Below are 57,026 nucleotides of genomic sequence, written 5' to 3'. Positions count from 1 at the left end.
CTTTAAGTGTGTTTGGTGGTTCAGAACCATCAAAAAACGTTGAAATATAGTTCAAATTCCATAAAAATCGACAAAAATACAGTTTCTAGCTAAAATTTGATGGTTTCGTTGCACTTTCCGAGCCCGTAGGGTATCTGATTGGCTTAAAAGTACAAGAAAACACTTCAAAAGTGACGTTTCTGAAGAATTTTAACAGTTTTCTTGTATCTACGAACGCCAGAATGCATAAAATTGACCTAAACGTCTCCTTTTCCTATTCTGAGTCGATTCTGCATGCTTTAAGTGTGTTTGGTGGCTCAGAACCATCAAAAAACGTTGAAATATAGTTCAAATTCAATAAAAATCGACAAAAATACAGTTTCTAGCTAAAATTTGATGGTTTCGTTGCACTTTCCGAGCCCGTAGGGTATCTGATTGGCTTAAAAGTACAAGAAAACACTTCAAAAGTGACGTTTCTGAAGAATTTTAACAGTTTTCTTGTATCTACGAACGCCAGAATGCATAAAATTGACCTAAACGTCTCCTTTTCCTATTCTGAGTCGATTCTGCATGCTTTAAGTGTGTTTGGTGGCTCAGAACCATCAAAAAACGTTGAAATATAGTTCAAATTCAATAAAAATCGACAAAAATACAGTTTCTAGCTAAAATTTGATGTTTTCGTTGCACTTTCCGAGCCCGTAGGGTATCTGATTGGCTTAAAAGTACAAGAAAACACTTCAAAAGTGACGTTTCTGAAGAATTTTAACAGTTTTCTTGTATCTACGAACGCCAGAATGCATAAAATTGACCTAAACGTCTCCTTTTCCTATTCTGAGTCGATTCTGCATCCTTTAAGTGTGTTTGGTGGCTCAGAACCATCAAAAAACGTTGAAATATAGTTCAAATTCAATAAAAATCGACAAAAATACAGTTTCTAGCTAAAATTTGATGGTTTCGTTGCACTTTCCGAGCCCGTAGGGTATCTGATTGGCTTAAAAGTACAAGAAAACACTTCAAAAGTGACGTTTCTGAAGAATTTTAACAGTTTTCTTGTATCTACGAACGCCAGAATGCATGAAATTGACCTAAACGTCTCCTTTTCCTATTCTGAGTCGATTCTGCATGCTTTAAGTGTGTTTGGTGGCTCAGAACCATCAAAAAACGTTGAAATATAGTTCAAATTCAATAAAAATCGACAAAAATTCAGTTTCTAGTTAAATTTGATGGTTTCGTTGCACTTTCCGAGCCCATAGGGAATCTGATTGGCTTAAAAGTACAAGAAAACACTTCAAAAGTGACGTTTCTGAAGAATTTTAACAGTTTTCTTGTATCTATGAACGCCAGAATGCATAAAATTGACCTAAACGTCTCCTTTTCCTATTCTGAGTCGATTCTGCATGCTTTAAGTGTGTTTGGTGGCTCAGAACCATCAAAAAACGTTGAAATATAGTTCAAATTCAATAAAAATCGACAAAAATACAGTTTCTAGCTAAAATTTGATGGTTTCGTTGCACTTTCCGAGCCCGTAGGGTATCTGATTGGCTTAAAAGTACAAGAAAACACTTCAAAAGTGACGTTTCTGAAGAATTTTAACAGTTTTCTTGTATCTACGAATGCCAGAATGCATAAAATTGACCTAAACGTCTCCTTTTCCTATTCTGAGTCGATTCTGCATGCTTTAAGTGTGTTTGGTGGCTCAGAACCATCAAAAAACGTTGAAATATAGTTCAAATTCAATAAAAATCGACAAAAATACAGTTTCTAGCTAAAATTTGATGGTTTCGTTGCACTTTCCGAGCCCGTAGGGTATCTGATTGGCTTAAAAGTACAAGAAAACACTTCAAAAGTGACGTTTCTGAAGAATTTTAACAGTTTTCTTGTATCTACGAACGCCAGAATGCATAAAATTGACCTAAACGTCTCCTTTTCCTATTCTGAGTCGATTCTGCATGCTTTAAGTGTGTTTGGTGGCTCAGAACCATCAAAAAACGTTGAAATAAAGTTCAAATTCAATAAAAATCGACAAAAATACAGTTTCTAGCTAAAATTTGATGGTTTCGTTGCACTTTCCGAGCCCGTAGGGTATCTGATTGGCTTAAAAGTACAAGAAAACACTTCAAAAGTGACGTTTCTGAAGAATTTTAACAGTTTTCTTGTATCTACGAACGCCAGAATGCATAAAATTGACCTAAACGTCTCCTTTTCCTATTCTGAGTCGATTCTGCATGCTTTAAGTGTGTTTGGTGGTTCAGAACCATCAAAAAACGTTGAAATATAGTTCAAATTCCATAAAAATCGACAAAAATACAGTTTCTAGCTAAAATTTGATGGTTTCGTTGCACTTTCCGAGCCCGTAGGGTATCTGATTGGCTTAAAAGTACAAGAAAACACTTCAAAAGTGACGTTTCTGAAGAATTTTAACAGTTTTCTTGTATCTACGAACGCCAGAATGCATAAAATTGACCTAAACGTCTCCTTTTCCTATTCTGAGTCGATTCTGCATGCTTTAAGTGTGTTTGGTGGCTCAGAACCATCAAAAAACGTTGAAATATAGTTCAAATTCAATAAAAATCGACAAAAATACAGTTTCTAGCTAAAATTTGATGGTTTCGTTGCACTTTCCGAGCCCGTAGGGTATCTGATTGGCTTAAAAGTACAAGAAAACACTTCAAAAGTGACGTTTCTGAAGAATTTTAACAGTTTTCTTGTATCTACGAACGCCAGAATGCATAAAATTGACCTAAACGTCTCCTTTTCCTATTCTGAGTCGATTCTGCATGCTTTAAGTGTGTTTGGTGGCTCAGAACCATCAAAAAACGTTGAAATATAGTTCAAATTCAATAAAAATCGACAAAAATACAGTTTCTAGCTAAAATTTGATGTTTTCGTTGCACTTTCCGAGCCCGTAGGGTATCTGATTGGCTTAAAAGTACAAGAAAACACTTCAAAAGTGACGTTTCTGAAGAATTTTAACAGTTTTCTTGTATCTACGAACGCCAGAATGCATAAAATTGACCTAAACGTCTCCTTTTCCTATTCTGAGTCGATTCTGCATGCTTTAAGTGTGTTTGGTGGCTCAGAACCATCAAAAAACGTTGAAATATAGTTCAAATTCAATAAAAATCGACAAAAATACAGTTTCTAGCTAAAATTTGATGGTTTCGTTGCACTTTCCGAGCCCGTAGGGTATCTGATTGGCTTAAAAGTACAAGAAAACACTTCAAAAGTGACGTTTCTGAAGAATTTTAACAGTTTTCTTATATCTACGAACGCCAGAATGCATAAAATTGACCTAAACGTCTCCTTTTCCTATTCTGAGTCGATTCTGCATGCTTTAAGTGTGTTTGGTGGCTCAGAACCATCAAAAAACGTTGAAATATAGTTCAAATTCAATAAAAATCGACAAAAATACAGTTTCTAGCTAAAATTTGATGGTTTCGTTGCACTTTCCGAGCCCGTAGGGTATCTGATTGGCTTAAAAGTACAAGAAAACACTTCAAAAGTGACGTTTCTGAAGAATTTTAACAGTTTTCTTGTATCTACGAACGCCAGAATGCATAAAATTGACCTAAACGTCTCCTTTTCCTATTCTGAGTCGATTCTGCATGCTTTAAGTGTGTTTGGTGGCTCAGAACCATCAAAAACGTTGAAATATAGTTCAAATTCAATAAAAATCGACAAAAATACAGTTTCTAGCTAAAATTTGATGGTTTCGTTGCACTTTCCGAGACCGTAGGGTATCTGATTGGCTTAAAAGTACAAGAAAACATTTCAAAAGTGACGTTTCTGAAGAATTTTAACAGTTTTCTTGTATCTACGAACGCCAGAATGCATAAAATTGACCTAAACGTCTCCTTTTCCTATTCTGAGTCGATTCTGCATGCTTTAAGTGTGTTTGGTGGCTCAGAACCATCAAAAAACGTTGAAATATAGTTCAAATTCAATAAAAATCGACAAAAATACAGTTTCTAGCTAAAATTTGATGGTTTCGTTGCACTTTCCGAGCCCGTAGGGTATCTGATTGGCTTAAAAGTACAAGAAAACACTTCAAAAGTGACGTTTCTGAAGAATTTTAACAGTTTTCTTGTATCTACGAACGCCAGAATGCATAAAATTGACCTAAACGTCTCCTTTTCCTATTCTGAGTCGATTCTGCATGCTTTAAGTGTGTTTGGTGGCTCAGAACCATCAAAAAACGTTGAAATATAGTTCAAATTCAATAAAAATCGACAAAAATACAGTTTCTAGCTAAAATTTGATGGTTTCGTTGCACTTTCCGAGCCCGTAGGGTATCTGATTGGCTTAAAAGTACAAGAAAACACTTCAAAAGTGACGTTTCTGAAGAATTTTAACAGTTTTCTTGTATCTACGAACGCCAGAATGCATAAAATTGACCTAAACGTCTCCTTTTCCTATTCTGAGTCGATTCTGCATGCTTTAAGTGTGTTTGGTGGCTCAGAACCATCAAAAAACGTTGAAATATAGTTCAAATTCAATAAAAATCGACAAAAATACAGTTTCTAGCTAAAATTTGATGGTTTCGTTGCACTTTCCGAGCCCGTAGGGTATCTGATTGGCTTAAAAGTACAAGAAAACACTTCAAAAGTGACGTTTCTGAAGAATTTTAACAGTTTTCTTATATCTACGAACGCCAGAATGCATAAAATTGACCTAAACGTCTCCTTTTCCTATTCTGAGTCGATTCTGCATGCTTTAAGTGTGTTTGGTGGCTCAGAACCATCAAAAAACGTTGAAATATAGTTCAAATTCAATAAAAATCGACAAAAATACAGTTTCTAGCTAAAATTTGATGGTTTCGTTGCACTTTCCGAGCCCGTAGGGTATCTGATTGGCTTAAAAGTACAAGAAAACACTTCAAAAGTGACGTTTCTGAAGAATTTTAACAGTTTTCTTGTATCTACGAACGCCAGAATGCATAAAATTGACCTAAACGTCTCCTTTTCCTATTCTGAGTCGATTCTGCATGCTTTAAGTGTGTTTGGTGGCTCAGAACCATCAAAAAACGTTGAAATATAGTTCAAATTCAATAAAAATCGACAAAAATACAGTTTCTAGCTAAAATTTGATGGTTTCGTTGCACTTTCCGAGCCCGTAGGGTATCTGATTGGCTTAAAAGTACAAGAAAACACTTCAAAAGTGACGTTTCTGAAGAATTTTAACAGTTTTCTTGTATCTACGAACGCCAGAATGCATAAAATTGACCTAAACGTCTCCTTTTCCTATTCTGAGTCGATTCTGCATGCTTTAAGTGTGTTTGGTGGCTCAGAACCATCAAAAAACGTTGAAATATAGTTCAAATTCAATAAAAATCGACAAAAATACAGTTTCTAGCTAAAATTTGATGGTTTCGTTGCACTTTCCGAGCCCGTTGGGTATCTGATTGGCTTAAAAGTACAAGAAAACATTTCAAAAGTGACGTTTCTGAAGAATTTTAACAGTTTTCTTGTATCTACGAACGCCAGAATGCATAAAATTGACCTAAACGTCTCCTTTTCCTATTCTGAGTCGATTCTGCATGCTTTAAGTGTGTTTGGTGGCTCAGAACCATCAAAAAACGTTGAAATATAGTTCAAATTCAATAAAAATCGACAAAAATACAGTTTCTAGCTAAAATTTGATGGTTTCGTTGCACTTTCCGAGCCCGTAGGGTATCTGATTGGCTTAAAAGTACAAGAAAACACTTCAAAAGTGACGTTTCTGAAGAATTTTAACAGTTTTCTTGTATCTACGAACGCCAGAATGCATAAAATTGACCTAAACGTCTCCTTTTCCTATTCTGAGTCGATTCTGCATGCTTTAAGTGTGTTTGGTGGCTCAGAACCATCAAAAAACGTTGAAATATAGTTCAAATTCAATAAAAATCGACAAAAATACAGTTTCTAGCTAAAATTTGATGGTTTCGTTGCACTTTCCGAGCCCGTAGGGTATCTGATTGGCTTAAAAGTACAAGAAAACACTTCAAAAGTGACGTTTCTGAAGAATTTTAACAGTTTTCTTGTATCTACGAACGCCAGAATGCATAAAATTGACCTAAACGTCTCCTTTTCCTATTCTGAGTCGATTCTGCATGCTTTAAGTGTGTTTGGTGGCTCAGAACCATCAAAAAACGTTGAAATATAGTTCAAATTCAATAAAAATCGACAAAAATACAGTTTCTAGCTAAAATTTGATGGTTTCGTTGCACTTTCCGAGCCCGTTGGGTATCTGATTGGCTTAAAAGTACAAGAAAACACTTCAAAAGTGACGTTTCTGAAGAATTTTAACAGTTTTCTTGTATCTACGAACGCCAGAATGCATAAAATTGACCTAAACGTCTCCTTTTCCTATTCTGAGTCGATTCTGCATGCTTTAAGTGTGTTTGGTGGCTCAGAACCATCAAAAACGTTGAAATATAGTTCAAATTCAATAAAAATCGACAAAAATACAGTTTCTAGCTAAAATTTGATGGTTTCGTTGCACTTTCCGAGCCCGTAGGGTATCTGATTGTCTTAAAAGTACAAGAAAACACTTCAAAAGTGACGTTTCTGAAGAATTTTAACAGTTTTCTTGTATCTACGAACGCCAGAATGCATAAAATTGACCTAAACGTCTCCTTTTCCTATTCTGAGTCGATTCTGCATGCTTTAAGTGTGTTTGGTGGCTCAGAACCATCAAAAAACGTTGAAATATAGTTCAAATTCAATAAAAATCGACAAAAATACAGTTTCTAGCTAAAATTTGATGGTTTCGTTGCACTTTCCGAGCCCGTAGGGTATCTGATTGGCTTAAAAGTACAAGAAAACACTTCAAAAGTGACGTTTCTGAAGAATTTTAACAGTTTTCTTGTATCTACGAACGCCAGAATGCATAAAATTGACCTAAACGTCTCCTTTTCCTATTCTGAGTCGATTCTGCATGCTTTAAGTGTGTTTGGTGGCTCAGAACCATCAAAAAACGTTGAAATATAGTTCAAATTCAATAAAAATCGACAAAAATACAGTTTCTAGCTAAAATTTGATGGTTTCGTTGCACTTTCCGAGCCCGTAGGATATCTGATTGGCTTAAAAGTACAAGAAAACACTTCAAAAGTGACGTTTCTGAAGAATTTTAACAGTTTTCTTGTATCTACGAACGCCAGAATGCATAAAATTGACCTAAACGTCTCCTTTTCCTATTCTGAGTCGATTCTGCATGCTTTAAGTGTGTTTGGTGGCTCAGAACCATCAAAAAACGTTGAAATATAGTTCAAATTCAATAAAAATCGACAAAAATACAGTTTCTAGCTAAAATTTGATGGTTTCGTTGCACTTTCCGAGCCCGTAGGGTATCTGATTGGCTTAAAAGTACAAGAAAACACTTCAAAAGTGACGTTTCTGAAGAATTTTAACAGTTTTCTTGTATCTACGAACGCCAGAATGCATAAAATTGACCTAAACGTCTCCTTTTCCTATTCTGAGTCGATTCTGCATGCTTTAAGTGTGTTTGGTGGCTCAGAACCATCAAAAAACGTTGAAATATAGTTCAAATTCAATAAAAATCGACAAAAATACAGTTTCTAGCTAAAATTTGATGGTTTCCTTGCACTTTCCGAGCCCGTAGAGTATCTGATTGGCTTAAAAGTACAAGAAAACACTTCAAAAGTGACGTTTCTGAAGAATTTTAACAGTTTTCTTGTATCTACGAACGCCAGAATGCATAAAATTGACCTAAACGTCTCCTTTTCCTATTCTGAGTCGATTCTGCATGCTTTAAGTGTGTTTGGTGGCTCAGAACCATCAAAAAACTTTGAAATATAGTTCAAATTCAATAAAAATCGACAAAAATACAGTTTCTAGCTAAAATTTGATGGTTTCGTTGCACTTTCCGAGCCCGTTGGGTATCTGATTGGCTTAAAAGTACAAGAAAACACTTCAAAAGTGACGTTTCTGAAGAATTTTAACAGTTTTCTTGTATCTACGAACGCTAGAATGCATAAAATTGACCTAAACGTCTCCTTTTCCTATTCTGAGTCGATTCTGCATGCTTTAAGTGTGTTTGGTGGCTCAGAACCATCAAAAAACGTTGAAATATAGTTCAAATTCAATAAAAATCGACAAATATACAGTTTCTAGCTAAAATTTGATGGTTTCGTTGCACTTTCCGAGCCCGTAGGGTATCTGATTGGCTTAAAAGTACAAGAAAACACTTCAAAAGTGACGTTTCTGAAGAATTTTAACAGTTTTCTTGTATCTACGAACGCCAGAATGCATAAAATTGACCTAAACGTCTCCTTTTCCTATTCTGAGTCGATTCTGCATGCTTTAAGTGTGTTTGGTGGCTCAGAACCATCAAAAAACGTTGAAATATAGTTCAAATTCAATAAAAATCGACAAAAATACAGTTTCTAGCTAAAATTTGATGGTTTCGTTGCACTTTCCGAGCCCGTTGGGTATCTGATTGGCTTAAAAGTACAAGAAAACACTTCAAAAGTGACGTTTCTGAAGAATTTTAACAGTTTTCTTGTATCTACGAACGCCAGAATGCATAAAATTGACCTAAACGTCTCCTTTTCCTATTCTGAGTCGATTCTGCATGCTTTAAGTGTGTTTGGTGGCTCAGAACCATCAAAAAACGTTGAAATATAGTTCAAATTCAATAAAAATCGACAAAAATACAGTTTCTAGCTAAAATTTGATGGTTTCGTTGCACTTTCCGAGCCCGTAGGGTATCTGATTGGCTTAAAAGTACAAGAAAACACTTCAAAAGTGACGTTTCTGAAGAATTTTAACAGTTTTCTTGTATCTACGGACGCCAGAATGCATAAAATTGACCTAAAGGTCTCCTTTTCCTATTCTGAGTCGATTCTGCATGCTTTAAGTGTGTTTGGTGGCTCAGAACCATCAAAAAACGTTGAAATATAGTTCAAATTCAATAAAAATCGACAAAAATACAGTTTCTAGCTAAAATTTGATGGTTTCGTTGCACTTTCCGAGCCCGTAGGGTATCTGATTGGCTTAAAAGTACAAGAAAACACTTCAAAAGTGACGTTTCTGAAGAATTTTAACAGTTTTCTTGTATCTACGAACGCCAGAATGCATAAAATTGACCTAAACGTCTCCTTTTCCTATTCTGAGTCGATTCTGCATGCTTTAAGTGTGTTTGGTGGCTCAGAATCATCAAAAAACGTTGAAATATAGTTCAAATTCAATAAAAATCGACAAAAATACAGTTTCTAGCTAAAATTTGATGGTTTCGTTGCACTTTCCGAGCCCGTAGGGTATCTGATTGGCTTAAAAGTACAAGAAAACACTTCAAAATTGACGTTTCTGAAGAATTTTAACAGTTTTCTTGTATCTACGAACGCCAGAATGCATAAAATTGACCTAAACGTCTCCTTTTCCTATTCTGAGTCGATTCTGCATGCTTTAAGTGTGTTTGGTGGCTCAGAACCATCAAAAAACGTTGAAATATAGTTCAAATTCAATAAAAATCGACAAAAATACAGTTTCTAGCTAAAATTTGATGGTTTCGTTGCACTTTCCGAGCCGTAGGGTATCTGATTGGCTTAAAAGTACAAGAAATCACTTCAAAAGTGACGTTTCTGAAGAATTTTAACAGTTTTCTTGTATCTACGAACGCCAGAATGCATAAAATTGACCTAAACGTCTCCTTTTCCTATTCTGAGTCGATTCTGCATGCTTTAAGTGTGTTTGGTGGCTCAGAACCATCAAAAAACGTTGAAATATAGTTCAAATTCAATAAAAATCGACAAAAATACAGTTTCTAGCTAAAATTTGATCGTTTCGTTGCACTTTCCGAGCCCGTAGGATATCTGATTGGCTTAAAAGTACAAGAAAACACTTCAAAAGTGACGTTTCTGAAGAATTTTAACAGTTTTCTTGTATCTACGAACGCCAGAATGCATAAAATTGACCTAAACGTCTCCTTTTCCTATTCTGAGTCGATTCTGCATGCTTTAAGTGTGTTTGGTGGCTCAGAACCATCAAAAAACGTTGAAATATAGTTCAAATTCAATAAAAATCGACAAAAATACTGTTTCTAGCTAAAATTTGATGGTTTCGTTGCACTTTCCGAGCCCGTAGGGTATCTGATTGGCTTAAAAGTACAAGAAAACACTTCAAAAGTGACGTTTCTGAAGAATTTTAACAGTTTTCTTGTATCTACGAACGCCAGAATGCATAAAATTGACCTAAACGTCTCCTTTTCCTATTCTGAGTCGATTCTGCATGCTTTAAGTGTGTTTGGTGGCACAGAACCATCAAAAAACGTTGAAATATAGTTCAAATTCAATAAAAATCGACAAAAATACAGTTTCTAGCTAAAATTTGATGGTTTCGTTGCACTTTCCGAGCCCGTAGGGTATCTGATTGGCTTAAAAGTACAAGAAAACACTTCAAAAGTGACGTTTCTGAAGAATTTTAACAGTTTTCTTGAATCTACGAACGCCAGAATGCATAAAATTGACCTAAACGTCTCCTTTTCCTATTCTGAGTCGATTCTGCATGCTTTAAGTGTGTTTGGTGGCTCAGAACCATCAAAAAACGTTGAAATATAGTTCAAATTCAATAAAAATCGGCAAAAATACAGTTTCTAGCTAAAATTTGATGGTTTCGTTGCACTTTCCGAGCCCGTAGGGTATCTGATTGGCTTAAAAGTACAAGAAAACATTTCAAAAGTGACGTTTCTGAAGAATTTTAACAGTTTTCTTGTATCTACGAACGCCAGAATGCATAAAATTGACCTAAACGTCTCCTTTTCCTATTCTGAGTCGATTCTGCATCCTTTAAGTGTGTTTGGTGGCTCAGAACCATCAAAAAACGTTGAAATATAGTTCAAATTCAATAAAAATCGACAAAAATACAGTTTCTAGCTAAAATTTGATGGTTTCGTTGCACTTTCCGAGCCCGTAGGCTATCTGATTGGCTTAAAAGTACAAGAAAACACTTCAAAAGTGACGTTTCTGAAGAATTTTAACAGTTTTCTTGTATCTACGAACGCCAGAATGCATGAAATTGACCTAAACGTCTCCTTTTCCTATTCTGAGTCGATTCTGCATGCTTTAAGTGTGTTTGGTGGCTCAGAACCATCAAAAAACGTTGAAATATAGTTCAAATTCAATAAAAATCGACAAAAATTCAGTTTCTAGCTAAAATTTGATGGTTTCGTTGCACTTTCCGAGCCCGTAGGGAATCTGATTGGCTTAAAAGTACAAGAAAACACTTCAAAAGTGACGTTTCTGAAGAATTTTAACAGTTTTCTTGTATCTATGAACGCCAGAATGCATAAAATTGACCTAAACGTCTCCTTTTCCTATTCTGAGTCGATTCTGCATGCTTTAAGTGTGTTTGGTGGCTCAGAACCATCAAAAAACGTTGAAATATAGTTCAAATTCAATAAAAATCGACAAAAATACAGTTTCTAGCTAAAATTTGATGGTTTCGTTGCACTTTCCGAGCCCGTAGGGTATCTGATTGGCTTAAAAGTACAAGAAAACACTTCAAAAGTGACGTTTCTGAAGAATTTTAACAGTTTTCTTGTATCTACGAACGCCAGAATGCATAAAATTGACCTAAACGTCTCCTTTTCCTATTCTGAGTCGATTCTGCATGCTTTAAGTGTGTTTGGTGGCTCAGAACCATCAAAAAACGTTGAAATATAGTTCAAATTCAATAAAAATCGACAAAAATACAGTTTCTAGCTAAAATTTGATGGTTTCGTTGCACTTTCCGAGCCCGTTGGGTATCTGATTGGCTTAAAAGTACAAGAAAACATTTCAAAAGTGACGTTTCTGAAGAATTTTAACAGTTTTCTTGTATCTACGAACGCCAGAATGCATAAAATTGACCTAAACGTCTCCTTTTCCTATTCTGAGTCGATTCTGCATGCTTTAAGTGTGTTTGGTGGCTCAGAACCATCAAAAAACGTTGAAATATAGTTCAAATTCAATAAAAATCGACAAAAATACAGTTTCTAGCTAAAATTTGATGGTTTCGTTGCACTTTCCGAGCCCGTAGGGTATCTGATTGGCTTAAAAGTACAAGAAAACACTTCAAAAGTGACGTTTCTGAAGAATTTTAACAGTTTTCTTGTATCTACGAACGCCAGAATGCATAAAATTGACCTAAACGTCTCCTTTTCCTATTCTGAGTCGATTCTGCATGCTTTAAGTGTGTTTGGTGGCTCAGAACCATCAAAAAACGTTGAAATATAGTTCAAATTCAATAAAAATCGACAAAAATACAGTTTCTAGCTAAAATTTGATGGTTTCGTTGCACTTTCCGAGCCCGTAGGGTATCTGATTGGCTTAAAAGTACAAGAAAACACTTCAAAAGTGACGTTTCTGAAGAATTTTAACAGTTTTCTTGTATCTACGAACGCCAGAATGCATAAAATTGACCTAAACGTCTCCTTTTCCTATTCTGAGTCGATTCTGCATGCTTTAAGTGTGTTTGGTGGCTCAGAACCATCAAAAAACGTTGAAATATAGTTCAAATTCAATAAAAATCGACAAAAATACAGTTTCTAGCTAAAATTTGATGGTTTCGTTGCACTTTCCGAGCCCGTTGGGTATCTGATTGGCTTAAAAGTACAAGAAAACACTTCAAAAGTGACGTTTCTGAAGAATTTTAACAGTTTTCTTGTATCTACGAACGCCAGAATGCATAAAATTGACCTAAACGTCTCCTTTTCCTATTCTGAGTCGATTCTGCATGCTTTAAGTGTGTTTGGTGGCTCAGAACCATCAAAAAACGTTGAAATATAGTTCAAATTCAATAAAAATCGACAAAAATACAGTTTCTAGCTAAAATTTGATGGTTTCGTTGCACTTTCCGAGCCCGTAGGGTATCTGATTGTCTTAAAAGTACAAGAAAACACTTCAAAAGTGACGTTTCTGAAGAATTTTAACAGTTTTCTTGTATCTACGAACGCCAGAATGCATAAAATTGACCTAAACGTCTCCTTTTCCTATTCTGAGTCGATTCTGCATGCTTTAAGTGTGTTTGGTGGCTCAGAACCATCAAAAAACGTTGAAATATAGTTCAAATTCAATAAAAATCGACAAAAATACAGTTTCTAGCTAAAATTTGATGGTTTCGTTGCACTTTCCGAGCCCGTAGGGTATCTGATTGGCTTAAAAGTACAAGAAAACACTTCAAAAGTGACGTTTCTGAAGAATTTTAACAGTTTTCTTGTATCTACGAACGCCAGAATGCGTAAAATTGACCTAAACGTCTCCTTTTCCTATTCTGAGTCGATTCTGCATGCTTTAAGTGTGTTTGGTGGCTCAGAACCATCAAAAAACGTTGAAATATAGTTCAAATTCAATAAAAATCGACAAAAATACAGTTTCTAGCTAAAATTTGATGGTTTCGTTGCACTTTCCGAGCCCGTAGGGTATCTGATTGGCTTAAAAGTACAAGAAAACACTTCAAAAGTGACGTTTCTGAAGAATTTTAACAGTTTTCTTGTATCTACGAACGCCAGAATGCATAAAATTGACCTAAACGTCTCCTTTTCCTATTCTGAGTCGATTCTGCATGCTTTAAGTGTGTTTGGTGGCTCAGAACCATCAAAAAACGTTGAAATATAGTTCAAATTCAATAAAAATCGACAAAAATACAGTTTCTAGCTAAAATTTGATGGTTTCGTTGCACTTTCCGAGCCCGTAGGGTATCTGATTGGCTTAAAAGTACAAGAAAACACTTCAAAAGTGACGTTTCTGAAGAATTTTAACAGTTTTCTTGTATCTACGAACGCCAGAATGCATAAAATTGACCTAAACGTCTCCTTTTCCTATTCTGAGTCGATTCTGCATGCTTTAAGTGTGTTTGGTGGCTCAGAACCATCAAAAAACGTTGAAATATAGTTCAAATTCAATAAAAATCGACAAAAATACAGTTTCTAGCTAAAATTTGATGGTTTCGTTGCACTTTCCGAGCCCGTAGGGTATCTGATTGGCTTAAAAGTACAAGAAAACACTTCAAAAGTGACGTTTCTGAAGAATTTTAACAGTTTTCTTGTATCTACGAACGCCAGAATGCATAAAATTGACCTAAACGTCTCCTTTTCCTATTCTGAGTCGATTCTGCATGCTTTAAGTGTGTTTGGTGGCTCAGAACCATCAAAAAACGTTGAAATATAGTTCAAATTCAATAAAAATCGACAAAAATACAGTTTCTAGCTAAAATTTGATGGTTTCCTTGCACTTTCCGAGCCCGTAGAGTATCTGATTGGCTTAAAAGTACAAGAAAACACTTCAAAAGTGACGTTTCTGAAGAATTTTAACAGTTTTCTTGTATCTACGAACGCCAGAATGCATAAAATTGACCTAAACGTCTCCTTTTCCTATTCTGAGTCGATTCTGCATGCTTTAAGTGTGTTTGGTGGCTCAGAACCATCAAAAAACTTTGAAATATAGTTCAAATTCAATAAAAATCGACAAAAATACAGTTTCTAGCTAAAATTTGATGGTTTCGTTGCACTTTCCGAGCCCGTTGAGTATCTTGGATTGGCTTAAAAGTACAAGAAAACACTTCAAAAGTGACGTTTCTGAAGAATTTTAACAGTTTTCTTGTATCTACGAACGCTAGAATGCATAAAATTGACCTAAACGTCTCCTTTTCCTATTCTGAGTCGATTCTGCATGCTTTAAGTGTGTTTGGTGGCTCAGAACCATCAAAAAACGTTGAAATATAGTTCAAATTCAATAAAAATCGACAAATATACAGTTTCTAGCTAAAATTTGATGGTTTCGTTGCACTTTCCGAGCCCGTAGGGTATCTGATTGGCTTAAAAGTACAAGAAAACACTTCAAAAGCGTTTCTGAAGAATTTTAACAGTTTTCTTGTATCTACGAACGCCAGAATGCATAAAATTGACCTAAACGTCTCCTTTTCCTATTCTGAGTCGATTCTGCATGCTTTAAGTGTGTTTGGTGGCTCAGAACCATCAAAAAACGTTGAAATATAGTTCAAATTCAATAAAAATCGACAAAAATACAGTTTCTAGCTAAAATTTGATGGTTTCGTTGCACTTTCCGAGCCCGTAGGGTATCTGATTGGCTTAAAAGTACAAGAAAACACTTCAAAAGTGACGTTTCTGAAGAATTTTAACAGTTTTCTTGTATCTACGGACGCCAGAATGCATAAAATTGACCTAAAGGTCTCCTTTTCCTATTCTGAGTCGATTCTGCATGCTTTAAGTGTGTTTGGTGGCTCAGAACCATCAAAAAACGTTGAAATATAGTTCAAATTCAATAAAAATCGACAAAAATACAGTTTCTAGCTAAAATTTGATGGTTTCGTTGCACTTTCCGAGCCCGTAGGGTATCTGATTGGCTTAAAAGTACAAGAAAACACTTCAAAAGTGACGTTTCTGAAGAATTTTAACAGTTTTCTTGTATCTACGAACGCCAGAATGCATAAAATTGACCTAAACGTCTCCTTTTCCTATTCTGAGTCGATTCTGCATGCTTTAAGTGTGTTTGGTGGCTCAGAATCATCAAAAAACGTTGAAATATAGTTCAAATTCAATAAAAATCGACAAAAATACAGTTTCTAGCTAAAATTTGATGGTTTCGTTGCACTTTCCGAGCCCGTAGGGTATCTGATTGGCTTAAAAGTACAAGAAAACACTTCAAAATTGACGTTTCTGAAGAATTTTAACAGTTTTCTTGTATCTACGAACGCCAGAATGCATAAAATTGACCTAAACGTCTCCTTTTCCTATTCTGAGTCGATTCTGCATGCTTTAAGTGTGTTTGGTGGCTCAGAACCATCAAAAAACGTTGAAATATAGTTCAAATTCAATAAAAATCGACAAAAATACAGTTTCTAGCTAAAATTTGATGGTTTCGTTGCACTTTCCGAGCCCGTAGGGTATCTGATTGGCTTAAAAGTACAAGAAATCACTTCAAAAGTGACGTTTCTGAAGAATTTTAACAGTTTTCTTGTATCTACGAACGCCAGAATGCATAAAATTGACCTAAACGTCTCCTTTTCCTATTCTGAGTCGATTCTGCATGCTTTAAGTGTGTTTGGTGGCACAGAACCATCAAAAAACGTTGAAATATAGTTCAAATTCAATAAAAATCGACAAAAATACAGTTTCTAGCTAAAATTTGATGGTTTCGTTGCACTTTCCGAGCCCGTAGGGTATCTGATTGGCTTAAAAGTACAAGAAAACACTTCAAAAGTGACGTTTCTGAAGAATTTTAACAGTTTTCTTGAATCTACGAACGCCAGAATGCATAAAATTGACCTAAACGTCTCCTTTTCCTATTCTGAGTCGATTCTGCATGCTTTAAGTGTGTTTGGTGGCTCAGAACCATCAAAAAACGTTGAAATATAGTTCAAATTCAATAAAAATCGGCAAAAATACAGTTTCTAGCTAAAATTTGATGGTTTCGTTGCACTTTCCGAGCCCGTAGGGTATCTGATTGGCTTAAAAGTACAAGAAAACATTTCAAAAGTGACGTTTCTGAAGAATTTTAACAGTTTTCTTGTATCTACGAACGCCAGAATGCATAAAATTGACCTAAACGTCTCCTTTTCCTATTCTGAGTCGATTCTGCATCCTTTAAGTGTGTTTGGTGGCTCAGAACCATCAAAAAACGTTGAAATATAGTTCAAATTCAATAAAAATCGACAAAAATACAGTTTCTAGCTAAAATTTGATGGTTTCGTTGCACTTTCCGAGCCCGTAGGCTATCTGATTGGCTTAAAAGTACAAGAAAACACTTCAAAAGTGACGTTTCTGAAGAATTTTAACAGTTTTCTTGTATCTACGAACGCCAGAATGCATGAAATTGACCTAAACGTCTCCTTTTCCTATTCTGAGTCGATTCTGCATGCTTTAAGTGTGTTTGGTGGCTCAGAACCATCAAAAAACGTTGAAATATAGTTCAAATTCAATAAAAAATCGACAAAAATTCAGTTTCTAGCTAAAATTTGATGGTTTCGTTGCACTTTCCGAGCCCGTAGGGAATCTGATTGGCTTAAAAGTACAAGAAAACACTTCAAAAGTGACGTTTCTGAAGAATTTTAACAGTTTTCTTGTATCTATGAACGCCAGAATGCATAAAATTGACCTAAACGTCTCCTTTTCCTATTCTGAGTCGATTCTGCATGCTTTAAGTGTGTTTGGTGGCTCAGAACCATCAAAAAACGTTGAAATATAGTTCAAATTCAATAAAAATCGACAAAAATACAGTTTCTAGCTAAAATTTGATGGTTTCGTTGCACTTTCCGAGCCCGTAGGGTATCTGATTGGCTTAAAAGTACAAGAAAACACTTCAAAAGTGACGTTTCTGAAGAATTTTAACAGTTTTCTTGTATCTACGAATGCCAGAATGCATAAAATTGACCTAAACGTCTCCTTTTCCTATTCTGAGTCGATTCTGCATGCTTTAAGTGTGTTTGGTGGCTCAGAACCATCAAAAAACGTTGAAATATAGTTCAAATTCAATAAAAATCGACAAAAATACAGTTTCTAGCTAAAATTTGATGGTTTCGTTGCACTTTCCGAGCCCGTAGGGTATCTGATTGGCTTAAAAGTACAAGAAAACACTTCAAAAGTGACGTTTCTGAAGAATTTTAACAGTTTTCTTGTATCTACGAACGCCAGAATGCATAAAATTGACCTAAACGTCTCCTTTTCCTATTCTGAGTCGATTCTGCATGCTTTAAGTGTGTTTGGTGGCTCAGAACCATCAAAAAACGTTGAAATATAGTTCAAATTCAATAAAAATCGACAAAAATACAGTTTCTAGCTAAAATTTGATGGTTTCGTTGCACTTTCCGAGCCCGTAGGGTATCTGATTGGCTTAAAAGTACAAGAAAACACTTCAAAAGTGACGTTTCTGAAGAATTTTAACAGTTTTCTTGTATCTACGAACGCCAGAATGCATAAAATTGACCTAAACGTCTCCTTTTCCTATTCTGAGTCGATTCTGCATGCTTTAAGTGTGTTTGGTGGTTCAGAACCATCAAAAAACGTTGAAATATAGTTCAAATTCCATAAAAATCGACAAAAATACAGTTTCTAGCTAAAATTTGATGGTTTCGTTGCACTTTCCGAGCCCATACGGTATCTGATTGGCTTAAAAGTACAAGAAAACACTTCAAAAGTGACGTTTCTGAAGAATTTTAACAGTTTTCTTGTATCTACGAACGCCAGAATGCATAAAATTGACCTAAACGTCTCCTTTTCCTATTCTGAGTCGATTCTGCATGCTTTAAGTGTGTTTGGTGGCTCAGAACCATCAAAAAACGTTGAAATATAGTTCAAATTCAATAAAAATCGACAAAAATACAGTTTCTAGCTAAAATTTCATGTTTTCGTTGCACTTTCCGAGCCCGTAGGGTATCTGATTGGCTTAAAAGTACAAGAAAACACTTCAAAAGTGACGTTTCTGAAGAATTTTAACAGTTTTCTTGTATCTACGAACGCCAGAATGCATAAAATTGACCTAAACGTCTCCTTTTCCTATTCTGAGTCGATTCTGCATGCTTTAAGTGTGTTTGGTGGCTCAGAACCATCAAAAAACGTTGAAATATAGTTCAAATTCAATAAAAATCGACAAAAATACAGTTTCTAGCTAAAATTTGATGGTTTCGTTGCACTTTCCGAGCCCGTAGGGTATCTGATTGGCTTAAAAGTACAAGAAAACACTTCAAAAGTGACGTTTATGAAGAATTTTAACAGTTTTCTAGTATCTACGAACGCCAGAATGCATAAAATTGACCTAAACGTCTCCTTTTCCTATTCTGAGTCGATTCTGCATGCTTTAAGTGTGTTTGGTGGCTCAGAACCATCAAAAAACGTTGAAATATAGTTCAAATTCAATAAAAATCGACAAAAATACAGTTTCTAGCTAAAATTTGATGGTTTCGTTGCACTTTCCGAGCCCGTAGGGTATCTGATTGGCTTAAAAGTACAAGAAAACACTTCAAAAGTGACGTTTCTGAAGAATTTTAACAGTTTTCTTGTATCTACGAACGCCAGAATGCATGAAATTGACCTAAACGTCTCCTTTTCCTATTCTGAGTCGATTCTGCATGCTTTAAGTGTGTTTGGTGGCTCAGAACCATCAAAAAACGTTGAAATATAGTTCAAATTCAATAAAAATCGACAAAAATTCAGTTTCTAGCTAAAATTTGATGGTTTCGTTGCACTTTCCGAGCCCGTAGGGAATCTGATTGGCTTAAAAGTACAAGAAAACACTTCAAAAGTGACGTTTCTGAAGAATTTTAACAGTTTTCTTGTATCTATGAACGCCAGAATGCATAAAATTGACCTAAACGTCTCCTTTTCCTATTCTGAGTCGATTCTGCATGCTTTAAGTGTGTTTGGTGGCTCAGAACCATCAAAAAACGTTGAAATATAGTTCAAATTCAATAAAAATCGACAAAAATACAGTTTCTAGCTAAAATTTGATGGTTTCGTTGCACTTTCCGAGCCCGTAGGGTATCTGATTGGCTTAAAAGTACAAGAAAACACTTCAAAAGTGACGTTTCTGAAGAATTTTAACAGTTTTCTTGTATCTACGAATGCCAGAATGCATAAAATTGACCTAAACGTCTCCTTTTCCTATTCTGAGTCGATTCTGCATGCTTTAAGTGTGTTTGGTGGCTCAGAACCATCAAAAAACGTTGAAATATAGTTCAAATTCAATAAAAATCGACAAAAATACAGTTTCTAGCTAAAATTTGATGGTTTCGTTCCACTTTCCGAGCCCGTAGGGTATCTGATTGGCTTAAAAGTACAAGAAAACACTTCAAAAGTGACGTTTCTGAAGAATTTTAACAGTTTTCTTGTATCTACGAACGCCAGAATGCATAAAATTGACCTAAACGTCTCCTTTTCCTATTCTGAGTCGATTCTGCATGCTTTAAGTGTGTTTGGTGGCTCAGAACCATCAAAAAACGTTGAAATATAGTTCAAATTCAATAAAAATCGACAAAAATACAGTTTCTAGCTAAAATTTGATGGTTTCGTTGCACTTTCCGAGCCCGTAGGGTATCTGATTGGCTTAAAAGTACAAGAAAACACTTCAAAAGTGACGTTTCTGAAGAATTTTAACAGTTTTCTTGTATCTACGAACGCCAGAATGCATAAAATTGACCTAAACGTCTCCTTTTCCTATTCTGAGTCGATTCTGCATGCTTTAAGTGTGTTTGGTGGCTCAGAACCATCAAAAAACGTTGAAATATAGTTCAAATTCAATAAAAATCGACAAAAATACAGTTTCTAGCTAAAATTTGATGGTTTCGTTGCACTTTCCGAGCCCGTAGGGTATCTGATTGGCTTAAAAGTACAAGAAAACACTTCAAAAGTGACGTTTCTGAAGAATTTTAACAGTTTTCTTGTATCTACGAACGCCAGAATGCATAAAATTGACCTAAACGTCTCCTTTTCCTATTCTGAGTCGATTCTGCATGCTTTAAGTGTGTTTGGTGGCTCAGAACCATCAAAAAACGTTGAAATATAGTTCAAATTCAATAAAAATCGACAAAAATACAGTTTCTAGCTAAAACTTGATGGTTTCGTTGCACTTTCCGAGCCCGTAGGGTATCTGATTGGCTTAAAAGTACAAGAAAACATTTCAAAAGTGACGTTTCTGAAGAATTTTAACAGTTTTCTTGTATCTACGAACGCCAGAATGCATAAAATTGACCTAAACGTCTCCTTTTCCTATTCTGAGTCGATTCTGCATGCTTTAAGTGTGTTTGGTGGCTCAGAACCATCAAAAAACGTTGAAATATAGTTCAAATTCAATAAAAATCGACAAAAATACAGTTTCTAGCTAAAATTTGATGGTTTCGTTGCACTTTCCGAGCCCGTAGGGTATCTGATTGGCTTAAAAGTACAAGAAAACACTTCAAAAGTGACGTTTCTGAAGAATTTTAACAGTTTTCTTGTATCTACGAACGCCAGAATGCATAAAATTGACCTAAACGTCTCCTTTTCCTATTCTGAGTCGATTCTGCATGCTTTAAGTGTGTTTGGTGGCTCAGAACCATCAAAAAACGTTGAAATATAGTTCAAATTCAATAAAAATCGACAAAAATACAGTTTCTAGCTAAAATTTGATGGTTTCGTTGCACTTTCCGAGCCCGTAGGGTATCTGATTGGCTTAAAAGTACAAGAAAACACTTCAAAAGTGACGTTTCTGAAGAATTTTAACAGTTTTCTTGTATCTACGAACGCCAGAATGCATAAAATTGACCTAAACGTCTCCTTTTCCTATTCTGAGTCGATTCTGCATGCTTTAAGTGTGTTTGGTGGCTCAGAACCATCAAAAAACGTTGAAATATAGTTCAAATTCAATAAAAATCGACAAAAATACAGTTTCTAGCTAAAATTTGATGGTTTCGTTGCACTTTCCGAGCCCGTAGGGTATCTGATTGGCTTAAAAGTACAAGAAAACACTTCAAAAGTGACGTTTCTGAAGAATTTTAACAGTTTTCTTATATCTACGAACGCCAGAATGCATAAAATTGACCTAAACGTCTCCTTTTCCTATTCTGAGTCGATTCTGCATGCTTTAAGTGTGTTTGGTGGCTCAGAACCATCAAAAAACGTTGAAATATAGTTCAAATTCAATAAAAATCGACAAAAATACAGTTTCTAGCTAAAATTTGATGGTTTCGTTGCACTTTCCGAGCCCGTAGGGTATCTGATTGGCTTAAAAGTACAAGAAAACACTTCAAAAGTGAGGTTTCTGAAGAATTTTAACAGTTTTCTTGTATCTACGAACGCCAGAATGCATAAAATTGACCTAAACGTCTCCTTTTCCTATTCTGAGTCGATTCTGCAAGCTTTAAGTGTGTTTGGTGGCTCAGAACCATCAAAAAACGTTGAAATATAGTTCAAATTCAATAAAAATCGACAAAAATACAGTTTCTAGCTAAAATTTGATGGTTTCGTTGCACTTTCCGAGCCCGTAGGGTATCTGATTGGCTTAAAAGTACAAGAAAACACTTCAAAAGTGACGTTTCTGAAGAATTTTAACAGTTTTCTTGTATCTACGAACGCCAGAATGCATAAAATTGACCTAAACGTCTCCTTTTCCTATTCTGAGTCGATTCTGCATGCTTTAAGTGTGTTTGGTGGCTCAGAACCATCAAAAAACGTTGAAATATAGTTCAAATTCAATAAAAATCGACAAAAATACAGTTTCTAGCTAAAATTTGATGGTTTCGTTGCACTTTCCGAGCCCGTAGGGTATCTGATTGGCTTAAAAGTACAAGAAAACACTTCAAAAGTGACGTTTCTGAAGAATTTTAACAGTTTTCTTGTATCTACGAACGCCAGAATGCATAAAATTGACCTAAACGTCTCCTTTTCCTATTCTGAGTCGATTCTGCATGCTTTAAGTGTGTTTGGTGGCTCAGAACCATCAAAAAACGTTGAAATATAGTTCAAATTCAATAAAAATCGACAAAAATACAGTTTCTAGCTAAAATTTGATGGTTTCGTTGCACTTTCCGAGCCCGTTGGGTATCTGATTGGCTTAAAAGTACAAGAAAACATTTCAAAAGTGACGTTTCTGAAGAATTTTAACAGTTTTCTTGTATCTACGAACGCCAGAATGCATAAAATTGACCTAAACGTCTCCTTTTCCTATTCTGAGTCGATTCTGCATGCTTTAAGTGTGTTTGGTGGCTCAGAACCATCAAAAAACGTTGAAATATAGTTCAAATTCAATAAAAATCGACAAAAATACAGTTTCTAGCTATAATTTGATGGTTTCGTTGCACTTTCCGAGCCCGTAGGGTATCTGATTGGCTTAAAAGTACAAGAAAACACTTCAAAAGTGACGTTTCTGAAGAATTTTAACAGTTTTCTTGTATCTACGAACGCCAGAATGCATAAAATTGACCTAAACGTCTCCTTTTCCTATTCTGAGTCGATTCTGCATGCTTTAAGTGTGTTTGGTGGCTCAGAACCATCAAAAAACGTTGAAATATAGTTCAAATTCAATAAAAATCGACAAAAATACAGTTTCTAGCTAAAATTTGATGGTTTCGTTGCACTTTCCGAGCCCGTAGGGTATCTGATTGGCTTAAAAGTACAAGAAAACACTTCAAAAGTGACGTTTCTGAAGAATTTTAACAGTTTTCTTGTATCTACGAACGCCAGAGTAGTTATATAGTGGGGCTGCTGGCTCAGGTCAAATGAGGTCAACCCGAGCTAGGAGCCCCACAACTTTTGATCGAGCGGTCATTGATCTTTTTGGTCGACAATTGACTGTTTGTGTATGAACGTGACTGACCTCGGCGTTGACCTTGCTTTGTCATCGCCTTGTGCTCGATCTGTCTGACTCTATGTCCGTAGTCAGGTTGGCCGAGCGGTTTAAGGCGTCAGATTTAAGCTCTGATTCTCGAAAGAGAGCGTGGGTTCGAATCCCACACCTGACAGTTTTTTTTATATGCAGTTCTACAGTTTTGTTTTGCTTTTAAATGAAACACAATTTAATATTACGTCATTTATTGAGGAAATATTTCATACAACCAATTGTATAGACACTTAGCATTATTTAAAGAACAGTAACATTTTTTATTGTTAGATATATGATTATCACATGATGGAATTTCTTTAGGCAATTTCACACAGTCTTCAATTGTTTCGAGGTTCACAACTTTGGGGCAGTCTTTTCCTAGCGTTTCCATGAGATAATTTTCTTTACATTTTCCTTTTACATATAAGACCTCCACTCCATGTTCCTTGATGTATTTGAGCAAAATTTCTTTTGCAAATATCTGATCCTTGGAGCCGTCATTAAATCTCAACATGTGATGGTAACGTTCTAGATATCTGGCTTGTTTCTTGGTTTTTTCATCGAGTTCGTTGAATTGTTTGGTGGATTTGAATGTTTCATGTATTGTGTTAATTCCATCGTATATCGTAAGTTCTTTTACAATGAATTCTTGCAGAGTAAAACCTTGTACGTCAACTACAACCAACTTCATCTTGTCAATTATTTCGACTGACTGAGAAGAAAGCGACTATGCAATTGTTTTTCTATCAATCCAACTATTGTGGGTGCTATTAAATCCTAACCACTTGACATACAGTTGGTTGCCTTTCTTTTTTAAAACTTTTTCAACGAGATACACACCTGGATGCTTAACTTTTAGTAGTTCCATTTCATAGAAGCCACCTAAAATGTTTTCACCCTTTTCATCTTTCAAAAAATATGTGATGGGATTAGTGAGATTAATTTTCCTTATTACGAAAATTTCATTTGACCAATTGGGTGTGTATCCCTTATCAAAGATTCCACGATATTTACTTATTCTTACGTTGTCACCAACTGTAAATTTTTGTTTATTGCTAACTATTTTAATGCGAGTATAAGCAGCTTTTAGAATAGCTTTCTCATTACTTTTGTTAACTTGTGAGGGTTTCATTTTTATAGTACGATGATAAGAATTATTATATTGATGTACCACATGTGGCAATAAATCTAACCATTTATAATTTCCTTGCAAACTAAATTCTTTCCACATTAAATTTTTCAATGTGCGATTTACTCTTTCAACGATTGAGGCCTTTTTTAAACTGTAAACACTGTAATGATTAATTTTGTATTTTTTCATAAGATTTTGAAACTTTATATTATAGAATTCTTTTCCTTGATCTGTTTGTAAATTTTTGGGTAACCATACGATCTTGGATAAAATTGTTTCCATTGCAGTGGTTATTTGTTGAGAATCTTTCGATTTTACTGGAACAGCCCACACATATTTTGAGAAACAGTCAATAACAATAAGTATATATTTGTATCCTCTATTTGTCTTAGCATACGGTATCATTTCCACTAAATCTGCTTGTAATGTTTCGTTAATACCCTTAATTATCACCTTACGTCGTGTAAAATTAATTCTTACAGGTTTGTGCAGTTCTGCAACAATATCTCTTTTAATGGGAGTTGGTTCATACACCTTCTTGCGCTTCATTTTTATTGCTCTTGTGTTTATAATATGCTTTCTCGGACGTAACTAATGATTCTTCAAAATTCACAGGGCATTTTATTATCATTTCAGCGAACAAATCTGGTACATTTTCTGTTTTATTGAAGGCATATTTGAACGAGATACGGTCACCGTTACGTAATGAAAGTCCTTCCATTTCTTCTCTATTAAATATTTTGTTATTTACACAAATATTTATTTCATTGCTAGTAATATTTAATTTTGCAATTGAACCAATTTCTAAAGGAAACGTGTAGTGAGTTTCTTTAGACTTTAATATGTACGTGTTTTCGATGGTTTTAGCTGATTCGAAGTGAAATATTAGATTATAGAACATATAGTTCGAAATAGTAATCATAGCATCGTCAACTGAATCTGAAAGTTTAGTATGTTTCAGCAAATGACGTCCGAATTTATCCAGAGTCATATTAAGCAATAATTTTAGCTTCGCGTAGTTCTTCTATTATAGAAACGATTTCGTTTTGGTGACCTGAGTGGCCTGCTGTCTGGGAAGCGACTAACAACTTCAGTCTTTCAACTAATTCATTTGGATCTTCCCAATACACATAATCAACTTTATTTGCGTTTACTTCTTTAAACAATACTTGACCACCTTTCTTCGGCTTTTTATACTTCGTGAGAGTTGAGAACAATGGTCCTATAATATTTTTGTATTTCATAGAACTTGTACCCAATATTCGATCATTTTCATCGAAATTTCTTCGATATGCATTAGTTTTTTCTAAAATTTTTTTGTATATTTCTTTGTCTTCCACAGTAAAATGAATAGGCTTCTTTTTAAAAATGAGTTCATAAATTCCAGGCGTCCCTATAAATATCTCATTATCTATTTTTATATCTGGACCTACAAATTGTACCTCCTTCGAACCAATGTAAAATTTCTCTGAGAACGTGTCATGTCTTACGCCTGTTCTGTGATCAAATTTACTTTCTGTATCGTGATGCATTTCGTCAATATATTTTCTCGGTAATTCATCAAAATCATTTAAATATTCGTTGTAAACATCTGTATCAACGATGTTTTTAATATAATTTTTACTTAATTGAACAGATTTTTCAAGAACTTCATCGAAGTTGTAATTATCATTGTCTTTTTCGGGAATGTATTCGAACACATTGTTCTGTGCATCTGTTTTATTTATTGATTCCTCGAAATCTCCCTGTGACAGAATATCATATTTTGAACTAATCGGACTCATTCCTTGTTCTTTTTCGTTTTTGATTGCATCGATTCTTTTCACAAGGTTAGTAACTTTTGTAGCAATTCTTTTTTGTGTTGGTGTGAAAATTTCTTCTTGCATTGGTGTATTATTGATAGTTTTTTTCGCACGAACAGGAGATAGAATTGTATTTTCCAACTTTCGCTTTGTTGGTGTACTGTGCTCAATGTTCGATGCATTTTTTGTTTTCACATCTTGATTACTTTTTATTGCAGATTCACTTCTTCTCTCAATTAATGTTTCCAAATGTTTGGTAAGGGGTTCATACTTTTTTTCTTCATTTCTTTGAGTTGCTTTAATTAGTTCTAATTTTCTTTGTAAATCTTTTCTTTTCTTAATCAGTTTCTTTTTTAAATCAAGCACATCTGATATTTTCGAATCCATGTCTCCTAAGACTTTCGAAAATACAAATAAACTGAATCAATCTATTTGAATTAAAGGCTTATATACGTATGCAACATTTCACAAACATTCTATAAAAAAAGACTAGTTTTTTTTTTTTTTTTCATATTTCAATAGTATAGATGCACATGTTTTGTTTTGTAATGATCTCTTATATGATCTTTATAATAGCAATATATACAGGGTAAGTTAGGGGTATCTGTTTCACCTCCACATTTTGGACATTTATATTTTACAGGACTGTTTAAGATACTTTTATATACTGAAATTATGGAAATGGGTCAATGAAATTATCAAATCCTTTTCTAAACCTACCACTACGAATTTCGTTCTCTTTATCGACTACTAAAAATTCATAACTATTTTGCCAGCAAAATGAACAGATTTCTTTAAATTTATCAAATGTGATATCAGTACCGATATGATCATCATAAATATGACGCAAGTTTAAATTATCTTGCTTAAATAAAATAATAAAATTTGCGTTGTCTCTTATTAGATGTTTAGGAATACATGTGTATGTTTGACATAAATAAAAACAATCTATATTTCTGTGTCGTCCCATGCTAAAATATTCTTTCATTAAATTTTGCTTGTCACATGCCACGTCGTCAAAAATGAAGACAGAATTAGTTTTAGCTTTGTGCGCTGGTGGTATGTTGTTATTGTCGAAATTGCTAAAACTATAAAAATTTATACCTTTAATAGGTTTTAGAAGATTTTCCAAATATTGATATTTTGGTTGGAAAAGAGATTTAGAATACACGTAGACATTTTCAAATCTTAAACCATTTGGATGTTCGATTAAACCTATCATAACATTAGTTTTTCCGCAATTAGACGGTCCGACAATAATACATCTTACTGTCGATGGTAAAAGATCTCCGTGTCTTTTATTCTCACTGTTAATTTTGATATCGTTATTGCTTATCGGCAATTTAAGGTTTTGAGGGATCAAACGCATTTCGACATCTAATTAAGAAACCGACATGTGGAGGGGTATAAATACTAAATTTTTCTACGATTCCGTTAGTATTTTAGCTGAAACGAAAGTTTGAGTATAAATGAAGATTACGAAGCGAACAAGGAACAGTCGTCGTAGTGAGACCTACAGAAAAACATATTGTGGACGTGGGATCGTAAATTCGGTTATTAATAAATTACCGTTTGAACTTCATATTCCGGGTTATAACTTTTCTGGACCAGGAACTAAATTAGAAAAACGATTAGCAAGAGGAGATAAAGGTCGAAATCAATTAGACGAAGCTTGCAAATTTCACGATATAGCTGACAGTGAACATAAAGATTTGGAAAATCGACATAAAGCCGATAAAGTTCTATTAGATAAAGCAAAACTTAGACTACGTTCTTCGGACGCATCTTTCGGCGAAAAAGCTGCTGCTTTAGGTGTTGCGGCTGCTATGAAAGCTAAAATAAAACTTGGTATGGGTTGTCGAATCAAAAGAAAAACTGTTAGACGTGGAAAGGCCTTGAATTTTAACGTTTTAAGAAAATCCGCCAGGCTTGCTTTAAAAAATAAGAAATTTAAGAATATGAACGATGCTGTTAAAGTGGCCATGAGAGCAGTAAAATCATCAAAAGGAAGAAAGAGAGTGAGACCTCTTCGTCACAGACGTATAATACCCATACCGAAAAGTGGTGGATTTTTACCTCTGCTACCAATATTTGCCGCTTTAGGCGCTCTGGGATCTTTAGGTGGTGGTGCAGCAGCCGTTGCAAAAGCTGTTAACGATGCTAAATCAGCCAAAGAACAGTTGAAAGAAAACCAAAGACACAATCAGAAAATGGAGTCGATAGCTGTAGGAAAGTCAGGGAGTGGATTATATTTGAAACCATATAAAAGAGGATATGGTCTTTTTTTAGCCCCATCAAAATTTCAAAAGAACTCCCGATAAATCTTCCAAAACATGCTCTCACCAATATCGACATTTGCAAATATGTAAAGCGTTTGAAAATTCCTGGCTTCAGAGGAGTTTTTATGAAAGATTCGCTTCCAAATAAAGTGCACCTTAATGAGTGTGGTATATTAAATCTAGACAATAAGGAAGGTTCTGGAACACATTGGACAGCTTATAAAAAAACTCGAAATGAAGCTATATACTTCGATAGTTATGGAGATTTGAGGCCACCTCTTGAACTGATCAAATATTTACAGAGCAAAGGTTCCTGTAATATAGTATATAATCATCAAGCTTTACAGACTTTTAAAACTATTAATTGTGGACATTTATGTCTACAATTTCTATATAACTGTTACAAATAAGATTGTTCGAAGTTAGAACGTTTTAGTTCAATTGATAGTGTCGTTGAAGCAAGTACTACGATGTCGAACGTATTTTCATTGGATGGAAACAGTTCTGTACTTTCGAGCAGATACTATCCACCAATTATCTTAGAAGATTATAACTATGCTTTAGGATTAGAAAGTTTGGTTACTTGGAATTCTTTTCCAAATATCGATAACAATAATAACAAATTTTATTTTTTTACAGCAGACAAAAAAGAGCATTATATAGAAATTCCCGAGGGTTCTTATGAGATAGAAGACATTGAGTCGTATTTAAATAAAGAAATCAAAAACTATATGGAACATTATTTTCAATACCAAACTGACGAATACGGAAATAGAATAAAGAAATTTAAAATGTCAACACCAAACTTAATAATCAGAGGAAATAATAATACATTAAAATCGGAACTTAAATGTACCCTTGATATAAATTTTTCAAGAAAGGATTCCTTAGGAAGTTTATTAGGATTTAAGAACAACATTCTGAAAGCGCATAAAACTCATATATCAGATTTTCCAGCAAAAATTTTAAAAGTGAATGCTCTTTGCGTTTATTGTAATATAGTAACTGGTTCATATAAGAACGGAAATCCCGTTCACGTAATACATCAATTTTTTCCAACAGTACCTCCCGGTTATAAAATAGTGGAGCGACCATTAAATGTAATATATCTACCAATTAATACGAAACAAATAGATGAGATAATCGTTAAAATAACAGATCAAGAAGGAAATATTGTTAGTTTTAGAGGTGAGGAGGTGGGTGTACGTTTGCATCTTAAGAAGCTCACGTGATGGGTATTATTTTTAATGAAAATCTAAAAAACCGAAATTCGGTATATATAAATAGGACGATGAAAAGAAAATCAGTCAGTCCTTCTACAAGGATCAAACGTTTAACATTAGGGAATCGTAGATTTCTTGAATCTCTAGGATTAATGGTTTTGAAATAATATTTTTATCCAGTATAAAAAACAGCAATGAATTTTGAAATATTAAACGTAAACGAAAAAGCTGCATATGATCATTCAATTTATTATGGAGAAAGACATACACACTTGCCTTATTCTAACAGTTCATATAACTATGATGATGAAATAAGAATTCCTATTGAACATCAAGATTTATACACTTTTCCTCATTTGAGTACATTGCATATAGAGGGTAAGATTATTGTGAAAAATGAAATCGACGAAATTGTACAGAAACCAGAAATCAAATTTGTAAATAATGGCGTTCTTTTGTTGTTTAATCAAATAAGATATGAAATTGCTGGAGTCGTTGTGGATAGTATTAGAAACCCAGGGTTAGCGTCCACCATGAAAGGATATGTAACGTATAACAGTAATGAAAGCGTAGCTCTAGAGAATGCTGGATGGTTTCCTAAAAAAGATTCGAATATAATTAAAGAAAATGGAACTTTTGAAGTTTCGATTCCATTAAAAATAATTTTTGGCTTTTGCGAAGATTTCAAAAAGGCTATTTTGAATGTAAGACAAGAGCTTGTTTTAGTTCGTTCTAATACCGATGTAAATGCTTTAATTTCTTCAAATGATAAATACAAAATTAAAGTAGAACTTAGTAAAATATGCTGGAAAATGCATCACTTGTCCGTGTCCGATGCCGAAAGGATCGCCTTGATCGATATTGTAAGGAGCAACAGGGAATTGGATATTATGTTTAGAAGTAAAGAATTACATGAATTTGCGCCACCAGTTCAATCGATAACTAATACTTGGACTATTAAAACTTCCTTAGAAAAACCTCAGTACATACTTTTTGCATTGCAACAGGGAAGAAAAAATCAATTGAAGAAAAACTACAGTCAATTTGATCATTGTAATCTGAGAGATGTAAAATTGTATCTTAACGATACCATGTATCCCTACGACAACTTGAATGTTGATTTCACAAATAATCGTTATGCAAGTCTCTATGATATGTTTAAAGAGTTCCAGACATCGTTCTTATCCAAAACTAGCGAGCCATTATTCGATAAGGATGAATTTAAAGAAAAGACACCCATAGTAGTAATCGACTGTTCTAAACAAACGGAAGCTTTGAAGAGAGGCCCCGTTACAATTACGTTGTGGTTTGAAACGACCGCAGGTATTCCAGCAGACACCACAGCCTACTGTCTTATTCTTCACGACCGAATGGTAAAATACATTCCTGCACAAGATGTCGTCAGAGTGTTGTGAATAATTTAAAATGTTACTGTATTTAAAATTAATGTATTATGTTTGAGGGGTAAATAAAACTACATATACAACCATTTTTGTGTATTTTATTTATGACAACCAAAAATTACATCTAAAGTTTTCTTATAATCATCTAATTTAATTGAGGGCCATCTTGCTGCATCTGGTCCTACGGTCCATCCTAATGGTAATTCAGGATTAGCTTCACCTTTGACAATGTTCTTTTTGAGCCAGGTGAAAATTCTTTTGTGCTCCTGATTTTCAGAGGGTTTAAATGTGAAGGAATCGTAATTGATTATCGTTAGAGCCTCAAAGAATGTAGTGAGTGCTTTGTGATTTGCCAAATATGCAGCTCGACACATAAATTCGTCAACACATTGCTCGATCCGTCGGTAATTTTTCTGGATATTTTCAACAGGATAGAAGATATCCCCCAGATTCTGCCAGCGATGATCACTTAATAATTTATAAATAAAAGATTTATAAACTAGTGAATTATCAAAGTAGTTGGTGGTCATTAAAAACTCCAAAGAAGCATAATTTAAATTTTCAATGTTGTCTCTTTCACATATATTTAGAAATGCATCAATATAACTGTCAAGAGATTGTTTCTTTTGTAGGAGTACACATATGTCAAGAGTAAAAAAACCAACTTCATTTTCAGCAATCCATTTAAATACTTCATCCGGTACAATAAATTCGGCTTTTTCAATAATGTAAAGGAACAAATTTAATTTTGTCCTATCATTCGCAGCGGCGCGAAGATAAATTTTATACACATTTTCTGATGCACAAAATGCTTGCAAATCAACAAACTGTCTCAAGTCAGACATTGTAGTAATGTGAAATCACCAACATCGAATAAATCATCAGCTAACTTAAACTGCTTTTATATTATAATTCCCCACTCTTCACATTTCTGGTGGCGAAATATGATATCCCCAAGGTCGCGTATCCGTTGCAAATCTTGTAACAATTCTCTTATCATCATTATGGCTGAGAACTATTTTCTCCTGTTTTATTGTGTAAACAATATGATGTTTTGATTTGATGAGATTTTGGGACTTTTCGTAATTTCGGCTATTAAATAAGCATTCTTTATAATTTTCGAATGTTATTGTTTTAAGTGAAGCTTTCGTACTACCTTTGGATTTCTTAACTACCTTTTTATTAAAATCATCCTTTGCAACTCTATATGCATACATTTTCGATCTGAGACCCACAAATTCTAACATAATCTTACCGTTATTTTCATCTTTCATCAAACCTGGCACTTTTTTATTTTTTTGTTCTATACCATAAACATTATACAAATCATAGTCTGAAGTATCAAACCGATGAGAATCTTTCTTAATATATTCGTATATATCACCTACATGAAATTCGTAAATTAGACTGTCAGTGTCGGTGTAAAGCAACTTTGCATTATTGCTAAATGTTTCCTTAATATAACCATAGTGGAATTCATAGAGAAAAGTTTTAGAAATATCTAAAATACAAAAACCGACATAAATTGGTTTATTTAAAAACACCTCTAATTTACTCATTTCGATGATAGCTGAATCATCATCAAATACAACGGAACTGTGAAAATTTGGTTTAGAAATAAGAGAACGAACTCCCCATCGTCCCTCCCATTTACTGACCAATCGAATATCCCTATGTTTTCGAACATTTTCCATGCATTTACCATAAATAGCGTTAATCATTAATTTAAAAAAATCTTTTTCAAAATCGTTCTTCGCTTGCTGTCTAAGCCTTGTATTTAAATCTATATATTCCTTTAACCACGCAGACTGTTCGAATTTAAGAACACGATGTACACATTTTATTTTCATACCAAATTTTATATACATTTTTAAATTCCTATAATGTATAACATAATTTTTCTTAGGATATAAAGTCAATAACAACTTTTTAAGTTTAGATCTTGAAATGGGAGGTATCATGTGCTCTGGAGCTAAAGGTAAATCGCTATGTATTTCATGCAAATCTACTGGATAATCCAAATCGCATTCAATAATATAACCAGTTGTGGAATTATCAGAAGTATCTAAGATATCTGAAATATTGAAATTTTCTACAAATTCAAATTTCCCATACGGTAAACATTGAGACATTGCCGCTCCGTAAAGGTTATTAACATCAAAATACATTAAATAGGTACTATCTTGTGAAGGATCATATTCGTCTTTATTCATGTACTTATTATTGGCTTTACCGTATCTATTAGAACATTGGGAAACTCCACCTCTAATACCTCTCTCCACAAAAAGGACTTTATCTATGTCCGTTAAGAGTTCTAGTTTAATTTTTGTCGTTTTTAACATGGCATCAAATGTTAAGCCTGGTGCAGTATAATAATGTAAGGGATCAAGTTGATAAGTATTTAAACACGTAGTTCGAAATGCTTCGAATACGTCGGCTAGAAGAAGCACATCTGTTTTTAAATATAAATCGGAATATTCTCCTAATGTACGAATATTGAAAGTATTCCAAACTTTGATAGCGTGAGAATAATCTTCATCTTTAACATCTTGTTCGTATAAGCGGCTATAAAATTCCTTTTTTTCGGGTAGTTTTGTTTCAAGGAGTTTCTCCCAGGAATTTATATAATCATAAGGAAACACTCCTTTTCTGTTTAACAAATAAAATTCTTCCATATTATTACAATTTGTCTGAGTAATAATTTTTTGTGAATTATCTAAATTGGAAGAAAGCTTGTCTAAACTGTAGGGCATAAATCTGAAAGAATCAATAAATCGTAAACTAACTTTTGTATCATCGACAAATTTAGTAAATGAAATATATCTTTCTTTATTGATGGGAAGCAATTTAATGTCACCTTTTATTGAATTTGAAAGTTCTTTAATAAAAAAATGTGCGTCATATCCACTCATATTATGAAACACCACAGGTATAACACAAATATCTTTATAATTTAAATTACAATTCTGATGTGCAGCGCCCCTATACATTCCAGTTAAGTGATTATGATCGCGCACTTTAACGTTATTTTCTGAAAATGTTTTTTTACATATATGACATATTTGTGAGGATTCAAACTGCTCACGTTCTTGTGTAGTTAATTTTTCCATAGATATAATGTTTTGAAATTTGTTGTTACAAAAATGAGCCAATTGATTTAACTCTTGAACAAACCATTGGATGCAATCTTTACCTCGATACAAACGAAATCTGGAAAGAGAATTATCATATGAACAGTGAAAATAGTATGCAACACTGTATGCAACATGTTTTTGATAAGGATTGGTTTTACAAGTAGTGGACATGTGGTCTTTTGAATAATCAAGAAGAATACTCTCGAGATCTGCGTATATAGTAAAAGGTACTTTCTCTTGATATCTATAATTTTGAAAATACAAATAATTTTCGTTTTCTGATGGCAATCTTATGGAATATTTATTAATACTCTGACATGTAGTTTTATGTTTTTGGAGTAACTCCTCTGTAGTGAAATGATTTAAACATCTTTCGCATATATAAAATTTACATTTATGGAGGGAAAGTTGCTTAGCTAAAAGAGCTGACAAATTTTTGATCCACACGAAATGATAGAGCAATTGACGATCTTCAAAGTGATCATTGTCGTTTTTTGTATTTTGTATTTGTGTTTCAGCAGGTAGCATAAGCAAATTAATTACTTTATTAGAATTTAAAAACCTTGTGCTTAAACGACAAGGTAAAACTTTTTTCTCCTCGATGCAGTACAAATTAATTGCAAGATTGTTGAGTTCTTCAAATTTTTGAATGTCTTTAATTGTGATTGGAAAGTCTAAATTATCATATTTCAACACATTTTTGAAGTGTGGATACGACGATTTTCGATGTGAATTTTTATCGGTAGGGAATAAAGCTGAAACTATTGCCCATAGAAAACAATATTCATCATCATTTTGAACATTAATTATTGCATGTTTTTTTTTAATGCAAGCTGGTGTGGACACGAAAGTTGAGTAACCAAATTTGATTGGATCATATTTATTTATGTTAATTTTCAATCCTAAAATCTCATACAACGCCCAACCGGAGTCCTTTTCCGCAAATTCTTCTAATTTCTTCATTATCTTATCAACAACGTTCTCTTCGTACCATTGCTTTAAATCTGTATATGCATCAATGTGCTGATTTTTTGTGGAGAATGTTTTAACGTCTGTTTCACCAGAGTGCGGTTTAATAAAATTTGCCGAAAAAATTACATTTACTTTTAGCATCGTGTTTTTTAGCTCTTTTCTAATTCTAAACATAAAACATTTAAAAGATTGTCGAAAAAACTGAAGAGGATCTTTAATGTGATGATTAATTATAAATCCTGTACGAATTCTTTGTTCAAAACAAGATTCTATGTCTTGCCAGGTTACGTTTGCCGTAGGTTTAAATTTGTCTCTTTTAAAATAACCTTCTCCAATTTTTAGAGACAATTGTTTTTTTTTATTTAAAAGCTTGAAGCGGTAAAATTTTAAATAAGCTAGACTTGTTTCTAAGGAATTAGCATTTTCTAAAATATTTTCTCGATGTATTTTACATCTAAGTGCTTTTCTAATTATTCTAATGCTGGTATTTATATATACTAAAAAATTTTTAATTTCTTCGATTGTTTTGATTTTACTAATATATTCATGAATTAGCTTAAGCGAGCCTTTACATATAGCCGTCACTGTTTCCTGCGGATGCATTTCTTTTTTTTATTTTTTTGCTGTCGAACTTGTTTATCACAGTAGAAAGAAGAGCACTATTATTTTTCTTTATTTTTCTGTGGAATACCTTCTTATTTATATGTGAACGAAATTTCCGATTGTAACTCACAACTCAACAAATTTAATAAAAATCAGCGAAAAATGAGACGCGTATTTTTGCAAGCTCAGAAAAACAACTAAATTATCAACTTCAGCGTAATTAAGAAAATGTAATCTGTAGTAAAAGTGGAGGAAAATAGCAAGAGTGGGGATTGATAATGTGTATAAATGGGAGATCACCCGCAAGAGTTATAACAGTCCTCAACAAATTGAAGATCACAGTCAGTCCTCAACACTTAAGAAAAATATATATAAACAACAAAATGGGTAAGCTTGTCTTTATTACTATTAAATAAAAATCCTAATTGTTTTTTCTTTTTTTTTATTTAGAGCAATTTGTCATATGCCCGTTTGACAGAAGCCATAGGCTTCTTGAGAGCCGATTGAAGCGCCATATTTTTAATTGTCATCGTGAGGCCTGGGAGCGGGAGAGATGTCTTCGTGAGGCTGCTTCCAGAGCATCCCATACGCCACCATCACCACCACCACGAGCACCACCACCACCGCCAATAATAGAATGCCCAGACAACTGGGATAATGAAATTAGTCAAACGTACGTCCCCTCCATGAGTAGGGAGCTGCTTCTGGACAGAACGGCAATCAATAATTATAAGTCAGTTTTTAGAAGAAAATAATAAAATAATTATAGTAATTTGTTTCGGTCCGTTTATCGCTACCACCCTACCATGACTTACCACCTCTACAAGCTTGCTATTCGAGTGTGTGTATACAAGAACATAACTAGTCTAAAATGTTTCTGCCTATCAACGTGATGGTACTATTAAGTGCGCTTGTTGAAAACAACTTATATATCTATACCACGCCAAACATAACTCTTCTGTATATTCAGACGTATGAAAAGGAATGTTGGGAAAAAATGACTCCGATCAATATAATCGAAACCAGTTATCATCTCTTCTATGCGAAAAATATCACAACGCAAAATTATTTGGCTTACAAGATAAAAACAGAACAAGGAAATCGACAATTTTCTCAATGGTTAATAATCGAAAATATTAACAGTAGTAACAATTCAAAGGAAATCTTTGATTTTTGTTTAAGAAACGATCATGTGTGGTCTGCTTCACTTTTTCTCATATTCTCGATAATGACCGTAATAGTAGCATGCTGGGATTTGGCGAGCCGTTAGTGCTAATTGTGGTGGTGGTGGTGGTGGTGGTGCTGTTGAATACATATATAGGTTACTTCGCAACAACAAAGTACTCATTCTATCCAAACAATGTTAGGCTTAAACTGCACACTTATTTTATCGACCATTTTAATACAGAAAGATTTGTATTTATTCACTGATAGCAATGTTACAGATGTACATTTACAAACTCTGGTTAGAAATAAAGAATGTACTTGTAGAAAAATGATAGAAATTAAAGATGGACATGATCAGTTAGTTATGTTTTATTCAAAAAATGTATCCGTTTCCAGCCAACTGCAGTATCAACTAGAATTTGTCTTCAAAAACAGAAGCCGATGCAAGTCACCAAATATCACCACTATTAACGATTATAGTGGATACAAAAGTTCTAGCGGTGAAAATGCTACACAATATTGTTTGGCAAAACCCTGGATCTGGATATTTACTTCTGCAGGAGCAATTATTTTTGTAATTATATTTTGTGTGTTACTTTATTTAGTGTTAATATGTTTCACTCATTGTAGCAAACCCAATAATCCAACAAATGTTTGAAAATGTATGAATGTACGGATTCAATAAAACAATTATTTACATTTATTAGTTTTATTTCACATATATTCTATAATTTTTTTTTTTCTAACAGCATCAGCACTACGATTTAACACAACAATAAATTATTTAATATTTTTCAAATTATTAGCAGCAACACAGGAATCATCGTGATCTACCACTACAGTATATGCTGACATAGCTAAATTGTTTGGTTCAAATCGTACTTCCTTTTTCGCAATTCTTTTCTTATATTTGGTGATGCGATCTTTTTTTTCAACATTGTCGAAATTCACATCTGTTAATTTCCATTCAACAAGTACTGGATTTACTCCACTTGAAAAATACATTGCCACTTTGCATATCGTTAAATCGAAAGATTTGAGAATTCTTAGTATTCTGGCTTCCAAGGAAATTTGAGGACGAGGTTCAATAAAAATAAGGTTAAATAGAAAACCTTCAAAATTCAAATAACAGCAAGGCCATTTGGATTGATAAACGTAAATAGAGATTCGGTTAGCTTGGCAGTTATCCTTAGCCCATTCTTCTATATTTTCATTTTTTTCTATATAAATATCAATGTCCGTATATGAAGAGGTTCGGTTCAATAGAAATGCGGCACATCCACCAGCCATGAATTTTCTGCACAATGGAAATTTTTGTCGTAACAAACTTTCGATTGCTTGAATGATACAACGTTTCTCTTCATTCAATGAATCTATATCAAGATCGCGAGAAACCAAAAGACTCTCTTTCAGTGGAAACATATCTGATGTGTGAACTGAACTGATAAATTTATAGAACACCAATACGTCTTATATACATGTGCTTCATCACAGTGAGGCTTGGATTGCTGAATTGCAGTTCTCACGGAAATAGTTTTTTCATGACCTTGAACTCTTAAGTTCCGTGAAGAGCACGTGTTTATGGAATTGCCGAATTGCATTTCTCACAGAAATAGGTTTTTTCATAACCTTGAACTCTTAATTTCCGAGAAAAGCACGTCTTCAAAAATTGCTGAATTGCATTTCTCTGATTTGGATCAATCTTTAAAATGTCCATATATGGACATGAAAAACTGCTGATTCGGCATTTAACCCCTCTACATTGTTTATTTTTTTGTATATTCTGCATTATTTTTCCTATATATTTAGAGTAGTTACTTATAATTGTCATTAGTTATTTTTATTCTCTCTCTGTGTGTGTGTGTACAGTGTCCCTGCAATAAAAATGAAATTTTCCCTGAGTTTAAAAAAACCAAAAATTAATATTCTGGAAAATATCGTCATTCAGGTAGGTTTTTTTTTTATTTTTATCTATTATATATTTGCATTATTATTGCGATTGCTTTTTCTCTTTTTAATAATAACTAAGTAATGTTTATATATTTTGTAGCCACCCAATAATAATAATTGCCGTCCATCATCACCACCACCCCCTATGAGACTTATCTCTGAGCTCTCGGAGGAGGAGATGAGTCGATTAAGATCTCCAGAGCCCAGTTCTCCACAGCCCTCATGTTCCTACCAGCAGCCGTCTCCTCTCGATATCGACTTGACGCCATCTATGTTCGATGGCGAAGAGGAAAATGGTGGAAAGAACATGAAGTTATTGAGGGCGTTGTGTGAGAACATGCAGGCAACCCCTGAGGAGCAACAGCAACAACAACAACAAGAGACGAATGCAACTCTTCCTGTTCCTGATGCTGATGTACGCTCCCCATCAGTGCACCATCAGCAGCAACAGCAGGAAGAGGAGGAAGGGCAACCGATCCGCCGGACACCACCCCCGACACCTCGAACTGTGGACAGCGAGGATGAGTTCCAGTCGCCATCCACGGCACCGGAACTTCTGGCGTCTTTCCGTTCGAAGTGTCGGGAGGCCGAACGAACCCATAAAAAGAAAAGGTTCGACCTCCTGAAAAAAAAGACGAGGTGTGAAAAAAACGTCAAACAATACGAGAAAAAAGTGTGTGATTATCAAAGACTTCTTGCGGAAGCCAAAAAAGAACTCTATGATCTCAACAAAAACTTGAAAAATTGTGAAAGCAGTGCTGAAGAAGTAAAAAACTTATTAAATAGGATTAATTTTGTACAGTGAATAGTGTATATAGTGTATAGTGTATAGTGTATAGGGTATAGTATATATAGTAGTGTTTAGTGTTGTAGTGGTAGCAAATTGTTGTAGTGGTAGCAAATTGTTGTAGTGATAGAAGTAGTGGAAGCAGCAAATATATACATATATCTCTTTTTTTAATAGTGCTTTTTGATGGTTTTTGATGTTTTTTTGTTGGTTTTTGAAACTTGAAATTTTTTCTTTAATGTCTTAGTGTACTTAGTTGTGATGGTAGTAGTCATGTGACAATAAATATAAAGACAATAACCTATTTCGCTTTTTTTTTTTTTTTTTTTTTTTTTTTAAGTGTTGCATGTTGGGCTTATTCGAATCCTTTTTCGATGGTCTTTTTTTCGACCTGAAAAAATTTTTACGTAGCGACCTTGAAAAAACTAAAAATGGCTCCTGTATCAAGGTTGACGTGGACAGAATCGATTTTTTTGAGCAAACTTATCCGTTCGTTCCATAAGAAGGTTTTGATGTATACAACCGATACCGTATCTCTTACCGTTTGGGCACTAGAAACTTTTGCCCTTTTCTCCCTCAATTTCAACTTTTTTCGAAATTTTTTTTGCTCAACGTGTGTCTTAATTTTTTTAGCTTTTTTCCGTTCCCTTGTACCGACATGCTACCTCTTACCCCTTAGGAGCTATAAGGTTTTTTCGTTATTACTACTAAACGGTAGATGAAAATACTTTTTTTGCTACGTAGACCTATAGACCGTTCATTCGGAAATATTTTGGTACAAAAATCTATTTTTTAAGTTTTACCGTTTGGGCGCCACAAACTTTTGCCCTTTTCACAGTCATATCAAAAGTTAGCGAAAAACCGTTGACGGCTGTCGATATTATTTGTTTTTGTCAATCTTTTCTGCTCTATACACGAACCTCCTATCTCTTACCATTTTCAAGTAACAAAAATTTTTTCTATTTAAACGGTAGATACACCTATGAGTCATGATCATTTTTACACACGATTAGATAGTACTTCATGAATATGCATTTGTTTTTGTGAAAAAACAAACTTTTCTAAATTTGGATTTTTTTTTTGAGATTTTTTTTGTTTTAATTTTTCTTTGGATTCTTTGAATTTTTTCAATTTTTTTTTTCACCAAAACTTCTAATTTACTTTCCTACTGCTCAAGGAAAACTTTTTTTCGAATTTTGACAACCTTTTTTGACAAAAATTGTTGCGCCCCAAACTCAAATTTTCACATATTTAATTATATGGACCTATCGATTATTCATCCGAAAATAATTTGACACAAAAAACAAATTTTTAACTAATTCCGTTTGGTCACCACAAACTTTTGCCCTTTTCTCCGAAATGCTAAACTCAAACTAAAAACCGTCAAGATAGGTGCATGTGTTTCGTATTTTAGAAACTTTTTTGTTCTTTGCACGAACCTCCTATCTCTTACCGTTTTCGAGTTAAACATTTTTTTTATATTTAAACAATTATTACACCCCTTACCCTCATTTATTTTTACACAAATTGTGTCATTAGTTTATAGAGATGCGTTTTTCTTTTTTTGTGAACAAACTTTCTGCTGTATGGCACCCTGAAGCGATAATTCCTTATTTTTAAATATTTCCGAATACGTCCCTGTCTAATGAGAAAATAACGTGTGGTTCCGAAGGAATCTGCTGATGCGAAAGAATATTGTTATAATGACGGACGACGACGCGTTTCGGTTTACAAATTTTAAGGTGAAAATATTCGTAATTATATCGGAAAATCAGTGGTTTTCTTGCTTTGTTGTGGACACTAAATGGTGGTTTTTGTGATATGTGTGTGTATGCATGTTTTCGAGAAAGAACGGATAATTTTACTGTCTGTTTTCGACGATGTAAGTGACATTTTTTAATTTTAAACAACACACTCTCGCCTTCCGACATTTGATATTTTATTCTAATAATTACGGACGTGTTTCGCATCATTATTTTTACGTTAGATTGATCCGTAATTATTTGTAATGTACAAGATTCCGAGTGCAAATAAGCTTAAATCAACAGAAACTTGCTTCGGACAGCTGAAATTTTATTTTAAATTATTACGGGCGTGATTCGGTTTATTATTTGTCGTTTGGGTAAAAGTTTATGTAGTCTGGGCCTATTTTCGACCCAAAACAAATAATTTTTTTGTCTGTTATGAATAACCTAAGTGACCATTTTAAACGGAATTTTGTCGGAAGAAACACGGCTTTTATTCGTGACGGTTAATCGCAATTAAATAATTTTATATGGGACTGGTGAAAATAACACACCAAACGAAATAAACAATATTTATTACAATATAATAATATAATTTGAATTATTCCAATTTTCGAAGAAGTTATTTAACTGATTTTCTTTGTTGAATAATTTTCAATTGTGAATCTAACTTTTCGATTGTTTCTCTAAATTTTCGCTTCTTCTCCATCATTTTTTCGATTAACGGTTTTATTTGTATTTCGAAACGTTCCACATTCATTTGAAATCTTCTAACATCATATAACCAAGTATTAATTCGGTTTTCTTTATCATTTATTAAGAAAATAACAGGTATATTATCGAAGCACACACGTCTTTTATTCATGACGATTCACCATAAAATAATATTTTGTACGAGGATGGTGAAATAAAACACAGTAAGTGATTAATTATAATTTATTAAAATCATTAATTCTACAGCTTAAGATTATTAAGTCCTTTTCTTATTTCATACAACTTAATTGCTTCTTTTATGGAACGAATACGTTCCAAATGTAAATCTAATCTCCGATGCAAAGTTTTAACGATATTTAGATTATATTTCTTATTTTTCATTATCTTCATCCTTCAATGAATTCTATATTGACTGTTTGACCGATCGGTCCTTTGTTGACGAAATGCAACTTCCAGCCGTTGGCAATTTTTCTGTTCAGATCGTCGATTACTGAATCGTCGAATTTTTCAGTAAAGCGCTCGGGTAGTATTGTCCTGCAATCTTCCAGTTGAACAAATATTTTGTCCCCGTATTTTGTAGGATTTTTACTAAAACTTTTAATTAAAAACTTTTTGTTTTCTTCTAAAGTTTTTGCACTCACAAAAGCTTGTAATTGTGATTCTTTATTCAAACCAGAAATAAAAGACGACATTTTAAATTTACAATCTGTTCAACAATTGAAGGCACAATACTAAATAAATCACTGACAAGTAAATCGACGTTTATATAACCGCAAAAGAGATGGTGGGGTATTACTCGAGCCTGCTCGAGATAGGAAGGGGATCGCTGCGTCAGCTTGACCGAGCAAAAGCAAGGTCAACGCACATGTCAGCCACCTGCAGCCACAAAGAGTCAATGAACGCCCAGGTCAGTTGTCGACCAAAAAGATCAATGACCGCTCGATCAAAAGTTGTGGGGCTCCTAGCTCGGGTTGACCTCATTTGACCTGAGCCAGCAGCCCCACTATATAACTACTCGCCAGAATGCATAAAATTGACCTAAACGTCTCCTTTTCCTATTCTGAGTCGATTCTGCATGCTTTAAGTGTGTTTGGTGGCTCAGAACCATCAAAAAACGTTGAAATATAGTTCAAATTCAATAAAAATCGACAAAAATACAGTTTCTAGCTAAAATTTGATGGTTTCGTTGCACTTTCCGAGCCCGTAGGGTATCTGATTGGCTTAAAAGTACAAGAAAACACTTCAAAAGTGACGTTTCTGAAGAATTTTAACAGTTTTCTTGTATCTACGAACGCCAGAATGCATAAAATTGACCTAAACGTCTCCTTTTCCTATTCTGAGTCGATTCTGCATGCTTTAAGTGTGTTTGGTGGCTCAGAACCATCAAAAAACGTTGAAATATAGTTCAAATTCAATAAAAATCGACAAAAATACAGTTTCTAGCTAAAATTTGATGGTTTCGTTGCACTTTCCGAGCCCGTAGGGTATCTGATTGGCTTAAAAGTACAAGAAAACACTTCAAAAGTGACGTTTCTGAAGAATTTTAACAGTTTTCTTGTATCTACGAACGCCAGAATGCATAAAATTGACCTAAACGTCTCCTTTTCCTATTCTGAGTCGATTCTGCATGCTTTAAGTGTGTTTGGTGGCTCAGAACCATCAAAAAACGTTGAAATATAGTTCAAATTCAATAAAAATCGACAAAAATACAGTTTCTAGCTAAAATTTGATGGTTTCGTTGCACTTTCCGAGCCCGTAGGGTATCTGATTGGCTTAAAAGTACAAGAAAACACTTCAAAAGTGACGTTTCTGAAGAATTTTAACAGTTTTCTTGTATCTACGAACGCCAGAATGCATAAAATTGACCTAAACGTCTCCTTTTCCTATTCTGAGTCGATTCTGCATGCTTTAAGTGTGTTTGGTGGCTCAGAACCATCAAAAAACGTTGAAATATAGTTCAAATTCAATAAAAATCGACAAAAATACAGTTTCTAGCTAAAATTTGATGGTTTCGTTGCACTTTCCGAGCCCGTAGGGTATCTGATTGGCTTAAAAGTACAAGAAAACACTTCAAAAGTGACGTTTCTGAAGAATTTTAACAGTTTTCTTGTATCTACGAACGCCAGAATGCATAAAATTGACCTAAACGTCTCCTTTTCCTATTCTGAGTCGATTCTGCATGCTTTAAGTGTGTTTGGTGGCTCAGAACCATCAAAAAACGTTGAAATATAGTTCAAATTCAATAAAAATCGACAAAAATACAGTTTCTAGCTAAAATTTGATGGTTTCGTTGCACTTTCCGAGCCCGTAGGGTATCTGATTGGCTTAAAAGTACAAGAAAACACTTCAAAAGTGACGTTTCTGAAGAATTTTAACAGTTTTCTTGTATCTACGAACGCCAGAATGCATAAAATTGACCTAAACGTCTCCTTTTCCTATTCTGAGTCGATTCTGCATGCTTTAAGTGTGTTTGGTGGCTCAGAACCATCAAAAAACGTTGAAATATAGTTCAAATTCAATAAAAATCGACAAAAATACAGTTTCTAGCTAAAATTTGATGGTTTCGTTGCACTTTCCGAGCCCGTAGGGTATCTGATTGGCTTAAAAGTACAAGAAAACACTTCAAAAGTGACGTTTCTGAAGAATTTTAACAGTTTTCTTGTATCTACGAACGCCAGAATGCATAAAATTGACCTAAACGTCTCCTTTTCCTATTCTGAGTCGATTCTGCATGCTTTAAGTGTGTTTGGTGGCTCAGAACCATCAAAAAACGTTGAAATATAGTTCAAATTCAATAAAAATCGACAAAAATACAGTTTCTAGCTAAAATTTGATGGTTTCGTTGCACTTTCCGAGCCCGTAGGGTATCTGATTGGCTTAAAAGTACAAGAAAACACTTCAAAAGTGACGTTTCTGAAGAATTTTAACAGTTTTCTTGTATCTACGAACGCCAGAATGCATAAAATTGACCTAAACGTCTCCTTTTCCTATTCTGAGTCGATTCTGCATGCTTTAAGTGTGTTTGGTGGCTCAGAACCATCAAAAAACGTTGAAATATAGTTCAAATTCAATAAAAATCGACAAAAATACAGTTTCTAGCTAAAATTTGATGGTTTCGTTGCACTTTCCGAGCCCGTAGGGTATCTGATTGGCTTAAAAGTACAAGAAAACACTTCAAAAGTGACGTTTCTGAAGAATTTTAACAGTTTTCTTGTATCTACGAACGCCAGAATGCATAAAATTGACCTAAACGTCTCCTTTTCCTATTCTGAGTCGATTCTGCATGCTTTAAGTGTGTTTGGTGGCTCAGAACCATCAAAAAACGTTGAAATATAAATCAAATTCAATAAAAATCGACAAAAATACAGTTTCTAGCTAAAATTTGATGGTTTCGTTGCACTTTCCGAGCCCGTAGGGTATCTGATTGGCTTAAAAGTACAAGAAAACACTTCAAAAGTGACGTTTCTGAAGAATTTTAACAGTTTTCTTGTATCTACGAATGCCAGAATGCATAAAATTGACCTAAACGTCTCCTTTTCCTATTCTGAGTCGATTCTGCATGCTTTAAGTGTGTTTGGTGGCTCAGAACCATCAAAAAACGTTGAAATATAGTTCAAATTCAATAAAAATCGACAAAAATACAGTTTCTAGCTAAAATTTGATGGTTTCGTTGCACTTTCCGAGCCCGTAGGGTATCTGATTGGCTTAAAAGTACAAGAAAACACTTCAAAAGTGACGTTTCTGAAGAATTTTAACAGTTTTCTTGTATCCACGAACGCCAGAATGCATAAAATTGACCTAAACGTCTCCTTTTCCTATTCTAAGTCGATTCTGCATGCTTTAAGTGTGTTTGGTGGCTCAGAACCATCAAAAAACGTTGAAATATAGTTCAAATTCAATAAAAATCGACAAAAATACAGTTTCTAGCTAAAATTTGATGGTTTCGTTGCACTTTCCGAGCCCGTAGGGTATCTGATTGGCTTAAAAGTACAAGAAAACACTTCAAAAGTGACGTTTCTGAAGAATTTTAACAGTTTTCTTGTATCTACGAACGCCAGAATGCATAAAATTGACCTAAACGTCTCCTTTTCCTATTCTGAGTCGATTCTGCATGCTTTAAGTGTGTTTGGTGGCTCAGAACCATCAAAAAACGTTGAAATATAGTTCAAATTCAATAAAAATCGACAAAAATACAGTTTCTAGCTAAAATTTGATGGTTTCGTTGCACTTTCCGAGCCCGTAGGGTATCTGATTGGCTTAAAAGTACAAGAAAACACTTCAAAAGTGACGTTTCTGAAGAATTTTAACAGTTTTCTTGTATCTACGAACGCCAGAATGCATAAAATTGACCTAAACGTCTCCTTTTCCTATTCTGAGTCGATTCTGCATGCTTTAAGTGTGTTTGGTGGCTCGGAACCATCAAAAAACGTTGAAATATAGTTCAAATTCAATAAAAATCGACAAAAATACAGTTTCTAGCTAAAATTTGATGGTTTCGTTGCACTTTCCGAGCCCGTAGGGTATCTGATTGGCTTAAAAGTACAAGAAAACACTTCAAAAGTGACGTTTCTGAAGAATTTTAACAGTTTTCTTGTATCTACGAACGCCAGAATGCATAAAATTGACCTAAACGTCTCCTTTTCCTATTCTGAGTCGATTCTGCATGCTTTAAGTGTGTTTGGTGGCTCAGAACCATCAAAAAACGTTGAAATATAGTTCAAATTCAATAAAAATCGACAAAAATACAGTTTCTAGCTAAAATTTGATGGTTTCTTTGCACTTTCCGAGCCCGTAGGGTATCTGATTGGCTTAAAAGTACAAGAAAACACTTCAAAAGTGACGTTTCTGAAGAATTTTAACAGTTTTCTTGTATCTACGAACGCCAGAATGCATAAAATTGACCTAAACGTCTCCTTTTCCTATTCTGAGTCGATTCTGCATGCTTTAAGTGTGTTTGGTGGCTCAGAACCATCAAAAAACGTTGAAATATAGTTCAAATTCAATAAAAATCGACAAAAATACAGTTTCTAGCTAAAATTTGATGGTTTCGTTGCACTTTCCGAGCCCGTAGGGTATCTGATTGGCTTAAAAGTACAAGAAAACACTTCAAAAGTGACGTTTCTGAAGAATTTTAACAGTTTTCTTGTATCTACGAACGCCAGAATGCATAAAATTGACCTAAACGTCTCCTTTTCCTATTCTGAGTCGATTCTGCATGCTTTAAGTGTGTTTGGTGGCTCAGAACCATCAAAAAACGTTGAAATATAAATCAAATTCAATAAAAATCGACAAAAATACAGTTTCTAGCTAAAATTTGATGGTTTCGTTGCACTTTCCGAGCCCGTAGGGTATCTGATTGGCTTAAAAGTACAAGAAAACACTTCAAAAGTGACGTTTCTGAAGAATTTTAACAGTTTTCTTGTATCTACGAATGCCAGAATGCATAAAATTGACCTAAACGTCTCCTTTTCCTATTCTGAGTCGATTCTGCATGCTTTAAGTGTGTTTGGTGGCTCAGAACCATCAAAAAACGTTGAAATATAGTTCAAATTCAATAAAAATCGACAAAAATACAGTTTCTAGCTAAAATTTGATGGTTTCGTTGCACTTTCCGAGCCCGTAGGGTATCTGATTGGCTTAAAAGTACAAGAAAACACTTCAAAAGTGACGTTTCTGAAGAATTTTAACAGTTTTCTTGTATCCACGAACGCCAGAATGCATAAAATTGACCTAAACGTCTCCTTTTCCTATTCTAAGTCGATTCTGCATGCTTTAAGTGTGTTTGGTGGCTCAGAACCATCAAAAAACGTTGAAATATAGTTCAAATTCAATAAAAATCGACAAAAATACAGTTTCTAGCTAAAATTTGATGGTTTCGTTGCACTTTCCGAGCCCGTAGGGTATCTGATTGGCTTAAAAGTACAAGAAAACACTTCAAAAGTGACGTTTCTGAAGAATTTTAACAGTTTTCTTGTATCTACGAACGCCAGAATGCATAAAATTGACCTAAACGTCTCCTTTTCCTATTCTGAGTCGATTCTGCATGCTTTAAGTGTGTTTGGTGGCTCAGAACCATCAAAAAAACGTTGAAATATAGTTCAAATTCAATAAAAATCGACAAAAATACAGTTTCTAGCTAAAATTTGATGGTTTCGTTGCACTTTCCGAGCCCGTAGGGTATCTGATTGGCTTAAAAGTACAAGAAAACACTTCAAAAGTGACGTTTCTGAAGAATTTTAACAGTTTTCTTGTATCTACGAACGCCAGAATGCATAAAATTGACCTAAACGTCTCCTTTTCCTATTCTGAGTCGATTCTGCATGCTTTAAGTGTGTTTGGTGGCTCAGAACCATCAAAAAACGTTGAAATATAAATCAAATTCAATAAAAATCGACAAAAATACAGTTTCTAGCTAAAATTTGATGGTTTCGTTGCACTTTCCGAGCCCGTAGGGTATCTGATTGGCTTAAAAGTACAAGAAAACACTTCAAAAGTGACGTTTCTGAAGAATTTTAACAGTTTTCTTGTATCTACGAATGCCAGAATGCATAAAATTGACCTAAACGTCTCCTTTTCCTATTCTGAGTCGATTCTGCATGCTTTAAGTGTGTTTGGTGGCTCAGAACCATCAAAAAACGTTGAAATATAGTTCAAATTCAATAAAAATCGACAAAAATACAGTTTCTAGCTAAAATTTGATGGTTTCGTTGCACTTTCCGAGCCCGTAGGGTATCTGATTGGCTTAAAAGTACAAGAAAACACTTCAAAAGTGACGTTTCTGAAGAATTTTAACAGTTTTCTTGTATCTACGAACGCCAGAATGCATAAAATTGACCTAAACGTCTCCTTTTCCTATTCTGAGTCGATTCTGCATGCTTTAAGTGTGTTTGGTGGCTCGGAACCATCAAAAAACGTTGAAATATAGTTCAAATTCAATAAAAATCGACAAAAATACAGTTTCTAGCTAAAATTTGATGGTTTCGTTGCACTTTCCGAGCCCGTAGGGTATCTGATTGGCTTAAAAGTACAAGAAAACACTTCAAAAGTGACGTTTCTGAAGAATTTTAACAGTTTTCTTGTATCTACGAACGCCAGAATGCATAAAATTGACCTAAACGTCTCCTTTTCCTATTCTGAGTCGATTCTGCATGCTTTAAGTGTGTTTGGTGGCTCAGAACCATCAAAAAACGTTGAAATATAGTTCAAATTCAATAAAAATCGACAAAAATACAGTTTCTAGCTAAAATTTGATGGTTTCTTTGCACTTTCCGAGCCCGTAGGGTATCTGATTGGCTTAAAAGTACAAGAAAACACTTCAAAAGTGACGTTTCTGAAGAATTTTAACAGTTTTCTTGTATCTACGAACGCCAGAATGCATAAAATTGACCTAAACGTCTCCTTTTCCTATTCTGAGTCGATTCTGCATGCTTTAAGCGTGTTTGGTGGCTCAGAACCATCAAAAAACGTTGAAATATAGTTCAAATTCAATAAAAATCGACAAAAATACAGTTTCTAGCTAAAATTTGATGGTTTCGTTGCACTTTCCGAGCCCGTAGGGTATCTGATTGGCTTAAAAGTACAAGAAAACACTTCAAAAGTGACGTCTCTGAAGAATTTTAACAGTTTTCTTGTATCTACGAACGCCAGAATGCATAAAATTGACCTAAACGTCTCCTTTTCCTATTCTGAGTCGATTCTGCATGCTTTAAGTGTGTTTGGTGGCTCAGAACCATCAAAAAACGTTGAAATATAGTTCAAATTCAATAAAAATCGACAAAAATACAGTTTCTAGCTAAAATTTGATGGTTTCGTTGCACTTTCCGAGCCCGTAGGGTATCTGATTGGCTTAAAAGTACAAGAAAACACTTCAAAAGTGACGTTTCTGAAGAATTTTAACAGTTTTCTTGTATCTACGAACGCCAGAATGCATAAAATTGACCTAAACGTCTCCTTTTCCTATTCTGAGTCGATTCTGCATGCTTTAAGTGTGTTTGGTGGCTCAGAACCATCAAAAAACTTTGAAATATAGTTCAAATTCAATAAAAATCGACAAAAATACAGTTTCTAGCTAAAATTTGATGGTTTCGTTGCACTTTCCGAGCCCGCAGGGTATCTGATTGGCTTAAAAGTACAAGAAAACACTTCAAAAGTGACGTTTCTGAAGAATTTTAACAGTTTTCTTGTATCTACGAACGCCAGAATGCATAAAATTGACCTAAACGTCTCCTTTTCCTATTCTGAGTCGATTCTGCATGCTTTAAGTGTGTTTGGTGGCTCAGAACCATCAAAAAACGTTGAAATATAGTTCAAATTCAATAAAAATCGACAAAAATACAGTTTCTAGCTAAAATTTGATGGTTTCGTTGCACTTTCCGAGCCCGTAGGGTATCTGATTGGCTTAAAAGTACAAGAAAACACTTCAAAAGTGACGTTTCTGAAGAATTTTAACAGTTTTCTTGTATCTACGAACGCCAGAATGCATAAAATTGACCTAAACGTCTCCTTTTCCTATTCTGAGTCGATTCTGCATGCTTTAAGTGTGTTTGGTGGCTCAGAACCATCAAAAAACGTTGAAATATAGTTCAAATTCAATAAAAATCGACAAAAATACAGTTTCTAGCTAAAATTTGATGGTTTCGTTGCACTTTCCGAGCCCGTAGGGTATCTGATTGGCTTAAAAGTACAAGAAAACACTTCAAAAGTGACGTTTCTGAAGAATTTTAACAGTTTTCTTGTATCTACGAACGCCAGAATGCATAAAATTGACCTAAACGTCTCCTTTTCCTATTCTGAGTCGATTCTGCATGCTTTAAGTGTGTTTGGTGGCTCAGAACCATCAAAAAACGTTGAAATATAGTTCAAATTCAATAAAAATCGACAAAAATACAGTTTCTAGTTAAAATTTGATGGTTTCGTTGCACTTTCCGAGCCCGTAGGGTATCTGATTGGCTTAAAAGTACAAGAAAACACTTCAAAAGTGACGTTTCTGAAGAATTTTAACAGTTTTCTTGTATCTACGAACGCCAGAATGCATAAAATTGACCTAAACGTCTCCTTTTCCTATTCTGAGTCGATTCTGCATGCTTTAAGTGTGTTTGGTGGCTCAGAACCATCAAAAAACGTTGAAATATAGTTCAAATTCAATAAAAATCGACAAAAATACAGTTTCTAGCTAAAATTTGATGGTTTCGTTGCACTTTCCGAGCCCGTAGGGTATCTGATTGGCTTAAAAGTACAAGAAAACACTTCAAAAGTGACGTTTCTGAAGAATTTTAACAGTTTTCTTGTATCTACGAACGCCAGAATGCATAAAATTGACCTAAACGTCTCCTTTTCCTATTCTGAGTCGATTCTGCATGCTTTAAGTGTGTTTGGTGGCTCAGAACCATCAAAAAACGTTGAAATATAGTTCAAATTCAATAAAAATCGACAAAAATACAGTTTCTAGCTAAAATTTGATGGTTTCGTTGCACTTTCCGAGCCCGTAGGGTATCTGATTGGCTTAAAAGTACAAGAAAACACTTCAAAAGTGACGTTTCTGAAGAATTTTAACAGTTTTCTTGTATCTACGAACGCCAGAATGCATAAAATTGACCTAAACGTCTCCTTTTCCTATTCTGAGTCGATTCTGCATGCTTTAAGTGTGTTTGGTGGCTCAGAACCATCAAAAAACGTTGAAATATAGTTCAAATTCAATAAAAATCGACAAAAATACAGTTTCTAGCTAAAATTTGATGGTTTCGTTGCACTTTCCGAGCCCATAGGGTATCTGATTGGCTTAAAAGTACAAGAAAACACTTCAAAAGTGACGTTTCTGAAGAATTTTAACAGTTTTCTTGTATCTACGAACGCCAGAATGCATAAAATTGACCTAAACGTCTCCTTTTCCTATTCTGAGTCGATTCTGCATGCTTTAAGTGTGTTTGGTGGCTCAGAACCATCAAAAAACGTTGAAATATAGTTCAAATTCAATAAAAATCGACAAAAATACAGTTTCTAGCTAAAATTTGATGGTTTCGTTGCACTTTCCGAGCCCGTAGGGTATCTGATTGGCTTAAAAGTACAAGAAAACACTTCAAGAGTGACGTTTCTGAAGAATTTTAACAGTTTTCTTGTATCTACGAACGCCAGAATGCATAAAATTGACCTAAACGTCTCCTTTTCCTATTCTGAGTCGATTCTGCATGCTTTAAGTGTGTTTGGTGGCTCAGAACCATCAAAAAACGTTGAAATATAGTTCAAATTCAATAAAAATCGACAAAAATACAGTTTCTAGCTAAAATTTGATGGTTTCGTTGCACTTTCCGAGCCCGTAGGGTATCTGATTGGCTTAAAAGTACAAGAAAACACTTCAAAAGTGACGTTTCTGAAGAATTTTAACAGTTTTCTTGTATCTACGAACGCCAGAATGCATAAATTGATCTAAACGTCTCCTTTTCCTATTCTGAGTCGATTCTGCATGCTTTAAGTGTGTTTGGTGGCTCAGAACCATCAAAAAACGTTGAAATATAGTTCAAATTCAATAAAAATCGACAAAAAGACAGTTTCTAGCTAAAATTAGATGGTTTCGTTGCACTTTCCGAGCCCGTTGGGTATCTGATTGACTTAAAAGTACAAGAAAACACTTCAAAAGTGACGTTTCTGAAGAATTTTAACAGTTTTCTTGTATCTACGAACGCCAGAATGCATAAAATTGACCTAAACGTCTCCTTTTCCTATTCTGAGTCGATTCTGCATGCTTTAAGTGTGTTTGGTGGCTCAGAACCATCAAAAAACGTTGAAATATAGTTCAAATTCAATAAAAATCGACAAAAATACAGTTTCTAGCTAAAATTTGATGGTTTCGTTGCACTTTCCGAGCCCGTAGGGTATCTGATTGGCTTAAAAGTACAAGAAAACACTTCAAAAGTGACGTTTCTGAAGAATTTTAACAGTTTTCTTGTATCTACGAACGCCAGAATGCATAAAATTGACCTAAACGTCTCCTTTTCCTATTCTGAGTCGATTCTGCATGCTTTAAGTGTGTTTGGTGGCTCAGAACCATCAAAAAACGTTGAAATATAGTTCAAATTCAATAAAAATCGACAAAAATACAGTTTCTAGCTAAAATTTGATGGTTTCGTTGCACTTTCCGAGCCCGTAGGGTATCTGATTGGCTTAAAAGTACAAGAAAACACTTCAAGAGTGACGTTTCTGAAGAATTTTAACAGTTTTCTTGTATCTACGAACGCCAGAATGCATAAAATTGACCTAAACGTCTCCTTTTCCTATTCTGAGTCGATTCTGAATGCTTTAAGTGTGTTTGGTGGCTCAGAACCATCAAAAAACGTTGAAATATAGTTCAAATTCAATAAAAATCGACAAAAATACAGTTTCTAGCTAAAATTTGATGGTTTCGTTGCACTTTCCGAGCCCGTAGGGTATCTGATTGGCTTAAAAGTACAAGAAAACACTTCAAAAGTGACGTTTCTGAAGAATTTTGACAGTTTTCTTGTATCTACGAACGCCAGAATGCATAAAATTGACCTAAACGTCTCCTTTTCCTATTCTGAGTCGATTCTGCATGCTTTAAGTGTGTTTGGTGGCTCAGAACCATCAAAAAACGTTGAAATATAGTTCAAATTCAATAAAAATCGACAAAAATACAGTTTCTAGCTAAAATTTGATGGTTTCGTTGCACTTTCCGAGCCCGTAGGGTATCTGATTGGCTTAAAAGTACAAGAAAACACTTCAAAAGTGACGTTTCTGAAGAATTTTAACAGTTTTCTTGTATCTACGAACGCCAGAATGCATAAAATTGACCTAAACGTCTCCTTTTCCTATTCTGAGTCGATTCTGCATGCTTTAAGTGTGTTTGGTGGCTCAGAACCATCAAAAACGTTGAAATATAGTTCAAATTCAATAAAAATCGACAAAAATACAGTTTCTAGCTAAAATTTGATGGTTTCGTTGCACTTTCCGAGCCCGTAGGGTATCTGATTGGCTTAAAAGTACAAGAAAACACTTCAAAAGTGACGTTTCTGAAGAATTTTAACAGTTTTCTTGTATCTACGAACGCCAGAATGCATAAAATTGATCTAAACGTCTCCTTTTCCTATTCTGAGTCGATTCTGCATGCTTTAAGTGTGTTTGGTGGCTCAGAACCATCAAAAAACGTTGAAATATAGTTCAAATTCAATAAAAATCGACAAAAATACAGTTTCTAGCTAAAATTTGATGGTTTCGTTGCACTTTCCGAGCCCGTAGGGTATCTGATTGGCTTAAAAGTACAAGAAAACACTTCAAAAGTGACGTTTCTGAAGAATTTTAACAGTTTTCTTGTATCTACGAACGCCAGAATGCATAAAATTGACCTAAACGTCTCCTTTTCCTATTCTGAGTCGATTCTGCATGCTTTAAGTGTGTTTGGTGGCTCAGAACCATCAAAAAACTTTGAAATATAGTTCAAATTCAATAAAAATCGACAAAAATACAGTTTCTAGCTAAAATTTGATGGTTTCGTTGCACTTTCCGAGCCCGTTGGGTATCTGATTGGCTTAAAAGTACAAGAAAAACACTTCAAAAGTGACGTTTCTGAAGAATTTTAACAGTTTTCTTGTATCTACGAACGTCAGAATGCATAAAATTGACCTAAACGTCTCCTTTTCCTATTCTGAGTCGATTCTGCATGCTTTAAGTGTGTTTGGTGGCTCAGAACCATCAAAAAACGTTGAAATATAGTTCAAATTCAATAAAAATCGACAAAAATACAGTTTCTAGCTAAAATTTGATGGTTTCGTTGCACTTTCCGAGCCCGTAGGGTATCTGATTGGCTTAAAAGTACAAGAAAACACTTCAAAAGTGACGTTTCTGAAGAATTTTAACAGTTTTCTTGTATCTACGAACGCCAGAATGCATAAAATTGACCTAAACGTCTCCTTTTCCTATTCTGAGTCGATTCTGCATGCTTTAAGTGTGTTTGGTGGCTCAGAACCATCAAAAAACGTTGAAATATAGTTCAAATTCAATAAAAATCGACAAAAATACAGTTTCTAGCTAAAATTTGATGGTTTCGTTGCACTTTCCGAGCCCGTTGGGTATCTGATTGGCTTAAAAGTACAAGAAAACACTTCAGAAGTGACGTTTCTGAAGAATTTTAACAGTTTTCTTGTATCTACGAACGCCAGAATGCATAAAATTGACCTAAACGTCTCCTTTTCCTATTCTGAGTCGATTCTGCATGCTTTAAGTGTGTTTGGTGGCTCAGAACCATCAAAAAACGTTGAAATATAGTTCAAATTCAATAAAAATCGACAAAAATACAGTTTCTAGCTAAAATTTGATGGTTTCGTTGCACTTTCCGAGCCCGTAGGGTATCTGATTGGCTTAAAAGTACAAGAAAACACTTCAAAAGTGACGTTTCTGAAGAATTTTAACAGTTTTCTTGTATCTACGAACGCCAGAATGCATAAAATTGACCTAAACGTCTCCTTTTCCTATTCTGAGTCGATTCTGCATGCTTTAAGTGTGTTTGGTGGCTCAGAACCATCAAAAAACGTTGAAATATAGTTCAAATTCAATAAAAATCGACAAAAATACAGTTTCTAGCTAAAATTTGATGGTTTCGTTGCACTTTCCGAGCCCGTAGGGTATCTGATTGGCTTAAAAGTACAAGAAAACACTTCAAAAGTGACGTTTCTGAAGAATTTTAACAGTTTTCTTGTATCTACGAACGCCAGAATGCATAAAATTGACCTAAACGTCTCCTTTTCCTATTCTGAGTCGATTCTGCATGCTTTAAGTGTGTTTGGTGGCTCAGAACCATCAAAAAACGTTGAAATATAGTTCAAATTCAATAAAAATCGACAAAAATACAGTTTCTAGCTAAAATTTGATGGTTTCGTTGCACTTTCCGAGCCCGTAGGGTATCTGATTGGCTTAAAAGTACAAGAAAACATTTCAAAAGTGACGTTTCTGAAGAATTTTAACAGTTTTCTTGTATCTACGAACGCCAGAATGCATAAAATTGACCTAAACGTCTCCTTTTCCTATTCTGAGTCGATTCTGCATGCTTTAAGTGTGTTTGGTGGCTCAGAACCATCAAAAAACGTTGAAATATAGTTCAAATTCAATAAAAATCGACAAAAATACAGTTTCTAGCTAAAATTTGATGGTTTCGTTGCACTTTCCGAGCCCGTAGGGTATCTGATTGGCTTAAAAGTACAAGAAAACACTTCAAAAGTGACCTTTCTGAAGAATTTTAACAGTTTTCTTGTATCTACGAACGCCAGAATGCATAAAATTGACCTAAACGTCTCCTTTTCCTATTCTGAGTCGATTCGACATGCTTTAAGTGTGTTTGGTGGCTCAGAACCATCAAAAAACGTTGAAATATAGTTCAAATTCAATAAAAAATCGAGAAAAATACAGTTTCTAGCTAAAATTTAATGGTTTCGTTGCACTTTCCGAGCCCGTAGGGTATCTGATTGGCTTAAAAGTACAAGAAAACACTTCAAAAGTGACGTTTCTGAAGAATTTTAACAGTTTTCTTGTATCTACGAACGCCAGAATGCATAAAATTGACCTAAACGTCTCCTTTTCCTATTCTGAGTCGATTCTGCATGCTTTAAGTGTGTTTGGTGGCTCAGAACCATCAAAAAACGTTGAAATATAGTTCAAATTCAATAAAAATCGACAAAAATACAGTTTCTAGCTAAAATTTGATGGTTTCGTTGCACTTTCCGAGCCCGTAGGGTATCTGATTGGCTTAAAAGTACAAGGAAAACACTTCAAAAGTGACGTTTCTGAAGAATTTTAACAGTTTTCTTGTATCTACGAACGCCAGAATGCATAAAATTGACCTAAACGTCTCC

General features: G+C 34.4%; 2 protein-coding genes and 1 non-coding gene across 3 annotated transcripts; 2 read left to right on the top strand and 1 right to left on the bottom strand.

The window, feature by feature from the left end:
* The first annotated feature begins 23,318 nt into the window (after positions 1–23,318).
* Positions 23,319–23,402, top strand: Trnal-uaa (transfer RNA leucine (anticodon UAA)). Its single transcript has one exon. It is a non-coding gene; the product is annotated as a tRNA-Leu (tRNA).
* An 8,623-nt stretch (positions 23,403–32,025) lies between these two features.
* On the bottom strand, positions 32,026–33,777 carry LOC135146085 (uncharacterized). The gene has a single exon (XM_064078235.1). It carries the CDS (start codon positions 33,775–33,777, stop codon positions 32,026–32,028), a length of 1,752 nt encoding a protein of 583 aa, XP_063934305.1.
* Positions 33,778–35,839: 2,062 nt separating this feature from the next.
* LOC135146086 (uncharacterized) lies at positions 35,840–37,677 on the top strand. Its single transcript, XM_064078236.1, has 2 exons — positions 35,840–36,198; positions 36,262–37,677. The coding sequence occupies exons 1-2, from the start codon at positions 36,090–36,092 to the stop codon at positions 36,564–36,566; spliced, it is 414 nt and encodes a 137-aa protein (XP_063934306.1). The 5' UTR covers positions 35,840–36,089; the 3' UTR covers positions 36,567–37,677.
* Positions 37,678–57,026: the final 19,349 nt, after the last annotated feature.

Source organism: Zophobas morio, unplaced genomic scaffold (assembly GCF_036711695.1).
Source record: "Zophobas morio isolate AGI-343-1 ecotype UQ-CSIRO unplaced genomic scaffold, CSIRO_AGI_Zmor_V1 ptg000211l, whole genome shotgun sequence".
NCBI lineage: Eukaryota > Metazoa > Arthropoda > Insecta > Coleoptera > Tenebrionidae > Zophobas > Zophobas morio.
The sequence above is the reverse complement of the archived record's forward strand: the minus strand, read 5'-3'. Positions and strand labels throughout refer to the sequence as shown.

Bases quoted from the DNA above. Each gene is read 5' to 3' on its own strand.
- LOC135146086 (XM_064078236.1), top strand. From the start codon at position 36,090: ATGTGTATAAATGGGAGATCACCCGCAAGAGTTATAACAGTCCTCAAC. The intron at 36,199-36,261 runs GTAAGCTTGTCT...TTTTTTATTTAG, and splicing joins ATATATAAACAACAAAATGG to AGCAATTTGTCATATGCCCG.
- LOC135146085 (XM_064078235.1), bottom strand. From the start codon at position 33,777: ATGGAAGAATTTTATTTGTTAAACAGAAAAGGAGTGTTTCCTTATGAT.